The sequence below is a fragment of the Rhipicephalus sanguineus genome, chromosome 6 (assembly GCF_013339695.2).
Source record: "Rhipicephalus sanguineus isolate Rsan-2018 chromosome 6, BIME_Rsan_1.4, whole genome shotgun sequence".
Classification (NCBI taxonomy): Eukaryota; Metazoa; Arthropoda; class Arachnida; order Ixodida; family Ixodidae; genus Rhipicephalus; species Rhipicephalus sanguineus.
The window spans coordinates 118,765,711-118,826,658 of record NC_051181.1 but is presented as its reverse complement, the minus strand read 5'-3'; the positions used below and the strand labels follow the sequence as shown (position 1 = coordinate 118,826,658).

At 46.9% G+C, this 60,948-nt stretch overlaps 4 protein-coding genes across 5 annotated transcripts in view; 3 read left to right on the top strand and 1 right to left on the bottom strand.

Annotated features, from left to right (window-relative positions):
- Positions 1 to 3,409: 3,409 nt before the first annotated feature.
- LOC119396263 (uncharacterized) lies at positions 3,410 to 12,646 on the top strand. Its single transcript, XM_037663399.2, has 3 exons — positions 3,410 to 3,433; positions 7,883 to 9,748; positions 12,279 to 12,646. The coding sequence occupies exons 1-3, from the start codon at positions 3,422 to 3,424 to the stop codon at positions 12,501 to 12,503; spliced, it is 2,103 nt and encodes a 700-aa protein (XP_037519327.1). The 5' UTR covers positions 3,410 to 3,421; the 3' UTR covers positions 12,504 to 12,646.
- A 5,821-nt stretch (positions 12,647 to 18,467) lies between these two features.
- Positions 18,468 to 38,080, top strand: LOC119396262 (spermine synthase). 2 transcript variants are annotated; one of them, XM_049417022.1, is made up of 13 exons: positions 18,468 to 18,889; positions 24,269 to 24,343; positions 25,323 to 25,443; positions 26,933 to 27,020; positions 27,923 to 27,978; positions 28,821 to 28,856; positions 31,354 to 31,529; positions 32,912 to 33,068; positions 33,388 to 33,475; positions 35,511 to 35,622; positions 35,734 to 35,813; positions 36,154 to 36,269; positions 37,609 to 38,080. In XM_049417022.1, the coding sequence occupies exons 2-13, from the start codon at positions 24,283 to 24,285 to the stop codon at positions 37,640 to 37,642; spliced, it is 1,125 nt and encodes a 374-aa protein (XP_049272979.1). In that variant the 5' UTR covers positions 18,468 to 18,889; positions 24,269 to 24,282; the 3' UTR covers positions 37,643 to 38,080. The 2 variants fall into 2 exon arrangements, with proteins under 2 accessions (XP_049272979.1, XP_049272980.1); XM_049417023.1 differs by lacking the exon at positions 28,821 to 28,856 and having other exon boundaries at positions 18,473 to 18,889.
- Positions 38,081 to 43,608: 5,528 nt separating this feature from the next.
- On the top strand, positions 43,609 to 54,168 carry LOC119396258 (probable phosphorylase b kinase regulatory subunit alpha). The gene is made up of 5 exons (XM_037663392.2): positions 43,609 to 44,931; positions 45,388 to 46,782; positions 48,031 to 48,270; positions 51,112 to 51,318; positions 53,800 to 54,168. The coding sequence occupies exons 1-5, from the start codon at positions 43,615 to 43,617 to the stop codon at positions 54,157 to 54,159; spliced, it is 3,519 nt and encodes a 1,172-aa protein (XP_037519320.2). The 5' UTR covers positions 43,609 to 43,614; the 3' UTR covers positions 54,160 to 54,168.
- A 3,906-nt stretch (positions 54,169 to 58,074) lies between these two features.
- The window catches only part of LOC119396260 (charged multivesicular body protein 2b), a 3,121-nt gene continuing 247 nt past the window's right edge, over positions 58,075 to 60,948 (bottom strand). The window contains exons 2-8 of the mRNA XM_037663395.2: positions 60,781 to 60,872; positions 60,670 to 60,711; positions 60,399 to 60,500; positions 59,720 to 59,770; positions 59,544 to 59,646; positions 58,703 to 58,809; positions 58,075 to 58,285 (exon numbers count right to left, since the gene is read on the bottom strand). Coding sequence (XP_037519323.1) covers positions 58,178 to 58,285; positions 58,703 to 58,809; positions 59,544 to 59,646; positions 59,720 to 59,770; positions 60,399 to 60,500; positions 60,670 to 60,711; positions 60,781 to 60,872 — 605 coding nt within the window. The 3' untranslated portion in view covers positions 58,075 to 58,177. The remainder of the gene's footprint in view (positions 58,286 to 58,702; positions 58,810 to 59,543; positions 59,647 to 59,719; positions 59,771 to 60,398; positions 60,501 to 60,669; positions 60,712 to 60,780; positions 60,873 to 60,948) is intronic.

Here is a 60,948-nt window from a genome sequence, read left to right as displayed (position 1 = left end):
TTCACACACGCTTTGTAAGTGATAACAACTGTCCGTTTAATGTAAGTCTCGTAGGAAGTAAAGAAAGATTTATTCGCGATTCTCGGACGAAATCGAACTGCTACTCAGTAACGTGCGTTGGCGTAGTCAAGAGGGTGGGGGTGGGGGGTGGGGGTTCTCTGCCCCCCCCCCTTCCGAAATTTTTCAATTTTGCATGTGTAGCCTATATACCAGTACAATACAAACAGACGCGCGAACATACATATAGGTTGGTCGTACTCCTCCCTCCCTCCTCCCCCCTGCCCCTCCACCGAAAAAAAGTTTCTGGCTACGCCCCTGGCAACGTGCATGCGTTTACTCTCGCCATCGCCATGTCGTTAAGAGGGGGGGGGGGGTTCGTTTTAATTAAGCGGAGTAAGATCATTGCCAAAGCCTTCTTGTGTTTGAGTATACTCGAAATCTAGCCAGGCTTCATTGAGGCGCTTTGCTCAGACTCACAATAAGCCAGTTGTTGTCAAGGTTGCGCACAACAAAGGAAGGACATGCTTGCGCAATCCTATAGTTGAGACCGGCTGTTTGCTGGCGGTCAGCCTGAGCACCGCGGTTACAACCGCGCCTCGGCCAAGGTCTTCGACAATCTCCAACGTGCGGGAGCCGGTGGCAACGTGGTGGACTCGCCTGCACGCTCCGGAGCCGCGAGGGGCATGGAAACAACAAGCACCCTTTGCCGCGCGACATTTCTGGCTTCGATAACGCGTTCCGCGCCGCGTGCTTGATGTCGCTGCCTCTCAGCGGCAGCTGCCATGGTGACACGCGGTACAAAGATGACGCCGACCATTTCTCTTACGTCATACAAGCCTCGGCGCCCGGGGTTGCCGTTACCACCTGCGGCGATTCACGCGCAAGCGCGAAGGAGTTCGGGGAAGCACGTTTCGAATCTCGCAGTTCTCTCCTCCCGTACGTTGTGTTTTTCTCTTCCCGATAACTTCCCACAACAGCCCCTTCCCCAACTCCCCTTTCCCCTCTTTTTCTTTCTCCATAACACCACCCAAGGAGGCTCGACAATAGGACCTTATGGGCATGCTAATCTCCCATAGTGGACGTGCATCGGTACTGCACATATCACGGCGACCCATGTCTGTTCCTCGGCCCTTCAAAATACTGGTATCATATCACGAAAGTGTTCTGTATAGATTTTTTTATTCTAAAAAAAAACAAAAACAAAAAGAAACACAGAGTTTCATTGTACACAATCGTTCTTCAGTACCTTTCACCAGCGGTTGCACTGCAGAATGTTAGAGCGAATCAAGGCTTTTGAACTTGTTCCCTGTATCGTATTCATCACACAGAAATAAACATTATGTTGTAATATATATAGAAATGTGACATCTACGTCTCTTCTTTGCGTCGTTAGCTATGCAAGTAGTAATTAAAACCATTGTCATCGCGATTATCCGCAAATCGAAGTCCCACACAGAGTAACACCACTATGTTGCACTCAATTAATAATTGGTACGGGCACTGCGATCTGATTAACATTCCGTTATAAATGGGCGATGGTTTTGTGAGAGACCTTAGGAACATCTCCGTATATTTTTTGCAATTACTCGTATTAAGATATCCGTTTGTCTATGCCATTTCTCGATTGGGAGTGTCATTGGCTGTTGCGTGCGCAATTATTTGCTTAAGGCATTTTTTGGAACATCTTGCCTATCACACCATCATCCACCTATGCGCAGGTTAAGCGCTCAAAAGCGTGCCTCAGTTATCTGGTCAGGCACGTACACAAAGGGGGGGGGGGACAGCCCCCCCCTCCTGATGTTCTGTTCGAAGGGGATGTTTTACCGAGAATAAATAATGAAAATCGGTGTTTTTCTAAAATAGTGAAGACCATCATCAAGCCCCCCCCCCCCAAAAAAAAAAAAAAATCCTGGCTACTACGGGCCAGCACCTGATTAGCACATAATGTGTATACATTTATTTTTCAGTTCGTGTATTCATGTAGAATAGGCGTATATAATTCTTGCAGCGTCTACAAAGATATATAATGGCAGTCTTTATTCATGTGTTTGTATGTCATATCGAAAGTGCGGTCCTCTTGCTTCTAAACTAGCATCTACAACGGATCGACACTTTCGAAAGTCATAGAAACGGTAACTGGGCAGATCGTCGACAGACACGAACACGGCCTACTGATGATATTTTTGGTTGACGCTTCGAAGCTTTACATCTTTAAATAAAGTTCTCCGTACCGTACCGTACCGGTCATTGTACTCGAGCCTCCGCATTTAATATGACGATTACTCCCTGCGTCAACACGAACTTTATGAATGTTTGTCATAATTTGTCATAATGTTCCTTGCAACTTACGTTGCGACAAAAACGAAAAAGAGAAGTACTCCGTCTGAAGATTTGATTTCGATGACCATTATTTAATATGTGAAACTTAAGCAAAATGGTTATTATAGCAAGTGCGCGGCTTCAGCCCGTATATTTCGACGACGGTCCATAAAAGGGCACTGGAACCGTTTTGCTGTATTTGACGCTCGTATCCTACGTTCTCACAGAACTTAGCCTACTTTAAAGTGTATACGTCACGCATAAGCACGTTCGCTTATGCGTGACGTGACAGGCGTTGCCCTTCGAGCATGACGCGGAACACGTGTTAGACGGGAAATACATCTGCCAGAGCTCAAATACTACAGAAAGTGAAATGAAGAGATTGAGGTTTGGCACCCTCCTTTAACTGCAGTGAAAAACAGCTTCGACAGACCTACTTCCCTGTTACAACTTCGCATGTATAAACGGAAAAACAAACTTCCATTTCGATGTCTTTGTTTTGCTTTTATTCCGTGCAGGAGACGTCTGAGAAGCAACGCGATCGCTTCTTATGTATAAACAATCGTAGTAAAAAAAAATGCGCTTTCCCAGCTTCGAGTAGTTTCCGTTTTCCCCCTTCTGTTTCCACTCACCGTGAACACTTTTGAAGGTGTTTCGTTTCGAATGTGCGAAGGAAGTGGGGTTGTAGAAAGTGCCTCCGGTGTGTCCTTACACCCGCTTCCAAACTCACCTTTTCTCGGGTGACAGCCGCGGTGACCCGAATCCGGTCGCCCCGTGTGTCTACTGAGCTCTTCGTCGAAACGACCGCCAATCACGGCCTCCTCTGGAGAGCCACCGACTCTCCTCCTCACCCCCCAACCCTCCGCTTTCTTCCTCGAGCAAAGTGGAAGACCTGGGCAGAGACCGGGAGGCGACCAGCTTATACTAGACGGCGTCTTCTCTCGCTGACGTCGTCATTCGCCACACGGGGTCTTCGCTGGACCCGTGCTCGCCGTCGCTTATAAGCATCGCGCCGACCGATAGCGCGTTCTTTTTGACGTCCCGTCCCGTGCCTGCCTTGCCTACCTGACTGACCAGCTGAGCAAACAGCGCTCGTCAAACCATGTGTCGACAGGTAGGACTCATCGACACTTGTTTTGCGAAGTCCTTGTCACTTCTATGTTACTGTGTCATTCCCGCCGATAGTTTTATTTTTTTATGTTTGGTAAATTTTAGTTGACTGAATGTACGGATAATCGACGCCGCTCGGTTTTTGTTGCCTAGAAGGATGACAGTTTATGTGTTTCATATCGAAATTTTCGTGGACACTTCCTCGACACTTATAAAGTGGCGTACACGAACAGTTATTTGCAACGCATAGGGCGTACCACTACTTCCTACTGCGATAACTACGGCAGCTTATAGACAGTAGAACACATATTACTTGAAGGCCCCGCATACCGCGACGAGACACAACTTTTTGAACGACAAATATACGGTGATTTGCCGCGATCCGTTAACGTTACGCAGCATATTAGGTTCAGTACCCGGCTCTTCAAAATAGCAGCGGGTTTTAGAGTTATTACTTAATTACCTCTCAGAAATTGACCTGATCGGAAAGCTCTATTAATTCACTATTTCATGTAGAAAAGCCTAAACTTACCTGACATCCTAGTTGTCAATATTAGTATCAGGTTCAATTGCGCATTTCCTTTTTTATATTGTTTATTTTTTTAATTATTTTTCCTCTCTTCTGGAATCTTTTGATCCCATTCCCCAGCCCTACTGAGTAGCATCCAGCGGTTATATTCGCGCCGCAAAAATTCTAGTTTTTTTAATAAAGAGTCTTTCTAAGTCGCAGCAGCCTCGTCATGATGGAGAACAACCTGTTATGAACTTGACCTCACAGGGCCAAGCCTCGAACGGTATTGAATTGTAACATAATTCGCTTATTTTGTTTTTTCTTACACGTTTCTATGCGGTGTTATGTCGAAAAGCACCTCTTGAATAACGGTCATCTTTATTTCACATTGTAATGTAAAACTCGGATATTAAATGTTGATCGATTTCGTACGTCCGAACGGCATGTAATATGCACACAGACTACCTCAGCATGTGAAGCTAGACATTTATTCTTTTGCTCTGTATAAGCTCAACTTAAACTCGAATTCAAGAACACAATACGCGGCACTACGAGCTGGCACGCTGTGCGACTATCTCTGAATACCAGAACGAACGGTATGCTCGAAACGGTATGCTTCAACATGCTCGACATGAACAGTGTACTGTTTCGGTGTGTTGAATCTATCATTCACTCCACTCGCTTCACTGTGAGCTGATGCAAGCGTATTAATACACGAAGAATTATCTTTCATTCTGACATCTGTTTACAGCAAGAAGAGCAAACGTTATTAAATGGCGCACTATGAAATTGCGCCATTCAGGCCTCGCTGAGATCGACTCACACACCTCCTTGGTCCAAGGAGGTTAAACCTCCTTGCCTTGGTCTCACATCATGTTCGTAATGTAACTAAGTATGCTACGGGTACAGGTCCATCATTACTCATCAAAACCTCTTGAGCCTGTTCAGTGTCATGACTGAAAGCAAAGGGTATTGAGCAGTGTAAGCCAGACAGCTCTCTCATCATTTTTCTTGTTCGTAAACTTTTTATTCTCCTTTCGCGCATTTCACCTAGCTTTTATTGAAGCTACACTTAAGCGTGGCATCCTCGCCAAAGGAAATGTATGGTTGCCAGTGAACGTGGCAGCAACCGTCACGCAGCAAAGTGTACAACAATTGTTGGGGTTTTACGTCCCAAAAGCACGATATGATGATGAGAGACGCCGTTGTGGGCGTTTGCCTAAATCCAGCACACGGGTCTCTAGCAGTGCGCTTACATCAGTCGGCTTAGCAGACTAGCACCATAACCATTAGACCACTGTGGCGAGTGCAACACAGTGTAATTTGGTGTTCAAGGCCCTGTGAACAGGGATGCTTAAGAGAGAGATGTAGAGAAACAAAGGGGGGATGCAAGGTCGTTGACGAAGGATGGCACAGGTTGGCTACCCTACAATTCAAAGGGGGGATAGGAAATAATAGAATGTATGACAAAAAAAAGAAGGATAAGAATAACAAAGGGACACACAGAACACGCGCTAACAGTTCTCAGGTGTTCCTAAAATCCAGTCGACTTCAGTAAGCCCGTTAGGGCTTTTGAAGACCTTGTGCATGTAAGAAATGTCCCGGGATCGTTGCCTCTGAAAGTGGTCTGTCATCAATGCGTTTAGCCTCTCGAGGACATCGTTGAGTTTCGAAGGATGATCAGTGGCAGGAACGCTCAAGTTTCTCTTTGCTGTAGGGAGGAGAAAAAAAAAAGGTTATAAAAAGAAAGGCGAACGCGCTGAGCGTTGAAGACGCCGTGAAGCCTACCAGAATTTTAATTTTTGGTGTCATCCGCGGTGGTGGAGGGGCTTCGCGGTTTTCCCTGCATCCGTGTGAACGCTGGCGAGCCGGCCGCTGATTCGACGCGGCTTCTGACGGCGCCAGGTGCGGCGCGCCCATGCCGAGCTCGGAATAGCAGCGGAACGTTCGCACGGGACACTTTTGCGAAAGCTCGCTTCACTGCCCACGGCTCTGAGAGCTTGTGGCCTGCCTGGTTGAGCGCCGTACATCGGTTGAGTTGAGAGCGAAGGGTGACGCTGGTGATGGAGAGAGAGAAAGAGAGAGAGGGGGAGGAGGTTGCTTACAGAGGGGGGACCTCTCGTCTGTGCTCCTTCCTCGTTTTCACACTGTTTTTTTTTTTTTTCAACGCGGTGTTTTGCAAATGTGGTTAGTAGCCGTCACATCCGTGGTCTCTCCTGATGTGTTTATCTGAGGGTGGTTGCTTCTCCTGACGGTCGAAGTAGGACGTCCTGCTAGTTGGGACGACCACGCCCCGGTTTAAGTGTACGTCCTCTCGTCGTTGACTTCTATCCGGTGCGTACGTCGATTTAAACGTGTGTGGAACGGTAAGAGCGTAAGAAGAAGGACGCGACCTGGGACACATGAGTACGGTCTACACAGTGGTCGCATCGCGACTCACGCTTGCGTGACGTTATACCGGGTGTTTTCGAGTGAGAGCCCCATATAAGGTGGGTCTCTGTATACACGGAACCCTTATTTTGCGGACGTCGCTGGAGCTCAGTCTACTGGGGAGCCACGCGGAACTTCCCGTTTCTGTTTTCCATGCCGCCGTTTCGGAGGCAGTTTCACTTCCTTTGGAGCGAATACATGAATACGATCCCCATCTTTAAGCACTCACTCGGCGCTTACGGCACGCAGTGTTAAAGATGCGCGTCGATTTGCCTGAAACTGCGGCCCGCTTGAATGCGGACACGGCTGTGCATTCATTACGCGCTCGAGCAACGTTACACGTTTTTCGTTAGTGATCCGCGCGTAAGTTTTGGTTGATTGATGTTTTAATAAAATGTCGACCCGAAGAACACGGCATGGGAAAGCAAGAAGCAGCAACACTCCGAAGAAAACGGACACAGGCTATTTCTGTTTGTCAGAATTGGCATGAAAATGAGTTCAATAATTCTTCGTGAAGAAAGTTCCAGTCATGTTTCGGTTCTTCTCTCATAGACTCTCATAGACTGGAGGAAGACTGGTGGGCTAGCGAGGTGTTACGCAGCATCAGGTAGCACGCGCTGTTGGGGTACGGAAATGGAACAAGTCCCGCCACACACGTAGCGTGGGTACAAGCACACTACGGTATGGATTGTGCGGGCGCTAAAGAAGCTGTTCAGCTAACCAATCCGCCCGTAGGCACTGAATGCGAAATGATGGTTACCTACGCACACGAGAGAATACTTGAACATCCTCTTATTAGCAGTTTACTTGGTCATTAAAATTCAGTAATTTCCTTATTTCCCATCAAAATTCGAATGGTGTCCTCACTGTGCATAGTAGCAATGTACAATACTAGCTCGGCTTATAATGTATTTGCGCAACAAATTAGAACTCACTGGCTGTGACACCAATCATGTCCTCTCATATTATACTAACGGGCTGGCTCCAATGCTTGTATCATAGTTTGTACTCATGTGAGCTGTACTAGAGATTAGATGCAGAGAGGCAAAGCAGGAAAGTTAACCAAGAGAAGACACACGCGGTCAGTTTGTTGTTCTGCACTAGTGGAGTGGGAAAAATGTAGAACATATGTAGGATAGAAAAGGCAATTACTTATTGATGCTGTTTGCATAGGATACCTTAGTAAAAAATGCGTAGCAATTTCACGAAGTTTTACACGCCAGAAACTCATGATTTGAGGCGCGCTGTAGTAAAAGCTGCTGTATCACTGCTAACCACCCGGCGAGGCTTTTAACATGCACCTCAAGCTAGGGCGTACTACCGCTGTTGAATTAAACCCACATCGAGATGTGGCCTCCACAGCCACATTACCGGGATCGAGCGCACGTGTTCGCGGCGCAACGGCATATCCACGCCTGTGGTGAGCTTAACATATTGATTTTATCTTGCACGTACCCTCGATATAAAGTTTTACGGACGAATAATCATGGTAAATCGGACGATGTCACGCAGGTCTCCTGGACGTTATGGGCACTTTTGGCTGCCACACTACTGCTACAACCAGACGCATGTTTAGCGTCTCCCCAGTCCGAGTCTATATTGCGGGCAATGGCGGCAGCGGCGAAGCCCAACAAAGACTACAGCCTAAACATAGACGACGCCTACGCTTCTCCCGCAACCATGGAGAAGTACATGAACTCTTACAGCTTCCCTGGACCAGTGGACTACATGTCCGCCGCCGCCATGTCTCCAGACGGCGGGGCTATCGACTTCTATCCGACAATGACATCTGGTTCCGTCTTCGACAACTTCGCCTTCAGTCCAACGATCAAGCTCGACGAACTGGCTGCGTACCAGGAGCCAAGAGGTCACATGTTCAAGGAGTCTAGTCGCGACAAGGGGAAGAAAGTATGGAGGCTCAAGGGAGTCGCCGATGACGACGATGACGCCGTATTCGACGAGGAAGGAACTAGACCTTCGACCACAAAGAATGGCGGAAAACATGAGGAGTGGAGACGACCGGACTCGAAGCGGAACTCGGAAGAATCCCGCTCCGTCGAAGAGCAGGGGGCGGCGGCGGCACCTGGCCGCAGGAGAAGACCGAACGGAAATTCCGGGTCGTACTTCAGGGGCGTTCCCGAACAGGACGAAGACAGTTCGGAGGAAGAAGGAGGAGACGACGCGCCGCGAGAAGACGAGAGGGCCGGGACGTCTCCGGCGACGTCTCTTAGCGGCCGCGACGAGATCGCCTACTCGCGGGGCAACAGCAGGCGTCCTTTCGTTCGCGTAAAGAACAGCGGAGCGCTCACCAGCGAAGAAGTATCGTCCTCGGAAGAAGGACAAAGGGCTGCTGCGATGCCTCTGAGAAACTACGACACTGGCCCTAGGGGCAACGGAGACGTGCGCGGGTCTACGACGACGGCAAATCAGAGGTTCGAGAACGGGCGAAGAAGGAACGTCGGCAATGGTGGCTACGGAAACAGCGGCGAGCTACCTTCGTTCGTAGCCGAGACTAGCGGCAGTAGGGCCGAAGGAGCCGCCAGGGTTCGAGGCGCCGCGAACGGCAACGACAACGACGACGTCAGGGACGTCAGGTACAACTCGTACAACGGTAACAACATCGACGACAGCGCCCTGCGGACGGCCAGCGGCGCAATGCTACGAGATAACTTGGCGGCGACGCTCACGACGACAACGACGACGTCGACGACAGCAAGGCCAGACATTGAGAACGGACTGATATTGCTAAACGGAAACGGCCGGCTCGCTGCAGCACCGCAACAGCCAGAACGATCAGCGAAATCGAGGCGAAGGCCACCTCTGGCCTACACGCCGGGAAGCATGGAGTACCAGTCGGAGAATGATGACGAAGAGAGCAGTTCGAGGGACCAGGAGGAGACGACGACAAACGGCTACAGCACGACAACGACCCCGGAACCGTTCAGTTATTCGTCCGAGGAAGAGGCCGCGCCACCGCGACAGGAGAGTAGGTTCTCCGCCGAAGAGAGGATTCATGCGATGAAGAGGCCAACGCAGACCGCGGCGGCAAGGATGCGGAGGCCTGTTACTGGTGAGCTTGGAGCCGCCGCGGCCACGACGCCCTTGACCAACGGTAGAAGCTCTGCGACGGCGAACGCACAGCGTAACGTCAACAACGGCAGGAAGCGTGGTGGCTACGCCGCGCCCGCACAAATGCCGGCACAAATGCCCGCACAGCCACCCGCTCTTCCTCCGGCGTCTTCACTCGTGTTCCTGTCCCGGGACCCGACGCCTTCTGCGGACCAGAAAGCCGCTGCCACGGCGACGACAGGCGCCGATCAGAGGCCAGCGGCCACGACTGGCGCCGGCGGGAGGCCAAGGACGCTGTTCCATCAGCAGGTGAGATTTAAAACCGAATGAGAAAATAGAAGTATAATAGCATAGCTCAAGTTTAGTTAGAAATAAGAGAACGTACAGCATTATTAAAACATATGTAAGTCCCGAAGTTCAAGAAACGCTGGAAGAAGTCCTCACTAAATGTAAGCTGTAATAACGTTGTAAGTGCAGCTTGTGTTCACCTACAATGTCTGCTAATTAACTTCGAAAATTTTGTCTCTATCATTAGGACAAACTTTATTAGGAACGAAGTAACTTCGAAGCAATTCAAAGACACAGACATGCATATACTTCCTCGCAAAAACTCCACAAACACCAAATACGTTCTCGGTTTAACCAGTATGCATGGTCGGCTCTTATTTCGATATACATGCCCCATACCCTCGTCTTCGCATACCGCTAGAGTTATGAAAGCTTTTACCGTTTCCAATCTCTCTTAATCAGCGAGAAGCCTCTGGAGACTCACGATGTTATTCTGTTAATTTCATGCAGTTCTTGGGGTGAACATCATTCAGTTCTTTACATGCGATATGCGTGTAAATGCGATGGTTGAATTCTGTCTGAGATCCTCGTAGCTGTTACTTAAAATGGGTGGTAGATGCACAGAAAGACATTGTTTGGAAATAGAAAAAAAAATTATGAGTTTTACCTGATGCCTTCTGTACGAAAGTTAACTTATTTGCTAGTGTAACACTAGCGTTGGCTAATGTTGCCTGTTGGCAGATTTTAGCTAGTTCTAGCTACTGTTGTCTGTCAAGGCCTCTGAAAGTAATTAGGCGCAATTAAATACAATACTAACGCGTTGCTCTAGAATTTGCCGCGCATCGTCACTGAATTGCTTGTTTTCACGCTTTCCTGCCCGACACTGCTCTCGAAAGTAACGCTCGAGCATGTAATCTCATCGTGCCGCGGCCGCGGTGGTTTCGATGGTAGCGAGACGCGAGGGTACGGCTTGTAACAGGGTAAGGCCAGTCAACGTTGACGACCAGAGGCGTTTGCCGTGAAACGCTTCGATGCTCGAAGGCGCTGCGTTCTTCGCAACGAAGCGCGCGGTCTTGCGTCGAAACTAAGTCGTCCGTGCGGGTTGTCGTCACCGCGGACAACGTCTCGCTTCGGTGTTTGTGAATTCGTGAAGGCAACAAAGCCCGCAGCTCTCTACGAGCCTCAGTGTACATAGACAGACTGTGTAGTGAGACGTTTGCGGAACCAACGCGCCAGTGATCTTCAATGGGCACGTGTTTGTCGGAACGGTGGAATTCTTTCCGCGACGCTCTTTGTCACTGCGCTTACTGAGAGGAAGTTCCGGTCGTCCAGCAAAGTCATTGTTTTCTTCCGGTTCATTATCTTCCACGAGTCGGAACATTAGCCATAAGGTGTACGATAACGTGAACATCACCTTTTTGTTGGCTATCACAGCACCTGTTATATTTTAGTGGTCGCTAAAAACTTTTTTTCCTGCCTCACGCCACGTATAGCTAGCGTCTTGATAGTGACGAGCTTCGAGTTAATGTTAGTTGATGATCATTTGACAAAAATATGCCAAAATATGTCTTTAAACAGCTTTAAGTTGTTTCGTGATTGATGACCTGGCATGACGGAAGCGATTAATTGTAAACAAAAGCCCCTGTTCTCTTGGCTTTATTTTGTAGTCCTGGTAGCTCCATGTAAGTGTTTGTAAGCGAAATTTCGAATACCCGCTGCTTTCAATTCCAAGGTACAGCACACCTTCGAACACAGTAGCAGCGTGTGTGCAACATGCACACTTTCACATATTTTTCCCATTACATCTGTGTACATTATATTTTCTTTATTTGACATGCTAACTCATTTACGGCTTTTCCGTCACAGTGAAGAGAAATTAAGATTTGACGCAATATCAGATGCGTCGTTACCCAGTACTCTGCACACGTAAATGTGCGAGCATCAGCCGTAGGTTTTCTGTTGACTTCTTCGAGTAGGCGAGTATACACTGAGGTCACAACAGTCATAAAGTCGAAGCAAACTTAATTGGCCACAATCGGTAGATTTGCATCCCCCCAACCTCGTACCTGGGATGCATTGTCTGTGAAGTGTAGAAATCCCGAGTTGTGTGCTTGGGAGAATCGGTTGCACAGTCAGCGTGAAACATTTAGGTACCACAAGAGACAAGAAAAAGCTAAATATTCCAGCTACTTCGGCACGCAGCCTTCACTTTAGATTTTCGGCCTGTTCTAAAACGCGCTAACAGCATGTACTGAGCAGTTCGATCGAATGTAGTCACAACCTGCGGGGAAATTGAGTTTCTTCAGACTTATAGTGGTGTATAATCTTTTGACGCCGACTGTACATACCTGGAAGGCCGACAACGCATAATGGCCGTGAATAAGAAAGAACTGTATACATGTAGCTCCAGAGCTGTGAAATTGCTTTTTCTGGCTTATTATGCGTTGTTGTCTATCCATATATGCGTGTTCATAATAGAAGCTGTAATCTTCGCCTAGCCCCATCTTACATGACCTTGATTTCATTCGCTTTCCTTCCTCCGGAAACGCAGGGATTCCAAGGACCGTACTCGTACCGCTTCGGCTTCGACACGGCCGACCCTTACAACCCGCAGACTCGCTACGAGGAGAAGGACGCCGACGGCCGCGTCCGAGGATCCTACAGCTACCTGGACCCTAAGGGTCGCCTGCAAGTGGTACGCTACGAGGCGGACCAACAAGGAGGCTTCAGAGTCAAAGGGAGCTTCGGACAGTTCCCGGGGGACACGAAACCCTAGACTCCTGATGCCCTCTGCGACGTATAGATACCATGGGCGCGTTGTCGAAGGCGCCGCACTGATATAAGGGAGTGTCGTACTCGGATAGGGAACGTCACGAAACGTTGTGCCATCAGCTGATCGAGCTATGATGAAGCCTTCTGCTTGCAACTCTTTCAGTACGATAGGACAAGAGCGGCAAGAAGATTTATTCTTCGTTCTTTTGGTGGTGACGCTGGCTTGCGAAAGCCAGAAAGCCGGTTTGCACGGTGCACTGTGCTCTGTGGCTCTACTCTCATCACAACTTTGTGCCAGGAGCAAAGAAGGAAAACACGGTGTCACCGTGCGACGAATTCACTTTCGCGGACGTACGTGTTTTTTTTAATATTTGTTGTTGTTGTTTTAACATAACATATCATTGGAAAGGTATTAGCCTTCCCAGATTTATGAGCAAGAGTGAACGTAGAAGGAAGCGTGGTTTGCGAACCCTACGCGTTTCTTTTCGGCAGCATCTTTTATTTCACCCAGCACATGTCATCGTCGTAAGTTATGCTAACAAAATTGGTAGGTACACCATATACAAACTAGCAAACCTGCATGGTAACAATGCTCTGCGATGTGTTTTGCGTGCTGAACTGAACACGGCTACTACATAGTCACATATATAGTGCCATGCACAAAGTGATGTGCGTCGGAAGAGCTAGACGAACCAACGTAAGCTTGGCGTCCATTTTTGCTCGTAGCTCATATGCGTTTCCAGTAGGGATGCTTTCATTGACGAAATATAGCGCTTAGCACAGAAAAAAATTGACAGATATCGAGCAATCGATAGCATAGAAATCGACTTTCTTTGCAAATCCTCAGTCCTCTTCATTCCGAGCTATAGGTCAAGACCATCGGGAGTTTGATTGCGACTCATGGTTAGCATCTTTGTAGGAATTATCTAAGCACGGACACATATACCTGCAAGCACTGACACCCACTATAGGCTGGCGGTTTTTGCTGATAAGATATATATAGTTTTTCTAGTGGCTGCAAACGAATGGTTGCCTGTGCGACAGCCCACCGTGTCAGAAACATACATACACATAATATTTACACGTCTAGCTGTCTCGTTAAGGGAAATAAGACGTGCTAGCGGTCGACTATTTGTAAATCGACGAAAAAGAGGATGTGCAAACAAGTGAGAAGGAACGGATAGATGCGACACTTCGCCTCTCTTGAACAGGGAAACCACAGTGGCCTTAGGTGTAGCTTCGGTAGGCCATAAGAGCAGATCAAAGCATTGTTGCACTGAATGCTGTCACCACGAACACTATCATTCTGACTGTGAACTTTTTCTCTAAGAAAGAATGCAAGAACAGGCGAAAAGAAATGAAGAGCAAGAAGTGCACAATCTTCATTATTGCTTCGGTTGAAGAACTCTTTTCGTAGTCGTTTTCCTCATTATAACGATCAAGACACTGTCGAAGCAATGCAAGTGTACGTTTAGTATATCGACTTGTTTCGATCGGGCGCGGAAAGATATGTACATATTGGTCATCATAACCAAATCGGAACGTGCGAACATCGCATACTGTGCACCTTATATCCTTGTAATCTCTTCCGCCATTTTCTCTTTACTCCATGGCAAGGAAGTTAACTGCACTCAGACCAACACTACCTGATGCTTCATAGCCTGGTTGACTTGGTTGACTTGGCTGTCTTTACCCTAATCACTTCTTTCTGTCTCTCTCTTTTGTAAACGGCGTTACGTCACTGAAGGAGATCATGTGAAAAAGCATGCTCGGTTTTGTAAGTGCACTCTGGAGTGCGCTCGGTTTTATAAGTCCAACAGCTAGCCGATCTTCGCATATTGCGTAAGCTTACCGAGTAGACAGTATACGCGAAATGAAGACTAGAAAATACGCTGGCATGTTCTTTCTTTGCCCTAGGCAGCAGAGGAACTCCACTGTTCGCCTTTAAGTGACACAGTTAATCGTCTCAGCGTCCTTGTCGTTGGTGTGTTGTTGTACATGTATATTCTGCTTTGGCTGTGAAACGGACGTTGTTTTCTTACGTTCTACAGAACGACAGAACAGAGTCGTCAGTTATAGCTGGGGATCTTTGAGAATGTCAACACGGAATGCGAATGACCGTCGTCCTGTGCACTCGTCTATGATATCGTGTACGCTTATAATGTAGAGCAAGTGTACAGTGCTCATTGTGGCCGTGATCAAAAAGCACTAACCTTCGTACCAAGCAGTTGACGAAGAGGGCATAAGATTGAGATCATTGGTGACTGTCCCGACTGAGGGGCGTGTTAGGTATAAATGTGGTCGAACAAAGTAAGAGAACGGATAATTAAGGCAAATAATTTGTCCCGCGTTTCTCGCAAGACAAAGAGCGACTTATGGCCTCTCGTTGTTTCTTCACCCACATTTGCACGAAGCATGTCATTCGTACAAAATGGAACGGCAGCCTCCTAATGTAAATGAGGATTAAATGAGCAGAACCTCACTTCTATACAAGTGGAGCAGCGGTTGTTTTTTTTTTTCACATACGCCAAGCTTATGTCCCTATATTCTTCTGCTACACTGAAAAAAAAAACGATTATCTTCAGCGGTTTTATACGTAGTATCTCGTGCTCTTATGAAAGTACCAGACTGTTATCTCGTTGTTTCGTTGTCTTGGTTGTCGTGGACAATTGTTATCTACTTAACTTGTTTAACTTCCAAATAAGGTTACTATATGTTCAGATACTGTAAATTTAGAGTAACAGTACTTCCGTTACATATATCCTAGTTTGTCATTAGAATCGTAATTCCTCGAACTTTTAGTTTTTAAGAACAGTTTACCATTGACAGGCAGCTTTGAGTGACAACCTGTTCAACATCGTCATTGGCTGGCTATATCTAATCTCCTCTTGCCAAATGCTCCAGCGTAAGAGCGTCTTTTGTGAACACAAAAATGTTTTTACGTCGCAAGGCCAAATGGTCATGTCCTTGCTCTTGCATGAACTGCAATGCCACCGCAAGATACTCCATCTTGCACGCATTGGCGCGGTGTTCCAGAACTTCCACTTTAAGAGATGTGATCTCTCTCGCTAAACTTCACATGACCAACGCCTCCTCGAAAAAAAAAAATAGAGGGGGTAGACTTGGCGCCACCATTAGATGATTAGGGGGGCGACTGCCGTCACCTCCCTCCAACTCAACTCCCCCCTCCCCCCCCCCCCCTATGCGCACGCCTATGGTAGTAAGACTCTGAAGAAACATGAGACTCACTTCTTCCTCTTCTTCTTGCTTCGAGTTCTATGAGTATTTTATAGTATTGCAATACTCATTTAGGCTCGCGTTGGCCAGCTTAATTCACGTCAACGTATCGAATTTAGCCTCTATGCTGTGTGCATGTTTGTTGTTGTTGGTTCGTTCTTCAGCTACATTGTGATAGGCTGAGAAAGAACCAGTGTAATTATACGTAGAAAGTAGACTTGAGATGCAAACGCCGTTGTATACTATGTTTGCAACATGTAATGTGGTGAAATGTACGTTACTATATACGTAACAAAATGTAATCTACCGCGCGACACTCACCGTGATATTTTGAGATACGCTCGATGAGTTCGTAATTCAGATACGTTTCCTGGTAGTTGTTACTTAGGTTAGCTTTTGGAGTTTTACGTGATTGCCTGCTCATGATGCTTTAAGTTGGCTTTCCATAGTATTTGGTTTCTTATGCTTGCGCTGTACAATGTGGTGTGTAAGAAGGCAGAAGCAGGAAAACTGAGCACGAATGCTACCTTTGTCTTCGCACGATTTGCTGTGTAAAGTTTTGCGACGCGTGTGACCTATGTTTTACATTGAGCTTTTACTGCTCCATTGCACGTGTTTTACTAGTGATTCACATCTTTCCTCATGTTCATGCACCTAGCAAATACTTATCATTCCTTCTTTGTGCATTCTTTCCCGTAATCTTCATGCGTGAAATGTATCGAGAAGATTCCTGTTTGCACTGTTAATGGAATACGCTACAGATACGGTCGAGAAGTCGCCAGGAAGCACTGATCATCAAAATAAAGTCTATTGTACAGTAGTAGCTCGTGACTAATTAAACCGTAACTGGCTTCGATGTTGTTCTTGTAGTACTCTTTCACCCCGTGCTATTTTTGCCCACATTGCTTGGACGCAACATGTCAAATAAATTCATGTATTTCCGGATCACGCAGTGTTGTCTTTTCCTTATTATAGGCCTGCTATGGTCGGCGTAGTAAACTTGGTGCTTAACGGTAACTACAGCTAGAGTGTACTAGAACAGGGGAGTGCTCGGAACGGCAGCAGCACCAATGTACAGAAAGTGAAGCCCAAACAAGCTCAATCCGCTTGTTACGCTGCGTTCGGTAGTCTGCAATGTGTCGTTGTTTAAGAGTTGCGCGCGGGTCCTCTGAAGTGTTGCAGGGGTAGAATGCCTGCTTCCCGCTGGAAATGCCCTGGTTCGAATCGCAGCTCTAGATGGTGGGTTTTTATTTTTAGTGTAACCTTTTATAGTTGTATTGGTTTTCTTTATTTCTTAAAACTAGCTTCTGTTGTGACGTATTGCTACAAAAAGCAATACGTCGCAGCCAACTCCGCCCGCGACGTATGCGCAAATCGATGCCATGCAACCTGCCTTGGTTCAGCGTGCGCATCCTGTTCCTGCTCCGACCAACCTAGCAGTCTTTGCACCACGGTCACCTATCCCACCTCCTCCTGCATTCTACGGCCCCTGGCGCTCGTCTCGCCCAATATGTTATTGTTGTGGCATTGGGGGCCATATTTCACGTTTTTGTCGCAAACACCAGCAGGATGAACGCCGCGGCTACGACGTTTACGAAAGGGATTCCACGCCCTCTCCTAGCCACTACTCAGCACCTCCACCACTCTGCAAGACAGCAGCACAGTTGTGGTCTCGACGACGTTTATTCGGCAGAGTCGCCTGACCAACCCTTCGAACGAAGAAGACGCTCTCAATGCTGATGATTATATACAGGTGAAGAAGATGAAGGACGAATGCTGTGAATATTGTGCTCACAATAGGTGTAGTACGTGGAACCGAGGAAAAGGAGGGTGTAATTGCAAAAGTAATAATAAAAGAAGAAACGTTAAGCCTGTTTCAACCAAGCGTGCAAGTTTGCTAACCTAAATACATTCGGCACATACACCGAACCAAGAACGTGATGTACTTCGAGGAGAAGTCCCGGCTCCAGGCTATCGGGGTTCGCACCCGCCGTGGTGTAGCTTAGCGTTTTAGGTATTGCGTCATTAAGGTCGAGGACGCGGGTTCGATTACTGGCCACGGCGACCGCATTTTGGATACGAGCGAGATGCTAAAAGATTTCGGAACACGTTAAAGAGCCCCAGGGGGTCAAAACTGAACCGTAGTTCCACACCGCTGCGTGCCTCGTTGCATATCGTGGTTTCGGCTAGCAAAACGTTCAGAATTAAATTATTTTCTTTAGAGATTCGAGTTGGGCGGCCTTGCTTAACCCCATCCCCCTTCTTCGCTTAATGAATCTTCTGAGATCATTTCGAGCTTATTAGCCCGACCTGGCCCAAGCTCATCTCCTATCACAAAAAAAAAAAGCGATACGCACGAGATCTGTTATTTGAGAAAAAAGATAACCGTCATTATTTTCGTACGAGAGGAACATGTACAGAAAGAAAACACTGGAAAGGAAACCGGAAAGGCGCCGGGTGCCATAGGAAGCAAGAAAAGCAACGCCGTGCTTGCCGGATGTTGTAAGAGAAGGTTAGAAACAACCGACGAAAAGGTCAGTTGATGCGCAGTGCCCGCAACAAAACACAAGGCAGCACTGTCTCCGGAAGCGTGAAGTTCAAGCCGACGCTGTTTCTTTCTCTCGGCGTGCCGTCACTAGCGTCATCGGTGATGTCTGGCGTCGGCGGCGGCGGACCTTGGCGGCGGTGCGAACTCACGAACCGTTCAATGATCGCGCGCACGCGCACTGCGGCCCGAAGGGGGTTAGCGAGAGCCGCCGCTTGGGCCCCCGCTTCAAACGGCCGCACTGCCGCGATGCAAGCCGTGCTGCTCTGCTCCCTGCCGAACCTGGCTGGCCCCGCCCACAGAACTAGGAAGCCCGGAACATCGAAAGTCGACGGCGGCCACAAGATCAGCTGGCCACTCAAAGCCAGCGTTCGTCGCTACCTACTCGGCCGAAGAACAGCGGCGGCGACCAAGAGTGACGGCGACGCCGGGCCTCCTCCGGCGACCTCCGAGGCGAAAGGACCGAGTCTCACGCAGAACCGGCGTCACTGACCGTTTCATGCAGATCGTCGTTGGGGAACTGGTAGCGAAAAAAGCGAGAGCATCGCAAGCCACCTACGGCGCTTCCTGACCGAGTGGCGCCGGATACCGGGGGTCACCCGGCTAAGGTAAGGAGCCGATCTTTCTGCAAGACGTGTCTGTAGTGAGAGAGTATGGGAAGCAGAGAGCTAGAGACAAGGCGGCGTGGGCCTACAGTCTGTGATGCTGAGCGTTTAGTCGTTAGTCATACTGACTGATTTCATCCAGAGTGAGCGCTTCCACAGAGACTCCAGTACAAATATGTCTAAGGAAGATGGTAATACACGATACTCAAACCAAACGCTGTAGCCTCCTGGAATATCACTACCAGAATATTCAACAATAATGAATTAACGGTTAAGCATTGGCTTCGCTGTGTCAGATGCCTTGGGAACCTTATGCCAGCGATCTGAAACTGTATCTCCCATTTTTCAAAACCATTCAGTCATTTCTTCATTTCTTACCATTTCAGTTAACACAACTTTTTTAATGAAATGACACGCACCGCAATAGCAATTTGTTTCCTAATTTGGACATTCTATCCCAGCTTAATGTTACATAGCATTATTAAGCGAAAGACCGCTTTTCATTCAGGTGTTTGGTTATAGCTTTAAAATATCCAAACCATGGTTTGAAAAATAGACAAAATCTAAGCTCGCCAGATGTGATGCTCGCATCTCGAGCCATACAATGAAGGGAGCGCTACTGAGGTACGCTACTGCGCGGTTGCTGGGTCTGCGGGTCTGTTCGTGGAGCATCGATTGATTTTGCCGGGAGAAAAGATGAGGCTGCTGCAGCGCACGAATGCAGTGTTTGTGCGGGAACCCTCGCTGTAGGAACGGAGTGCCGCGTGGAGGCATTCGCGATGCCCTCTTCCTTGACGAGCGACGCAGCCGATTTTTACTTTTCTTTTGTTGGTTCTCGTTCTGGTTTGATCTGTTTTCTCCGAAAGATAAGCACAGGAGAAGGGAAGGACAGCGACAGTAAGCACGAGTTAAAGAACTGGTGTGCCACCCTTGAAAGATAAGATAAAAAAGAGATAGAGATAAAACACAGGCACACCATCACAATCGGCCACTATTGCAGCCGACTCTCCCTGCGCCATGACTCTTGAGGATTTGCCGCAAGGCATGTAGGGAATCAAAGAATCGTAGACAACTCATTCAGTGGACCGCGATTAGATGCAGACAATGTCGATGGTTTAACGGCCGACAGCCAATACTAGTCGACACTAGTCAACGGTTACCATCGTTTGGCGAACGCGAGCAATCACTATAGCCGTCATTTGCAGCACAAGCCAACATTAGCCTGTGCTAACGAGTGCTGGTAGTACGCCAGTAAATGCGGTAGTCAAAGTGAAGTGCCTTCACTGCCTTCGGAATCGGCCCAAATTTTTCTCCAGAAATCGGACACTGCGAAACCGCGTTATGTTACAGAATGTCGGAAGGGACTTTGGAAGACATCTTCATTAACAAAAATGAAAAAAAAAAGTTGCAACTCTTCCTCGTGCAGGTGCAACATGTCTGGAAGCGTGTTGTATGTCACTTGGCGGGTGTAGTTTTCAGTTACACCTGACTTCAGTGTAGCCTTTCTTAAGAACTCCGACCGCCCGATTCACAGCGAAGCAAGAGCAGGTGGTGGAACAGTAGATATTGCCACAGAAGCCGGACACTTGGCGCATTTCTCGTTGCTTTCTACGACTTATAATACGGTCACCAGAACGTTGAAGGTAAACGCACTGCATAATTTGCTGCTTGAACTATACGCATACTTATCTAGTACATATTCCTTTAAAAAAAATGTCTGCAAGATCATTCTGTAGAGCGGGGTCTGTAGCTGTGCTCTGTTATCAATGTAAAGCGATTCAACGGTGTGATAAAAAGACGGCGAGCAAGATACCAAGGTGGCAGGCCACAGCGTTAGACGTGAGTCAGAAGAATAGAGACGTAAAGGTGCTTTCTTGAGACAGGGTCAGTATCTTGATATGCTGTTGTGCTACTAAAGAAAAGCAGACAATTGGGAAACTGTCGTGGCTTCTTGATTTGTTTCGTCGAGTAAGTCCCAAGTTCTTCTTTTGTTACGGTAAAACACGCCGCGTCTGGGCGATATCAGTTGCTTTTATCAAGTTTCATTTGGCGATGCTAACTTTAAGGAATGACGGGCGGACGTTTATACGGCTGACCGTTTCGATCGCTACTCAAGTTTCCAAACGAGAAATATTATACTTACGCGGCGATAAAAGAACACAGACGGCACTTGTACCAGCGTAAAAGTATGCACGCGCGCACTAAAGCTGTTCATCTTAAGTACGTAGCTTATCTATTAAATCATGTAGTTTTCCAGAGTGCAGAAATGGGCAAGAAGGTGTGCTTTGTTTATGCTTTTTTTGATTGAGTGCTTTTTTTTGGTTGAGTGGGCACCACAAGAAATTTCGTATGTTATGTGAGTTTAGCTATTTAAGGAACCTGTTACTCTTAATCATTTCGGAACAAGTTCGTTCCTGTGGAACTACCGTTCTGGTCGAAAAGCGAGTCCAGTGGAACTTCTGACTGAGTTAGTGTTAAAGTCGATTTTGTCTGCGTGAAGTGCTTTGAATACACAACACGTAACGAAAAGCGGTCGATGGAGTCTCTGTTCTTCATTCCATTGCTTTGCAATGTAAACACCTCGCTGTAAGACTTGATAGGTTTAGCACTGTGTGTGGGGGGGGGGGGGGGGGGGGGGGGTTGAGGGGAGGGGTGCTCACCTCAAGAAGACAGACGTTCACGCTGCAGAGCCATTGAACATTGCAGCTCACCTGCACGGAACTTTGAAACGCATTCTGTTTACGTGTGTCCTGATTCGCTTACTTGTTGTCCGCATTCGAAAGTGCTGTCGCAGCTGTCTTCATACGCGCAAGCGAGGCAGCGGTCTTGATTGGCAGCTGTCACACCGCGGCATTGGGCTGCAATGGTGTACCAGCGCACAGTAAGAACGCGCGGGTGTAGCGAGGCTTTCATTCTATCAATTTACTCAAAGGCAAAAATCGTTTGTTCCTCATCTTCGACTTGCGAAACCGCACTAAAGCTTGGGAAAATGGGGCAGCGTTATCTTTTTTTTCTGTAGCTTTCAGTTGATTTCGTGGAAAGCGAAAGAATACCGAATATTGCGGCAGTACTTGCGTTTGTATCGCATATAAATCGAAAGTGTTCACTGCACTTGCACGTTACTTGAAAGGCTGCTTCTTTGTATTTATTTCATACTAATTGCTAAACATACCGTATTTCTGTGTAGCATGCAGGCTATTCGCAAAACATTCTTTACGGTATGCTAAATGTGCTAAGACTGCCCTGGCGTAATAGGAGAGAGTGTATGTGGGGGGGGGGTGTAATGAAAAATTTGAGAAATTTATGCGAGTAGGAATGAAATGATACATCTTATATACATGACACAAAACATATATAGCACGATATACAATATGATGCACCTAGTTGAGACGGGTGTCAAAGAAGCGTATTATGCATAGGATACTGTATACTCCATGGTATACAAGTACATGCTCAACGTATGAACCCCCGATGTACAGCCGTCAGCAAGCTTAACTCGAACGCTCCACAGCGTGGCCTGTACTGGTATGACTGATGCCAACCGCGAAGCGCTAGGCGCTGTTGCCGAGATGATACCTCAGTATGCTTGGATAGTATGTCGGCATTCATTGCTAACATTTCGCAACAGAATTCAAACCTACGCGGGGCTGGCGTCAGTCAAACCATTTCAGGACACGCTGCGAAGCGTTCGAGTTAAGCTTGCTAACGACTGTGCGTGCATACTCGTACGGTGCGGTCACTAGCGTAGTGTGCAGCAGCAAAGCTGCGTGAAACTCCAGAGGCACCGCTACACGTTGCTTCGGATACGTTAATGACATTAATGCACGCCTAATTTTTTTATCGGGCTGAGAGAATTGCCGTGCTCTGCGAAGATAACTCACGGATGGCGTGCACTGCTATTTGTAGTGACCCCACTAGAAAGTGCCGTGCCAGTCAATGAGATCGCCGGCCGTTGTTCTTGCAAAGGCCTCGAGGGAGGAATTCGCGTTTGATCGATTCTAGTACGTCGGACAGCTTCTTCTGGTTTAAGTACGTACATAGCTTCCGCGGTTGTTGCTTCCGGTTAGCTGTTATATTTCCGGAAAGCCCCGTGTCTTTTTTTTCCCAGCCCTAATTCATTTTCTAGTACAAATGTGGTCGTAAGAGCTGTCATAGCCTTTCTACAAGCCACTGGACTGGATGCGCGGCTATAGCATTGCACTAACTTGACAGGACTGTGTATGCTCACCTCCCGAACTTACCCACGCCATTCATTATTCTTTTCATTCCCCGTTCGATCCCCTCGCCCGGTGTAGAGTAGCAGGCTAGAGCATACTAACTCTCAGGCCGACCTCTCTGCCTTTCAGTAAATAAACCTCTCTCTCTCTCTCGCTCTCGCTCTCTTGGCTACCTTCGTTTACTCTTTTTTTTCGTGGCTATGGTCTTGGACTGTTCTTGGGTTTGGCTTCATAACTTCTTCGTGACCTGCGATTAGGGTTCGTGAGTGTTCTGCGAGAAGGATGTTTGAAAGGGTGGTGAAAACGTGGTCACGGCGAAGCCTTGATCACGCGAGTGCTGACGTTAGCGTCACCTTGGCGTTTACACCTATCTGGCTGAACAGCCTCTGTATACGTAAGCCCTTGTCTGCACAGCTTCGTCTTGTCGAGCAAGCCGCCGACGGTTTCTGCGAACTGACGTTGGCCGAGCGAATGTGAGTTAAGGTCGTCGTGTAACGCAATTAGGATATGATAACGAATCGTAGAATTGTATAAAACATCGGGACACTTATTAGTAAAGACAGCGAAAAGATTATCGGCAAACACCGTACATTCTCTGCAGTCACGCCGTGCATACTAATTTAGAAACAACAAAAGTAGTTGTATAGACGAGCACAATGCTAGAGACCCGTGTACTTAGATTTAGGTGCACGTTAAAGAACACCAGGTGGCCGAAATTTCCGGAGCCTTCCACCACGGGGTCCCTCATATTCATATCGTCGTTTCGGGAAGTAAAACCCCAACAATTATTACACGCTGAAACATAATCGAAGATCGAAGTCTTCATTAAAATGTTTGTAATATATTTTTGTATTCACAATAGAGGATATACAAATAATTACAACGCGTGAAAATCAGTGATTAATCAGGAGCAAGAAAATATCTAAGACTGCAGTAGAGCTAATTTCCTGTATTGTAGAGCAACATTTCACGTGTTAAGGGGTGAATTCTGCCAGGTGTTAGCATTTGGCTACTATGTTTCTTATAGATGTCGAGCGAGTTTCTCCAAATAAGCTGTAGTGCTCCGAAACAACTACACAAAACTTAATCTTGAATTGGAATGGATATTGATGTTTCCTATAGTACATTCATCTATGTATTTGCGTCATTTTTTTTTTCATTACAGATACATCGACCAATATGACTGTTCGTACGGCAATGATGGATGTGTGGCTAGATAAAAGTGCCGTGGAAAGTCCAAGTAAGTAAGCCTCTTGAATATATGTGGAAGCGCATGAACCTTACCATCTTACCAAGTGCATGCCTTACTCGTCTGTCCATGGCTTCGGGTTAGCACGACTTCAAACGCTCGTCCGCTTTTGTGATTCAATTGTCCGTGACCTTTTCAAAGTGCCGCCGATTATTCAGTCCCGTCAATTATTCATTTTAACAGCGAAGCTGTTTAGCAAATCGTTTCTTGTCCAGCGAAGCAAAAAACTATCATCATCATAAACGGCTATGTGCAACAGAAATTGGGTAGATCCCACTACTCACCACTGGTTCACTAAAATGAAGAAGGCAACAGTTAGCCCAACAAATGGCTGCGAACCGACGGTGGCGAGCCGAAGACCCCGAGTACCTACAAAGAGAGAATACTAGGGAACAGGAAAGGCAACGGAGGCTGCGAGAAGACCCCTAAACGATAGACAGCCTACGCCAACGACGACGTGCCCGTAGATCTATGGGAGGCACGAACGCCTGGTTTCAGCGCGAGTTTCTGTCTCTGCTGTTTGGACATCCGTGTCGTGTCTGTGACCGTCTGTGGTTTAACTCGAACCTCTCTGCTCTGAGAATCGACGTAGAAACAACCTAGCGTCACCTAGGTAAAGCCTAGCAACGGCCTAGAACCAACCCGCATCACCTAGCTAAGGCCTAGAAATAACCTAGAAACAACCATATTAAATTGTCCAGTTTCGCTGTTTCAAGCCTTGTGCGGCTTAGTGCAAGCTTCGCCAATTATTTTTTTATAAGCTAGAACAGAGTGAAAAAACTTTTAGTTAACTGACTTTCTTAGTCATTAAGGTAGCACATAGTCGCAGTTCTCAGGCAGTTTCGGGCGGGCGATGTACCTAAATTTTCTAAGGTAACCAGAATGATCATTATACCAGAATTCTTTCAATAAATGAGCACACTGGGAGCAAATGCGTGGTGCCTAGCGTTTATTTGTGCTTCCAACGCAGAGCGAAGATCAACCGCTGTGAAATCGGTGGAGGACGTGCTCTCCACTTTGGGCCTGATGCGGAAGCACGAACTGGACACCGCTGGATCGCACATTTACCTCTACACAGCCGAGTCGGCGGGGTAAGGCGCTAATCCTCGCTGAAGATCCGTGGAATCGGAACCTTTGAACAACAAAACTTGATACGTCGAATAGAAGCATAGAGGGAAAAAATGGCAGTCGATGCTGCTCATGATAAGGTCTAGTTAACGTATTACTGCCTATCAGCAGCGTTTAGATAGACGATGGAGATAAATGTTTACATTGCAAGAAACCACGCCAGTTGCGTGAACATATCGGCAGAAAATGGGCACACTGAGGTTGACAATGAAAGCAAGTAAGCATCGATTAACATTCTGCCCTGCGCTAACCGCGAGGCTGAGGTATTACGTATTGAGCCCACTTTTGAAGGCAAGGTTTAGAGGAAATAAAACTGCGTAGTCAGAGTAAAATAGTTGTTGTTCTGACTGCCTGGTTTGCGAAGCGTTGTAAACGAAAACTGGAAGAAAAAAAAAACGAAGGGGACGGTTTACAGTAGAGTGAAGGCTCCATTTTTGAACAATGTGACTTATTACTGACAATCACAAATATAGATATAAGTTCTGTAAGGTATATAAGTAGTGGACTTATGGCCTACAAATTTTGCAGACTATAGTATGCGAATTTTCTGCGAGCGAACCTTCCTGTACTCAAGGCCCACGATAGATGAAAGACGGAAAATTCTCGTCAGCTTTTATATATATGTATTTATATGTAAACACTATTCAGTAAAAGAACAGGTCTATAACACTACAATTTAAACTACAAGAAACCTATACACAACTTCCACCTTCCCGACTCATCGTGAAGGGAGAGTGCCAGCTGATGGGCTGTGGTGCTCCGTTGTCATGTTTGTTGAGTTCCTAGGTGTTTACGTTTACATGCAATAAAATGAACAGAAAATAATGCATCGTTTTCGTGTGCGCTATCAAGCTCTGCGGGTAGCTTTTGTTTTCCAACGTGGTCAAGACCGCGAGAACGAGTACTCAAGTCGTGTTTCAATGCAAACATAACCAAAATAGTCATATGAGTGAAGGGCGGTTTTTACATTGTCACAGACTCGATTCCAAGAGAAGGCAAGCGCGCGAGGCGGAGGCAGGAAGTTAGGTGGGCAGATGAGGTTAAGAAGCTTACGGGGTTAACGTGGCTGCAGCAAGCACAGGACCGGGTTGATTGCTGAAACGTGGGAGAGGCGTTTGCCTTGCAGTGGGCGTAGTCAGGCTGATGATGACCTGAAGCAAGGTGTGTGACCGGGCTAGTTTGTATTCCATAGTGACGTGAACAGCGCGTGAACAGCGTTTGTGTTAATAAATTTCAGTTGGAAGTCAGCGCTAGTCCTCGTCGGTTCTTCGTCCTTGTGTGTTACACGCGCTGTTCACGTCACTGATGATGACGACGGCTCTTATAACTTACGCAGAGCGAAGAAAAAAAATACAGTATGGCAACCCAAATCGCGACTATACATTCCCGAATGCTGACGGCCAATAATGAAATCAATTATACGTCTTGATATGTGGGTTGTTTCCTTTTCAGATTGTCTTGCCTCATCACGGTTTATTCTAGTGGATTCCTAACGGTCACCATCGAAGACGCGAATCCTGATTCTCCTCTCACCAACCAGGTGAGTGTTCGTCGTTCTCTACCTTCGTGATTTGAAAGCTTCCAATGTACTACACCGCGCTTGATTGTATAATGTCAACGATAGTGTTCTGAAACTCGCACATAAATGGCCGATTTACACCTTCAGAGGCAGTTTTAATTCTCTAACGTCCGAAAAATTTCCACGCGTTTCAAAGAAGTTTAAAAGCTTTCGTCATTAGTTATAACTGGCGCAGTGCACTCGACTAGTTGTCAACGCCGACAGGTCATTTGCATGTTCTCCGAAAGTGACAATTGTAATTTGAGATGGACGTTTTTTCAAACTTGTAAGAAGCTAACTTGGTAGTTTCCTGTCCCTGATGATGCGACAGGTTCGAATGCCTACCAGGTAATCAGTACACATTTGAAGTAATCACGTGATTCATAATTCAAGCTACGGCGTTGAGAAAAAAAAGAAAGAAATATTGGTTGTTAGTGGAGTCACCATTGTTATGGCACTACAACTGCACAAATTCCGCTCATTGTGAGAATAGACGAATGCTTACCGATCTTTCAGATGGGTCTTCGATCTGTAAACTATTGTTACGATACACTCGAGGAAGACGCACTTAACATTAACAGAAGTTTATCACTTAAGTGTTTATTTCAGAACCATAGCACTTTCTTTTGAAAGCACATGTAACCTGTGTAGCTGTAGGTCATCGAATCATGTGCAATAAATTCACATGTTAAACGAACCAGGATTACCGGTACCATGCATATTGAAACCATAAGTGTAACGTTTTTGGACTAGCCTTGCCTAAAAACCAAGCACTACGCCAGACGTCATATATATAGATCATTTAGTGTTTCGTGTTGTTCGGTATACGTGTGACAGAGCTGAGAGCGCGTGTGCGCTTTGTCTCTTGTCCTAACCTTTTCAAGGTCATGGAAGAGCTCAAACTGAAAATAAAAGAGAGCATCAAAACTCGTATAGAAAGGTAAGAGCCCCCTTAAGTGAACGCATGTACTAACGAGTCCTGTGTGCATGCGACTGTATATAACCCATCTCAAAAAGTTCGAAGACAGAAGAGTCTGTGTAAATCGTCATAACTGTAGACGTCTCGAGAAAGAGAAATAATGTGAATAATCTGTTCGTGTATGTGGTTCCCGTTTGTACAATATCGGCTGTATGTCGCTCGAATGCCTGCATTTACTGTCCACGTTTCTTTGTGCGTTCATTTTGTGTCTTCGTGGTGAAAACCTGTGGATTCAAATCGCATCTTGAATATGTCCAGGTTGTGTCTGCATTGATGTGCCGAGCTGGACAGTTTCATGTCTAGCATCTGCCCTGTCAGAAATAATCCGAGTATCTTTGTATAAAGCACTTAGCATTACCAGTACGCGTTCGGCAGTAATACAGCGAAGTCCAAGAACGAGAGAGACCGAGTTTACGTAAACATAGGGATCTATATGTTGCTATAGAAAGAATGCTAGTTTATTATATTGAACCACGGTTGCAGCCTCTGCGTAAGTGAAGCAATCTGGCGTGATACCTTTGGCTGCTAGTAATTATATCTTAGGAGAAATGGATGCTGCACACTTAAGACCATCCCTTCAAACTTTATGCCTGAAGTTCGCGTTTGCACTAAATAGGTAGAGAAAACGAGGTGGGACAAATATTCACATATATTTTCCTTGTGTGTACACACTAATAAATCGGAGTTATAGATTTCTATTACCTACTCACTCTTCCTCTTCGCGATTTCTTTCTATCATTCTTCTTCTTCGTCTACTCTCTTCAAGGGCCTATACCTTGCAATCTCTCTCTCGTGTTACGCAGGTCGGAACTGTGTTCACATCAATGCGAGGCCAGGCCGTAAGTGGAACAGATTGCGAAAGCGCTGATCCGTAGCTTTTATGGGACACTGTAGTTTCGGTCCCTGTTTATTTTTATTTTTTTTTTCATTTCCTCTTCATTCTTAGTTTCTCGCACATCCACCATTGCACAACCCCGAGTTGCTCGCGAGGAGTAGGCATACGTCTCTTGAAGCTGCCGGCTCGCTGAACCGTATCTGAACGTCATCAGTAGCATCCTAGCACACATGGCCGTCGTCCAAGTCAGTTTCTAATCCGCAGTTTCCATCCACTAAGGCTTGTCGCATTCCACGTTGTTCACTATCTGTATGCAGATTGAGATCTGCTCTCAGAACGATCGGGTACAGTAAGCTCCCTAACGTGTCCATGCAAAGCCTACTCCGAAACATTCGTTGCTTAGCCATGATCCCTCGGTGCTCAAGCTTAGCCATAAGGAGAAGCAAGGGTGAACAAAAGTACGGCTTGGACTTTACATTATCAGCAATTGACAAGCAAGCGCACAAAGTTCGCTGAATGAGCTTGGTCGTGAAGGTTCATTACATTCTTTTTGCAATTTGTTTATGGCCCGTAGCCGTTCGGCTCAACAACAAAACGTTCCGCTTACTCTTGGAGTCTGTGCACGAACAAGAACGTAAATGGAATACTTACACGTACTGCTCGCGGTTCGTAACATTCTGTTCCGGCGCTGTGCTTTGACTCCTGCGCGTTTAACAAATAGCGCGTCGACAAGTCATGAGTCAATATGCTAGTGCATCGCTTTGATCGGAGGGAGCGACTATTACGTGAATGAATGCCTATCGCGTCTCGCATTGATGTTGGTCACAGAGTACTGGGTTGCGTGCTGAAGTGCCGAAACGGGCGTTTTTTTTTCTTCGAACAAACGAAAGATACTGCATTACTGAGGCTCTAGCAGAGTCTGCTAGTTCTATTACAAAAAAAAAAAATCAAAACCAGTTACACCCCAAGGGAAAGCTGTACGAACTGCGGAGAATTAATTCGCCTGTGCTTCCCTTGTTGGGTATCTGCTCTTTTCAGTTCTTTTCTGTTCTTTTCATGTGGTTGTGTGATATTTTCTATCATTTGATGTTCTTTTCTTGTGATTATGTGATTTGTTTTGCAATTGCCTGTTTTCTGGTCTATGGTCTCCTTCGTACTGTTTTTAGTCTTCGCTGCTCCTAGCGCGGTGCGTTTAACTCCCGGCGCTGGCGTTGCGCTTCCGCTTCTCTCTTTCTTAGATTTGTGTCTAACTCCCTAAGCTGGCGTTTAGCTTCCCTGGCTCGGACAGACGAATTAGCCCTTCGGCGCCGCTGGCGTTGACAGGAAAGCGCGCTCTCGCGTTCCAAACATGCAGCCAGCTCGGCTTATGTGTATCAAACGTGGGAAATGCGTGACGCCAGTGCGATGCATGAGACTGTGTGACACCAACGCGAGGCATGAGACGACGACAGGCCAGTTCCTTAAACTGCTCTGCAATTAAAAATATAATAACGAGAAAGAGCAGAGAGAGAGAGAGAGAGAGAGGTGTAGTTGCCTGGGCGCCTCGGGGAACGTTGACACTTCGAAAGTAGCGATATGGTGTGCCAGAGTTATTCACTCCAAAGCTGAAGCTATCTCTCCAACGTCAGCACATAATAAAACAACGCGCTTACTTCAGCGTCACGGCGATGCATGAATGTGAACTATCGTGCGAAATACTTATGCAAACCGAATTCTTGTGGCGGGGGCATTGATGCTTGTATTGCATAGTGAGCGTGACACAATAAAAAGTTCCTGTCTATTTGGAATTTATACAACAATATCGGATGTACAGCTTGAATAAACCGCTGTTATAATGTGAGTGAGGGTGATGTAGTACCGGCAGTCCATTTTATATAGAAGGTACACCTCATAGATCCCGTAAAAAAGATCTATTACCTCCTGTTCTAAAAAAATAGAGCAATATTTCAACTGCCGCATACTTCCAACCCCAATTATTGGCCGTTTAAACAAAGGTTAAGGCTACTAGCGTTCTATAGTGGTTACTAGCAGGCACGATCTACTTTTAATTTCAGTGTATCTTTACATAGCACGGTGAGTTCTGTGTGCTACGATTTTTTTATACTCGCGTGTCAGCTTTGATGCCTCGTTTAAGCAGCAGTGTCCATATATTGACTGTAACTAAGTCGGAAATGTCGCTAAACATAGATACAGTAATTGACTTTCGGAGAGCGTTGACATTCGCGCGTATCGACCCAGAGATCCTGTGGCTACTTCTCTTGCGACACGGTCTATCACACCAGCTAAATCCAATAAACGACCAAGCATCACGCTATACTTGAAACACCAACGATTGCCTGCTTTCGTATAATGTGTTCCTGCTTGCGCATGCGTGGCGTCATTGCTTGCTTTTTGTTCCTTAACATAGCACGCTGTGTCCAAGCTATACGCCGTCATTAAATAGACGGAATACTGAGAAAGCCTTGCCGAAGAAGGGGCGTTCTTGTTTTGTTTCCTCGCAGAATCCCGCTGATCAAGCGAGGAACCCCTGTGCCAAATTACTACACGACCTCGGACGAGAGAATTCTCGAGTACGACTTTGACAAGATTGTGTTTGAGGAGAAATCCAAGTACCAGCACGTCAAGATCCTGCACTCGCCAACGCTTGGCAACTGCCTCCTCTTGGACGACCTTCAGAGTGAGCTTTTGCTCGAAATCATAAACGCGATCCGCCGTCGTCGAGGCCAACCTATTCGGTTACTTTTTTTTTTTTTGCTGTTCGACAGTTTGCATTGTGAGGGACGGAGAGTAGGTATATTGGAATTTTAACCAAAAGCTATTGAAGCGCGCACAAATTACGCAACGAAATTGTGGTGCATTTATTCTGTGCGGATTGTCGCTTAACTGTAGTGAGGAGAGAGAGAGAGAGGTTTATTTATAGAAAGGCAGAGAGGTCGGCCTGAGCGATAGTATGCTCTAGCCTGCTACTCTACACCGGGGGTGAGGAAAGGGGAGAAAGAAAGAGTGATGGATGACGATGGTAAGTAAGGGAGGAACTGTAGTGAGGAGATATCCTTGAAACTTGGCGTGAAACAAAGCTCCCTTCTGAACAATGTGCGTACAGAACAGATATCCTGGATGCGTAAAGAAACAAACCGCAAGCGTCTCTGAATTCGGTGATCTGGCTGCACCTTAATTTATGTAGGCGAGGCTCATAGTTTCATTCATATAAGAATCATAGAATACTTGTAGCCCACTAGAAAGAACAGAAGGTATGCCTTCAAAGTCCTTGTTTCTGATAAAAAAAAAGTTGCACGTGTTGCACGCATTGCATCATCTGTAGTATCCAACAGTACGCACACACGTTTACGTTAGACACTGCACTCTGTAACAAGCCATAATTTCATACACATGCGTGGCGGTCTGCAGCATGACGTCTTGGGAACAAAAGTACTTTTATTTAGCGTGCTTTAGAGAGTGCACGGTCAGTTTTACGCAACCTAATATAGGAAGAGATGTTACGGCAGTCAGCTGTGTTTCGTGCATATGAATGCTCACACGTATGTCCTCACATCCGTGTGCCGACCCATGGCGCCGCAGCAGTCGGATTACGTCAGAAGTTGATTCCATGTCGTTAGACACTTAGAGCACTTCAAACAATAAACGCGGTGAACGCTAAGCTTCGCAAATTTATCGTGAAGACCCGTGAAATTTGGTGTACCTCAAGATATTGTGCGTTGTTGAGCACGTTCTCAAAGAAAGAGAGAGAGAAGGAAAGGAAGACGGAGATGGAAAAAGCACATGCTGACTTACTCAAATACTATTTGGCAATTCTTCACAAGCTGATGATATGATGATCACAAAGGCCGGGACACCTATCCGCACAAGGAAATCGGTCAAAGGACAGGTAATCGATTTCGTCACTGTTTCGGAGGGAGCAATAGTCATCACATAAGTCGTGTTTTCCACTGAGCCCCCCTTTCTTATCTGAAGCAAAATGCAAAAACCTATGCAGTGCTCCTGTGTGAGTGCTGTCTGAGAAGCTTCACCGATAGACTTCTGTTTCACTTTGCTTTTCAGATCTTGCCGAAAAGGACATAAACTACACTCATGGCTTGATGAAGTATCCCAGCGTCAGCTACGCGGACAAAGAGGTGCTCATACTGGGAGGCGGCGACGGCGGCCTTCTATGTGAATTGCTCAAAGAAAAACCCAAGTACGTCACCATGGTGGATATATCCTTTCTTCTTTCGTGTGTCCCTGATGAGCGCTCACCTTCGTGATGACACCTTATAAAGTTCAGCTTAATAGTAAAGCTAGTCCCCAAAAGTAGATAAAGTGATCAGCTTCTGGGCGTTACGATACCAATGGTGCCGACGGCATTTCTAGAATAACGCTAACGTTAGGATAACTTTCGTATTCTTGAATAATCTGGCTTCGGAGCACCACTGCACGAACGAAACTTGCCAGGGAGCAGTCATCACTAAAAGAAGCTTAAGCCTCGGCCAGTTTAGCCTTTCGCTCCGAAATGTGATCCTTGACGACATACCGCACATTGACGAAATGGTGATCAACGCCTGCCGCCAGTATCTTAGGGGAGCTTGCGGCAATGTTCTCGACACACTCAAGGGAGCCAATTACGAGGTGAGTATGCTTGTGCGTCTCTGTATCAATGTATTACAATCAGTGTACTACAGCCAGTGTACTACAGTCAGTGTACTACAGTCAGTGTACTACAGTCAGTGTACTACAGTAAATGTACTACAGTAAATGTACTACAGTAAATGTACTACAGTCAGTGTACTACAGTCAGTGTACTACAGTCAGTGTACTACAGTCAGTGTACTACAGTCAGTGTACTACAGTCAGTGTACTACAGTAAATGTACTACAGTCAGTGTACTACAGTCAGTGTACTACAGTCAGTGTACTACAGTCAGTGTACTACAGTCAGTGTACTACAGTCAGTGTACTACAGTCAATGTACTACAGTCAATGTACTACAGTCAATGTACTACAGTCAATGTACTACAGTCAATGTACTACAGTCAACGTACTACAATCAATGTTCTATAATCAATGAACTGCAGGAGCAGCGGCTAAAAATAAAGTGCAATGCGCGTTTTAAAGGGGCCAACAACTGGCCAGAACGTGTGATTAGATCCTGGTAGAAATGAAAAGACCGTGAAATACAGTGACAGATTCCAGCATCCTTTTCGCGTTGAGTAGGATTTATTTTTGCTGCGAAAGCCGTTATGATATCATAACAACGGCCCTTTTTGGCGCTGTAGTTGTCCGCCGCCGCCGGTGTCTGTAACCGCTGTCGCGCCAAATAAGAAAATAAAACGAAATAAGAAAAAAATATCCGGGATGGAACGGGGTTCGAACCTGGGCCCTCTGCGTGGGTGCCCAGTATGCTATCTCGGAGTCATGCCGGTGCTTGAAACTGCTTTGCAAAAAGACCCTATACAGGCTTGATATCGGAAAGTAACCACATTAACATATGTAATATAGCGTGGTAGAGGACTAAAATAACAACCAGGCGGTCACACAAAGCGAATTACCTAACTAGCGGGTCGTTTAAAACTTCCAACCCATTACAAAGGGTCCAGACATAATTCTTCATCGTCATCATCCACCGTATCAACAAAGTGCACATAATGCCTTACAGATGTGTGGCGGGTACCTCGCGTCTCCGCAGAATGAGGAATAATGGCGTAGTGGGTGTTTCCCAGCTTCACAAAAATTATCATTTATGACGTAGTAGCTACCTTGCCAGTGTACTTGTATTAGGAGCCCCAAGAGAGTTTATAACGGGCTCTAGCAATGCCGCTCTTCCAGCTTTCGCTTTGACTGTACTGCGTTTTCCTTGTAGGCCTGGCATTTTTTAAATCGTGTTTAAAAGTAACGCAAAACCGGTATGTCGCGCAGCCTAGCGGAAGAGCCTTGAAGCTAGATTATGTAGTCGATCACAATACTGCACGTAGTCACGTAATCCGATGCTGTCATGCGCGCCATAATTAGTTCACAGAATTAGAGTATGTATATTATTATGCATCCCGCTCTATTCTGAGCTGCTTACGAGGTCAAAGGAGTTGCACGGTGAGAAGCGGCGCTACCTTTCCGGCAGCCAGTAGCCCATGTCGAGCCGCCGCGAATGCGCGCGGAGAGCATGCATGCGCAGTAAACCGCCGCGCTCGAACACGAACCGCTCTCGCCCTCGCTGTTTGCAGCATGGGTTGTCACGTGTTATACGACCTTATATTCACCGTAGATACAAAAAATTCTGATTACAAATGTTTCACGGCGTTTTCCACGTTACCCTTCCTTGATTAGACACTGACCGATAAGCTTTCCGTTGCGCTAAAGAAAATAGGCACCATAAATATTGGTTGTCGGTCCCTTTAACCTGTGCATTGAGGTTTACTGTAAAGCTGGCTTTTTTGCAAGCGTAGTATTAGCGAGGTGAAGCACCCGCAAGATTCGAAGGGGTGAATGTTCGCGTTGTTTTGGTACGTATATCGTACTGCCCCTAGACCGTCGTCTTTGTATTGTCTACTCTACATTTTAATACCGTGCACACTGTCGCAATCGCTGGACGTTCTGACTCCATCAGTTGACATGAAAAGAAATTTTGCTATTCTCCCGAGCTGACGTACGTATTCCTTTCTGTTTGAAAGATAATTATAGATGACTGCGTGAAGAAAATGAAGGAGTACATTACTGAAGGGAGGCAGTTTGATGTAGTGTTCAATGACCTGACGGACATTCCTATCAGCACTGAACCACAAGGTACGTGCCGAATTCGTGATTTTGTCATGCGGTATACGTTTTACTTAATTTTCTTGCATAATTGATCATTCGTACATTATAACTCAACATGTTTTTCTTTGGATTTCCTAGGCGAGCACTGGGACTTCATCAAAAAAATTGTTACAATGGGACTTGCTGTGCTTAGAGTCAATGGACTTTTCCTCAATCATGTAAGTCACTCTTCTTTTACCTTGAACTGTTGCCGCGTTCGTGGAATCTTCTTAATTGACCTGTACACAAATTTCTTCGAAAATACTCTCACCATGACAATTTATGTATTAATTTGCAATATTTTTTTTTCATTCTTTATATTATCTGATTGATTAAATTGCGGAGTTAATCTCAAGCGAACCTGTTCCCCCAGCAAAAGCACTTAGCACGTTCCTTCGTCAGCTTCAATTTTGTGGCAGTTTGTGCTGCTGACATCAGACGGCCACGTTGACTGTTTAGTGCACCAGCTCGCAGATTTCCAATTACTCTCTCTCTCTCTCTCTCTCCCTTGAATTTCAGGCCATAGGAGTCAGCTGTCCGTCGGCTCTCGAAACTTACGAAGAACTTCTCAAAGAACTGCCGTTCAAGCTCACATTTTCAAAGCACACTGCTCATGTGCCATCATTCATGGAAGAGTATCCTTCGTTCACGTTGGGCGTTCAATTTGATGTGCATACATTGAAATACAGCTGTCTAAAAAACATCTAGCGTCAGTATAGAACCGCTTGTCGCAAAATAAATGTCTTTTATGCGAAATTTACCCATTCTTCAAGTAGTTCATTGTTTAGTTGTAGCATCATTCTATGTAGTAACATCGAGTGCGTTTCATGGTTCCTTTAAGATTTTTTTGTTCTGTGAGAAAACGTTTTTCCACGGTTGATCTTATGCGTGAGAATTCAGCCTTGTTATTTAGTTTTGGTTGTCGTAGTGCTGGTTACAACGTTATTGTTTTATCCGTATACAAGTGGCTCATAGACGCCTATAAGAGACTTAGGAATTGGAGTAAATTATTGTAATTAGGATATTTGTTGTCACGGAGACGGTAATACGTAGCAGGCCACCGGCAGCTCAGCACTTATTTTACTCAATTATAGCTACACGCAGGCCACGCCCCAGCCTGTTTTTTTTTTCTTATTTATGCTTGGCGCTCATTCGAGCCTCGGTATCACAAACATGTGTATAACGAGTCATTCCCAATATTAAAATGTGTAATTTTTTTTTTTGGCGGGAGGGGGGGGGGGGAGGTGCGGGGTCGCGATTCATAATACTGGCGCTAGACTGCTCTAGAAAGAACGAAAATGTATGCTTGAAGACAACAGCAAAGCGAATATCTGTCCACTGGCTACTCAAAATATGTGTACCTGAAATGACAGGTCGTTGCCGCGCGTATGTGTTTTAACAAGCGACTTGGCTTGGCTGGCCGGCAGCTGGAAAACCAAAGTTACAATACCCAACGTTCACGCCGAACAAGCGGTTGCGTATTAATTGAAGCGTAAAACGTGTTTGTTAAACTGCGTCGTTCACGTCTCCTCTATTGACACGGCAAGCTGCCGACGAGCCATCAACATAGTCAGAAGATCGTCTGTTGCCTCATCGGAAAAAGCACGTCACTTTCGCATAGATCAGATCGCTATATTTATTTTTTTTCGCGAGGCATGCTTATAACGTATACCAGATATGAAGAATATCGTCCGGCTTACGGTTCGACTTCGTAATAGCCAGGCTCGAATACGCATCTTGGAAGGAAGTCAGCTGTCCAAACACGGACACAATACGTCAGAGCCAGCCAAAACGAGCGGCACTAATACAAAGGCGTTCAAGTTGTCTCCTTCTGTTCTCTTGTGTGCGTGTTTGCACGCTTTAACTAGCTTAAGTTTCCGTCTTTCTGAGCTCGACTATGCACTTCGTTACCCGTAAGGTTTGCAATAATGCTTCCTTAACACATTCTTACCCCGTTCTCACCTGCCACTACAGCTGGGTGTTCTACAAGATCACGAAGTTGGAATGATATTCGGGTGCTACTAGCGCTGCACGACACCTGTTACCACTTGTGGATCACTCTCTGCTCTTCCGACAAGCCTCGACCACCGTCCGCTTCGGCTGCGCGGTGGAGTTCCTGCAACAGCCTGCCACTTGTGCGGCCGGCACACACCGAATTACTACTCGCCCTTTCCTTCCTGTTCAACTAGTACTACCACCACTACTACTACAGTTACTACTACTTCTCATCCTGTTTTCCTTTGTTGCTCTTCTTCTTCCGCTCCCCACTTCAACATCGTCGTACCGTGACGTCATTGATCGCGTACCGGCAGGTTTCATCCTAGCTGTAACAAATAAGTGTGCTCTAGGCGGCTCAATGCTTGTTTCCTCACGTACTTGCGCCGAATCAAGTATACATACACTACCCGCATTCCAGCTATCGAATAAAAGAAAAGTTGCTCCACGGCTCATTCGTAAGCGTCACTTCATTAAATTGAAATTGATATCTACCGGTTCAGTTAGGTAACAGTCTCTCGATGTGACTCTTCGCATAGGACGTTGTGCAGCGTGAGCAATAAGGTCTTATTCACCGTGTGATAATGGTCGATTACGAAACTACCCAATTAACTTAAATTTTAAATTGTGTTCCGTAGAACGCCGTTGTTGTCAAAACTATAAGCAGGAGCCTTCCGCTGCGGTGTTCATCGAGCTCGCAACTCCACGAATCGTAAAAACAAACCCTCTCAAATGTGTCATGAAAAGCCTGTGAAGCACTTCATGACAGTACTGTGGTCAATTCGCAATTACGCTAAGCAAACCAACCTTGCAAGGTCTAGTTGTATTGAGTTAGGTTGGTTATCTGGTTTGACGCTTTTAGAAAAAAACTACGCACTTGCATCTTTAGGGCGCATCTCTCACCTTGCGCTGTCGCAGGCTAAAATATACTTCAGGTAGCCCGGTGCAGAATAACTCCTGGCTGTGTCCGAGCATGGCCCGTCTAGTCAGAGCAAGAACAAATTGTAATTTTAAAATGATATATCTATCATAGCCTGCATCGATGCAATTATAACCTGAGGTTGCAACAAGCAAATAAAAAAAATGGGGATAGTTAAGTCGACGAACCTTGCACTGAAATTAGATTTCAGCACTGACTAATATGGATTAACTTTACATCTTTTGGATCATCGCGGCCTTCGTTGAACATCGGCCGAAGGACAGGTAAGCGTACTGAACGTTAACATAACACAGACGTCGCCAGTCATGAATGCCCAATGCTTTATTCTTTTCTTTTTTTTCGGAATGGAACATTGAGTTTTCAGTTGCTTGACACACGGTAAATAACGAGAGAACATTCAGAAACAAAGACGAAGGAGCGCTTAGACACAGCGCAAGCACTGTTCAGTGTCTACGCCTGATCTTAACATATCTCGTACCTGGGCGAGCCCCCCGTAAATGGTGTGAGCCTTGTTTGTTTGTTTGTTTGTTTGTTTGTTTTGTTTGTTTGTCGCCTAAAGGAGACTGGCTCATACCCACGAGGGGGATTGGCCACACTAACTATTATAAAGGGAAATGTAAACCCTATGAAACGTCAAAAAGAAAGAACGAAACCCGATGTAAATAAAAAGTGAAAGAGTTAAGAAATTCACAAAGCCGTAGGATAAAGGTTGAACAAATTAAAAATAAAAAATAATTAAAAAGGGGGAAAGAAGTTGGTTTCAGTGGTCGGTAGCAATCAGAAATAGTAACAACTCTATTGAATTACAGTTTGACGATATTTTTCCAAAAAAATGCAAAACTAATGTCATACCGCTTATTAAACGCTGTATTAAGCGATTACCTGGAACGTATGCCAATTAAGACAGTGATAGCGACGGATGCTTCCTAAAATTAAGAAAAATGTGGAATTTGGATTTTTTTTCCTACTCTAGACTGGTCGTTTTCACTTCGCCTTCCAGATTTTGTGCCCATCTTTGCAGCAGAATTTTTAGCCATCAGTCTAGCTTTACGTAAATTAGAAGTATCAATAAGCTCCGCAATAAATTTGACGGACTCACTATCAGTATGTTCCTCCCTGACTGCAAACGAGGAATCGTATGTTTTGAATGCGTTCAAATCATTAGTTCCACTGCACATAAATTTCATCAAGTTAGTGTGGGTTCCTGGGCATAAGGGCCTATTTATGAATGAAATGGCAGATGCGCTAGCCAGGTCATCATTGAATGGCCCGGTAATTCAGGTATTGCCCGCATCCAAATTCATTACAGGTACTAGATTTAGGAGGAAAATGATGATAGAGGAATCTTCCGCACCGTCATTAACGACCATATTAGAATTCTAGCATTTAAATCATCAGTGGAATAGTAAAGTATGTCAATCACGAGCAATAGAAGTCGCAATCACAAGACTACGTTGTCAGACTCCCTATCTAAATTTTTATCTTCACAGAGCTGGTCTGGCAGCATCGCCTAATTGTCCTTTTTGCGGAATACGTGAGACAACGCAGCACTTTCTCGTTTCCTGCAAGAGGTACTCTACCTTAGGTGTCGTTTTCCGTCTGCTTAGATTAGAATTGAATCAACAAAATACTGTCTTCGGGGCTTTTTCTCTTGGCCACAGTGACAGGAAGATTGCTGATGCATTGCAGGAGTTTCTTAAAGGTTCAAAAAGATTTATTTGTAAAATCTACCTTTCCAAATTATTATTTTTATTGTCTTTTTTTGTTTCCCAAATTATCGGTTTTATTGATTCAATTCTATTCTATATTATGATTCGTAGAATTTTAATTCTAATTCATTTATACTTCTTCCGTACTAATTAAAAAAAGTTTTAACTTCCATTTCAAATTTGCCTTTAAAAACTAACCGGTTCTTGGCCAATCCCCCAGTGTTGTCCACGTGTCCACGCTGCGGACCACGTGGACGAGTGGATCGTAGTTGAGCGTCTTCCGTGGCTGTTCTGTCTTCAGCTTCCTCACTTTCCTTGCGTCCGCCGCGGTGGTGTAGCGGTTACGATGCTCGGCTGCAGACCCGGAGGTCACGGGTTCGATCCCGGCCGCGGCGGTCGAATTTTGATGGAGGCAATACGCTAGATGCCCGTGTAGTGTGCGATCTCGGTACACGTATACCAGATGGTCAAAATTTCCGGAGCCCTTCGCTACGGCGTCTATGATAATCATATCGTGGTTTTGGGAGATAAAACCCCAACAATTATTATTATTATCACTTTACTTGAGTGTCAATGTGTATGTGTTCGCGGTTACTGTGCTGGTTGAGACTCTGTATCACCTGTGGCACATACCCGCAAAACATGAACTCTGGTATGCGGGTATGTGCCACACGTGGCCGAGAGAAAGGGTTTCATGACGTACGCAACAGGTATTTTGTGTTATTCATGTCACGACCAGTGGATCGTGTTCGTCATCTGCTTATCCCCTGCTATGCCAAATTTGGTATATTACAAGTTATGGAGACGACCTGGAGAGCGCCCAGACGTAGGCGGCTAGATAGATAGATAGATACGTAGACAGAAACGGCCAAAGTGCCTGAGGTTCGCTAGGAAATGCTTCACATTTAAAAAGTGATCTACTGTTTCCGATTCATTGCAAACTGCACAGAGATTAGTTAATGAGAAGCCAGATTTATGAAGGTAATAATTTAACCGGGGAACCCTACAGCGAAAGCTTGTGAGGGTCACCTCGCATTGACGTGAAAGGCATTTGGTGGTGTTCCATGGGAAGTTGTTGTTGTTGTTATCTGTGCATGGCTCATACCCAATGCAGGGGATTGGCCGAGTAGAGGGTGAATTTTGCTAATATTAGCTTAAGGGTGTCGTTCGTAGGAGCTATTATTAATATAATGAATTGATGTTTCAATTATTGGCAATGAAATATTTAACACAGGCAAAATTTAAATATATATTCTCTGAGCCATGCACAGACTGTTTTCCTTTGTCTTCGTTCTCGAGTTATGCTGCTGTCACCATGAACGACACCAACTTGCCTTGCTGCTTGCTATCACATTTTTTTGTTTATTTATTTATGAAAAACATGGGGAGATGGCAGGATACGCTACGTTGGAGCCGGCTATTCCATCAAAATATTGGTGTTGAAGAAACATACCAAAATCAAGAGGAACTAGAAAGAATAAAAGTATAAGAAAAAAATGAGAAACACTATGTACTGCATGTAGAATCTTTGGCTATAAAGAATGACCAGAGTCTAAGGACGTCCTCAGCGTAATTCTCGGTACACACGGCTCTGTTCAGTTTGTTTTCTCAGTGATGATGGCTGTTACCCACTTTGGAGATTGAGCAAGAGTATCGGCTTCGTTTTCTTTTTTTTTTATCTTCTGCGAATGGCTTACACCTACAATGGAAGGTTAGCTAAGTATGCGTTCAGCTAGGCTAATTAGTCAACCATGAAATGCGCGCAAGGGCCGGCCGTAACAAGGGACACTTGCGTGGAGGGCATGTCCGCATTTCGCCCTCTCGCAAAAGCACATCCGCATATCCTTGTAGAAGTTAACTTGGGGTTGGCAGTTCTGACTCCCTTCGACATACCTTTGCAGCGCGCCGATGTGCTTTCCACAGCCACTTGCAGCGTTTAAGCACTCGGCAGTATGCTCGATGAGGCAGCTCGATGAGGTGGGTTCAGTTTTTGGCCACCGCGGCCGCATTTTCACAGGCGCTAAAGGCAATATCACCCGTGTACTTAGATTTAGGTGCAGGTTTAAAAAAAAAAAGCCGTGCCGAAAAACTTAATCTTCCACTACGAGGTGTTGTTAGGACAGTGGCTCATACTCAATGCATGGGATTGGCCCAGTAGCGGGTGGATTTTTCTACAGGGTAACATTAATAGATGCTACATATAGTTAAATAGTGTATTGATTTGAATTACCAATTATCAGCAATGAAGTGTTTAAAGCCGGCAGAATTGAGCAAGACCTTTTTTTAGTATACGTGAAAAATTTCTATCACATTGTGGTTTTGCCACGTGAGAGCCCAGAATTTCATTTTCTTTTAAGTTTAGCACATGACCGGTTCGCTCGATTGACACCGGCCCGCGTGCTACGAGGTCGCGCGCCATATCACGAGCTGTCGATCGTTCGGTTGCTTCGGACTGTTCTCTCTCGGCGCTGGTTACCGGCTACTTTCCTTCGTTTCGATCCCGACACCCATCCTCCGAGGTAAGACCGACTAGCCATATCTCATCTTCAGGTGAACAGGTTGACGTCACTATAACATGGCAACTGCTATGGGCTACTACCTAAGAAAAAAATGCCAACTCCGCCCACAGCGATCGCTGCCCCTCCCACCGAGTACTTGCATAAATTATCCGTCCAATAACGCTAGCTCATTTTCGTGACGTCGAGCACTTCTCGAGGGTTTCGGGTAGTTAGCTTTCTCATACCAAACAAATTTCTCAAATCCAAGATGTTTTCTTTTGAGCAATGCAAGCGCGAAATTAAATTTCGCTAGCTGGAAACCCCCTTTGGTCGACATGTTTTGACACCGCACACTCGAACACCAGCGGCTGATATTGATAACACGGTTGCAATCGAGGGAACAAGAAAGTTGCTAAGAACGTATAACATTGCATCTTGTTGCTATCGCATTCATCGCTTCGTCCTTGCGGAGAAACTGTTCTTTGTTTTTTATTAGGCTACAGGTTTTATACCTATCCGATTACGCCATCAGTTTCACCGCGCCCCACCCCATGGGCGCACAGTCGCTGATACCGAAAGCGATACAGGACAGCCGCGACACCATACTTTTCGTCTCACATTTAACTTTTCTACAAAGTTGCTCTATATGAAAACGCATGGTGTTGTCCTAACGGTCAAGCAGCCCGCGCAGAGTGAGGCGGCCTTGTGATATTGGAACGAAACCAGGCTGGCTTATTACATACCACACTCATTTGCTGTTGTTTAACGGAATCCTTTGGTAAAAAAAAGCTCATACCTATGGTGATGTGTCTAACCGGTTTCGCTTTCTTCAGCTACCATGGAAACGCAGAGTTGTCCTCGGCTGACGTATTACTACCGGCTGCTGAGCCGCACCGTGCTGGTCTACCAAGACCCGGCGACCGGTCTGATACCATCGCAGAAGTACGAGCACCACGCCTGGGTGCGCGACAACGTGTACGCCGTGCTCTCGGTCTGGGCCCTCGCGCTCGCCTACCGTAAAAGGACCGAGCTTGACGAGGACCGCGCCCGCACCTACGAACTGGAGCAGTGCTGCGTCAAGTTGATGCGAAGTCTGCTCGGGGCCATGATGGAGCAGAAAGATAAGCTCGAAAAGTTTAAGGAGACGCACAACCCCACGGACTGTCTGCACGCCAAGTACAGCTCGGTCACCAAGGAAACTTGCACTAGCGACGAGGAGTGGGGACACCTGCAGATCGACGCGACGTCCCTCTTTCTACTTATTCTGGCCCAGATGACCGCCTCTGGCTTGCAGATAGTGTTTAATCTCGACGAAGTCGCTTTCGTGCAGAACCTCGTGTTCTACCTAGAGGGCGCCTACTGCATTCCCGACTACGGAATCTGGGAGCGCGGCGACAAGACCAACCGCGGGATACGCGAGCTAAACTCGAGTTCCGTTGGCATGGCCAAGGCCGCCATGGAGGCCATAAGCGAGCTCAACCTATTCGGGAGCTACGGCGGTCCGTCGTCGGTCATCCACGTCCTCTCTGACGAGGCCCAAGAGTGCGACGCTGTGCTGAGCGCTATGCTTCCGCGAGAGTCCTGCTCGAAGGAAGTGGACGCGGCCCTCATCTCAATCATCGGCTTCCCTGGTTTCGCCGTGACCGACCAAGAACTGATCGACCTCACCCGTCACGCAATCATCGACAAGCTGCAAGGACAGTACGGATGCAAGCGCTTTCTGCGCGACGGATACAAGACCGTCCGCGAAGACAAGACGAGGCAGTACTACGAGGGCTGGGAACTGCAGGGTTTCCACAACATCGAGTGCGAGTGGCCGCTGTTTTTCTGCTACCTGGTCATCGAGGCCTGCTTTCGCGAGGACCGCATCACCATGGACGAGTACAGTGACATGCTGGAGAGAGTCCTCATAAAGACTGATGATGGGATACGGCTCGTGCCAGAGATGTACGCCGTGCAGGCCGACAAAGTCAACAAGGAGTACGAGATGCCGGACACACAAGCCCGCATGCCCATCGGCCAAATTCCGTTCGTATGGGCTCAGTCCTTGTACATCGTGGGGCGTCTGATGCACGACGAACTCATCACGCCAGGAGAGATGGATCCACTGAACCGCCGGCTAGGCATGATCCAGCAGCCAGACGTCGTCGTACAGGTGCGTATACCTTGAGTGCGACCTATTTTGGATTAACCTTTTTACAGCGCTTTTCATACAACCGCCACCATACGAAGTTCTCGCAGTTTTGACAGAAACACACATACGTGAGGTATAACAAAGAGGCTTGAATAAAGGCCTCATTGCCTGCCTTGCCCGATGTCGAGTTTCTAGTGACAATTGTGCGTTCGTGTGCTTTTTCAACAGAGACGCTTCGCCACTGCTTTAACAGAAACCTGCCGCCTAAGCAATATAGCTCACATTTATATTAGATGCCACTTACCTAGCGTAATTCCCTTCGGCTTGCATGAGGTACCCGTCGCATCGCATGATTAGCGTTGTTGTGCAATATTCGAAGTGTGGTGTCAGTGCCGCTGGCCTAAGCACGGTAACTTCGTTGTAGCACATTAGTGCTAGTAAAAGAAGATTAGTACAAGGTCTGTTTTGCATCCACAGGTCGTTCTTCTGACCGAGACCTCCACTGTGCGTGATCGTTTCGCCGAGTTGTACCCCGGCATACAAAAATTGACCGAAGTGCAACCGATCGAAGTGCTACCGGGGCGGGTGCTCGGGCAGCTGTATTTGCACCTCGGTCAAAACCGAAAGATGGGTCTGTCTGGCCGCTTTAGCACCGACGTTGGCCTTCTAGCCACCAGCAAGATGTACACCCTCCAGGACCAACTATTTGTCTTCACGCCGCAGAACCTGGACAGTGAGGTGTTCCACCTCGTCAACGACGTTGACCTGTTCGTCAGCACACTGCGCTCGGACCTGGCCGTGCTGCGTACCCAGTGGCACATTCAGGGCCGGCCCACCATGGTTGTCATACTGAGACAGCGGCACCTCGTACACAACAAGCCGCCGCCCTCGCTGCGTCAGACCATCAAGAAACTTGCGTCCGGCTACATCAACGGGACGCGCGTTTGCTTGGGCACCCTGGACGACTTCATGAACACATCGTGCATGGCCAGCCTGGATTTCCTGTGCAACTACGAAGACGGCGACGCCGACAATCTAGACGTTTCCGTCCAGGATTACCTGGACAAGACGATTACCAACGCCGCCTTTCTCCGCGCAGGGGTAACGCCGAAGCATGTTCTGTCGGGTGCGTCGAGTGCGAGGGCGCGCCGGAAGATCGCTGTCGCCGGCATCATCAAGCGCAGTCGTTCGATACCGGTTCAAGACAGCGTGGTAGCCGATAGCGCGCATGCAGCCGGAACGTTATCGCCGGGCCAGGGCTCGGTGATGTGTACGCCCTCGATGTCCCGCCGCAGCTCTGACGACGAAGAGCACGGCCTGGTGATTCCAATGCAGGCGCCGCTTGTCGACGCCGCTACCGAGCTCCCGCTAGATAAAGTGGCCGAAGAGGAGCTGGTGAACACACTGCGCGAGACCGAATCTCTCGAGGAACAAGGGGACATCCTTCACTACCTGGCCCTGCGGAAGGGCCTGAACTGGGACACCGGCTTGGGCAAGCCGCACACCGTGATCACAGTGCGCGCGCTGTTCGAGGAGTTTTATGAGCGCGCCTGCGAAGAACACCAGTGGGGACTCGTGCGACACTTCGCGAGTTCTCTCGGCAAGCGGGTCGAGGACCTGGCCAAGAGCGTCACGGACCTGCTGGTGCGACAGAAGCAGGTGACCGTGGGTATGCCGCCGAACAACGAGGAGGTCATCACGCGACCCCTGTCCACGAAAGACCTGCTCGCCATCATCATGCGGGTGCACAAAGGTGACCAGAGCACGGCCATGCTGACCCAGGAGATTCTCGCGTACCTGGCCCTTTTCATACGCAGCAACCCGGGCCTCTTCCGCGAAATGCAGTGTCTCCGCATAGGGCCCATAATCCGGGTTAGTGGCGTTGTGCGGCCTCGCGGACTTAAACCAATCCGTCAAGTCTCCGGCTTTTAGTGAGTTGGCAGCGAGCGACGTGTAGAACAGGGTGAAATTGACGTGTGGGGGTAATTGTCGAGCCCACTTGCAAGCGTATATTAGGACAGTAAATTGGGCAAGTACGTTGGGTGTGGTTCATGGCATACAGAGACAAGTGAAGAAACGGACGACACGATTGCTTGCGTCATTCGTTTCTTCATGTTCCCGGCAAAACCATTTGACCAGAACTCATATTTACGAATTCAAATTGGACATAACATGCTTAAATGTCTAAAGTATGATGTAGGTTTGATATGCGTGAAAAGAACTCATTCGTTTACGCATTACGTACAAGTAGCCGCCGCCGTGGCTCAGTGGTTCAGGTGCTCGGCTGGTGACCCGAAAGACGCGTACACATTCGTTTCCTGCCGCGGCGGTCATATTTCGATGGAGGCGAACAGAGGCGCAGCCATAAATTGTTTTCGGGGGGCAGGGTGAGGTCGACACACTTTTATGTTCAAACTTTTTTATGTTCGTGCTTTTTTGTATGTGTGCGTATATATATATACACATGCAAGATGTAAAGATTTGCTGGTGGGAGGCGGCTGAACCCCACGATGTCGGCGCACGTTAAAGAACCCCATGATGTTCGAATTTATGCGGAGTCCTCTACTACAGCGTCTCCTGGCCGCGGCGGTCGTACTTTGTGACGTTAAGTACCGTAAACCAAACCAACCAGTGGTGCAGCCAGGCCTATGCCACTGCAACCGACCAACCATATAATCATCACGATTTTGTTAGAGTAACTAAGAAGCTGAAAGCTTTCCCTTAGTTGTGCTAAGGGAAAGCTCGGAGCGCTTTGCAATGCGCTCCGAGTTTTCCCATATAGCTGTGACACAGCCGGTACATATGCAACTTCTTATACCAGTCGCACTGCCGGCAAGTTTCACTACAAGGTGATCGCTTGACCCTAATACGCCAACGTATTCGCAGCCAACGGCTATAGCTTGTCCGTATGCCTTGAACGCTGCCATGTGATTCGGTCTGGTTACTCAATTCTTTTATTGAAAATATTAATGAATCGTGCCGTACATGGACGCATATATCGGCATGCAGTTCGCAGTAATTATTGAATGAAATGTTTTAATGTGGTTGTTGACAACCGTTCTGCCGCTGTCAATGGCTATTCGGCATGACAGCCGTGTTTGTACGCGTTGCAACGTGCAGGTGATGGCGTGGGAAATGGCTCGCAACTCCAGGCTCAACGCTTCGGAAGCTGTCGACGCGCTGCTGAACTTGAGCCCGTTCGACATGCAGTCGCTACTGATGAACATCATAAACGGCACGGAGCTGGATACGTCACGCGTACTCTCGTCGCTCCCCGGCTCCACTCCCGGTACTTTCCCCACTAAGCGCAGCGAGGCTGAAGCCATCTTGCACTTGGAAACCGAAGAGGCCTTGTCCATCGCTGTGGGGCCACAGGTACAACGAAGATCTTACAGCCATAGGCGTGCGCACCGGGGGGGGGGGGCAGCCCCCCCCTAATCACCTAAGAGGGGGCGCAAAATCTGCCCCGTACATTGACCCTTCTAGTCACCTAAGAGGGGGGGGGGGCGCAATATCTGCCCTATACATTGACTTGGAAGGGTGGGGGGGCGCTGCGACGACCCTTTGCCCCCCCCTAATGGGGAACCCTGCGCACGCCTATGCTTACAGCCATGGCGTGCGCAGAGGGGGCGGGGGCGGCCGCCCCCCTAGTCACCTAAGAAGAGGGGGGCGCATGTGCCCCATACATTCACTTAACAGGGGGGGGGGGCGCCGCGATGAACCTTCGCCCCCCCCCCCTGAAGAGGAACCCTGCGCACGCCTATGCTTACAGCTGCTGCCTCCTCAAACGCAAAAAGTTGGAAGACGCTTGAGCTTCGCCTCAAGAGCAGAACGCGATAGCGTGATCGGGCCCCGTTCGCGTCGCCTTTTCAACCAGTAGCCTCACTTCGCTTGTCGGCGGGCACCTCAACCGTGCCGTAAGGAAAGGAACGTCCGTGCGAGTAACTTTGGTTGTTTAAAACTATCTTAGAAAGCCTACTGCAAGTATACAGCTGCGAAGTGCCCATTATACGCCATAATTCCTTTTGTAAATCGGCGAAGGGCCCACTACGCGTCCGTAAAGCACGCGAAACTACGCAGCTGTTCACTTTGTTTATGCTTTTGCTGCTGCTGATAATTAAATATGGCTGAGCGCTTTGTAATGGGTGGGCCTTATTTAAACCACTCGTTGTGCAATTCACATGTCTTGACGCCTGGCACTATTTACGCTTATGCCACACATTACATGATTTAAGGAGTCTCCTCGCATTAGATGACTTTCGTTTAGGGTTCTATTCGGAAGCATTTGCAAGCAATGGCATTATGTGGTATAACAGCTGCCTGCCGCTCCGCAGAAGGCCGGGGTTCTATTCTCACTCAAGTGTAGTAGCTCTGTGCACATCGTGGGCTTACCAGGCATGTCGACAACAGTGGCGTTTAAAGGGTAACTTATGGTGTGACGTAACGTCAGCCACCACGTTAGAGTACATACGTCAGTAATATGGAAACTAAGTGCACTTTATTGTAGTCATGTCAATATCATACGTAATTTTCGTTAATGTATTCCTCCGGGGTTGAGCAATGCTTCAATATAGCTTGCTGAATCATAAGAATACAAATGTAATGTTGATTAGACTGCTGTAAAAGCGGAGCCAACACTGGGACCACAGACGTTAATCTGATATGACGCCTGTATCGTAGGAGCACGCACGTAGCGTTTATTGCTTTATTGTAAAATTAGATAGCCAGCACCACAACTGCACTTGACGTTGCACCTATATTACGCCTGCATAGGCTGTTTTTGCAAACCAGATAATATACCTTGCGTGACTCTGTGGTAGAATACCTGAGTGCCACGCAGGATGCTTGGGTTCGATTCCTGCTGGGACCCTAATTTTTATTATTTCCATTCGTCGGGCCAACACTGCCGATGTCGGTTATTGTTAACGCTCTCGCATTTAGATTACCAATGTCTGTTCTCGCCGTTCCTGGGTAGATATAAACTGTCAATCACCTGTTATGTGCCACACATGTCTGGAGGAAAGGGTTTGACTACGTACGCGACAGGATTTTCACCTCATGTCATGACCCGACAGTTATATTCGTCAAATCCTCATGCCCTCCCATGCCACCCAGACTTAGCCGGCTAGATAGATAGATAGAAACGCTCAAAGTGTCAAAGGTTTGCTAAGAAATTCTTCGCATTTAATACCGAACTTTTTTTTTTCACCGACGCTAAAACCCCGACGGAACGAAGCGTTGGAACTGCGAGGAGTCATTTTTCAATAACGCGGCAAGTTGGACAAGGAGAACAGATAGGTGGGAAAGTTGGTTTGTGTTCACAATTGTGGTATAGGGCAGCGCTTGACAGCCGCACTGTGGCGCTGCGGTGCGCCGGGCCGGGCTGGCCGGGCGCCATTTTTGAGGTTGTCACGCAGCAGAAGACCCATGCTTGCCAATGTGTTTGCTGTGTTTATGTGATGGGCGTTGTGTGGTGTTCCCTGACCTTCCGTGTGCTCGAGTGTTGCATTTACAATACTGCGGCGTTCGAACTTTACTCTACTGCTGCGTGCTTCATGGACTTGTAAAATTGTCCAGGCAGCAACACATTGTTGCGCGTCGATCGAGTTGCATCAAATCAACTATGCATGGTCGACTGCGCGGTTTACGGTTGCTCCAACCGCACTAAAAAGAAGTTCAACCGGCTCAACGACGAGAACTTTAAAAGTCAAACGAGGACAGTGTGCGAATACAACACTAAGCGCAACACTTTTGTTGCTATTGGCTACAACAGTCACGCGTAAAACAATGAAGGACAATAATGAAATTTGGCAACGCGAAATGACAAGGGATATTGATCATCTTGCTGCCTTATTGCTGATCGCCGACAAGCGCGCAATCGAGAGAGCATCAGTTATTATCGGCGTTTCTGTGCACTCGCTGCCTAGGCCGTGTTTTTAGCGAAGTATGCCGCCGTCGTCACTTTAACTCCACCCTAGACAGGAGAGAAATCCAGAGGCGTCCTATCCTGTCTAGGGTGGGCGTCCTACCCTGTATTCTTTTTTGTTTCCCTTGGTTCTCAGTTCGCGCCACAAATCTTTTGAAAACGAAAAGTCAAGAGACGATGGCGCATCGCGTGACAAGAAACGGCGAAAGTGCACAATGATGGCATTCCCTGCGGCTGCAGCCTGCGTTTCAATATGTTGGCCCCATTGTTTGTAGGTGACACAGGGCCTGTGGATGCGTCGTCGCCGACTGGACGGCACGCTGAACCGAGTACCTGTGGGCTTCTACGGGCAAGTGTGGGGTATCTTGGAGCGCTGCCCGGGTGTGTGGGTGCGCGGATACTGCCTGCCCGTAGCCCTCACGAAGGAGATGACTGCGGGAGAGATCAAGTTCGCGCTACGCGTCGAAGAGATGCTGAACAAGGTGAGCCTATTATATATAACCAGGCCCGTAGCCAGGTATTTGTTTCGAGGGGGGGGGGGGGGGGGGGGGGGCACTTGCTGAAAGCCTTGACTATTTGAGAAAAAACGCCTATTTTCATGATCTATTTTCGACAAAACACCATGTATCATCAAAATTTCGGGGGAGGGGGGGGGGGCCCTGGCTACGGGCCTGTATATAACGCGCAGAGTCCAAAGTTCGCGCCGTGACATGTCATATATGCAGTCATCCGAAAGGGCAGAAATCCAAAATAAATAAAAATCCAGCGCTAATGTCGCTCTTGTGTAGAGATTTGTGTAGTTCTAAACCCTGCGCTAAACGCAGCTCCAATACTGTGAAACCTGATAAGTGCGTAGCACGGGCAGCTATCGATTCCCATTGCGCTGTTAGAACATGTCTATGAACGCATCTCTTGCGGGAGTTCGTAGTCAGGGTTGCCGTTGGGTAGATTCGAAAAGGAGCCAGAATTCAAGCTAAATGTAGCCAAAGTAGCCACGTCTTTTAATCTTATCGCCAAACTTGTAGCCAAATGGCAGAAAAGCGGTATTATGAAAAGAGTTTTCATCATTGAATAATATATAATACCATTTTGTGTCAGCAATAAAATAGCATACGAGCACAGTTATTTTCTCCTCATGCTTGGTCTTCAAGCTGTAAGCAAATTGCAAATAAATGAACATATTATAAGTTCCGTGCACCTGTATACATTCTATATAGAATAGATATAGTAATTGCCAGCGAGAGTGTAAGGTTGGAACATTCCAGCCAACCAGTCAGTAGGAATACTAATGGTAGAAGAAGGTCGTGCTTGAAGTCGCAGACTTCAAGCACGACCAGCTTCAAGTAGTGATATCCGCTTGAAGATGACCGGTCCAACTTCATTTTGTAGCGGATCTCTGTGTCTGTCAAGTTCACCCGAAAACACGCGCCGTGCATCAGCACTACGAAACTGACTCGCAGCGTCAGCATCGATGGCGGGCAGCGTGAACAGCGTGCTAGCCACGCGTATGCCAACATGCGCGCAATTTCGTCAGTTTTGATCTTAGACAAAAGGCGTACTTAATTTCATCTTTAATTTGTAAGTTATATTTCCGATTTCTTAATTTTTATTTAAATTAATAAAACCACCGAATTCTTGGCCAATCCTCCATAGTGGGTGTGAGACACTGACTAGGCGAACAAGACCTTCATCACTCCGTCTCGGCAGGCGCACCGCGCGTTGCGTTCAGGTACCTCGATGAGCACCATACTCATGGCGGGGCTAGGACACGCGTATACACCGGCTGACGCGTCAGAAAAGCATGGAAACAAAGGGTAGTCGTCAGGCTTGCTCGGTATTTTATCTGCAGATAATGAGAAAAAATGGCGACTGAATGCGCTAACATAGAGGTTCAAAGTAGCCAGAAAGTAGCCATGGCGCCAACCTGAAATTTTTGTCGCCAGACTGGGTCGTAAAGTAGCCAATTTGGCGCAAAGTAGCCACCAACGGCAACCCTGTTCGTAGTGTTCGCAACACCGGCGTTCGTGACAAGAGCAGTCGAGTGCCTGGCGAGGCGGTGGCGCCCTCTCTTGCGCGGCGCGGGTGTCAGCCGCATATTTCCGAAGTGTTTTCAGCTATTTTAAATTAAATATTGCAGTTACTTCTCGGTAATTTCTGTTAATTATATTATTTTAGACATCTTTCGTTTATTATAACCCGGTTTTTTTTTTTCAGTATTGCTAGCGTTGTTTTAGGCCTGTGTTGACTTGATTCTGAGCGTGGTCACGCCACATAAGATCTATGGAGGGACGACAAGCCCGGCTATTCCACTTTGTGAAGGTGAATGATCCGCGGAGCTGACGGGCGCACTCTGGTCAACCAGTCAGTAGGAATACTCTGCTCTTGTTGCCGTTCTTAAAGGGGTTATGCAACACTCTTTGAACATGGTCAGAAAATGCTACCCATAGATAGTCGAGGCTACTGCGAACACGTGAGCCAAACATCACAGCGCAGCACGCAGCATGAAATGCACAATTAAGTTTCAAAGTCGGCTAGAAATCGCTCGCCTGTCTTTCGACAAATGATTCCATATAACCACCCCCCCCCCCTCTTCCCCGTCACCTTTCGGCGCGTTCGCTGAGACGAATTAGGAGAGAGAAGCTCTTGAGGCGTGCGGCAGATTCCTGTAACTCTGCTCGTGCTTAGGCAGATTCTGAAAATTTTTGCGGCAGTCATGTCGTGAGGAAGTAAACTCCGATAGTGGGGTTATTCGATGATTGCTTGGATAAGGTTTGCAGGGCGCTGTTCCTCGCGCATTCTCACAATGAGTGGTCGGTCCATACTTAACTTTACGGTGCTTTAGTGGATGTTACGCGTCTTGCACGACGTCATCAACTTATTGTACCATTCACATCGACGCCAGCGGTCACTTTTCGCGTCCAAAAACAAAGCAAAAGCGATCGTCTGGCCGTGCACTCGCGCAGGTTCCGGAGCCCGAGTACCGGCAGCTGCTGGTCGAGGCGCTCATGGTGTTCAGCCTGATCGTCGAGAACGACGTGGTGAGCGACTTCAAGGTGCCCATTGACGTCGAGTCCGTGGTGCATCGAGCGCACGGTTTCTTCCTCGAGGACCAACTCCACTGCAACGGCGACGCGACGCTCTGTTGCGCGGCAGGCTCCAAAGGCCCTCCCGTCGCGCCTTGCCAGACGGTCGTTGGAATCTGCCAGCACTTCTACGACTCGGCACCCAGCGGCTGCTACGGCACCATGAGCTACCTGCTCCGGGCCGTCGCCTGCACGATACCCGACATGCAGATTACAGCGCTCGACTGCATGCCGTCGTAGCGCGTCGGTATCGCTATAGACTCGTCGGGCTTTTTTTTTTTTTTTGCACTAGCCGCGCCTTTGAGCCTGATATGATGAATTACATATGCGCGAAGCTCTTTTACGAGAAGCACTGGTCTGGGTATCAATTTTGCTGTCACGGTGTATAGCCGCGTCGCGGGCTGATGTTGCAAGCTGAACTTCACGGGGGTGGATTATAAGGGGGGGGGGTTAGGGATGCGCTCGCCACCACGTCTCATCTCGCCCATGCACAGGCAGGGGGACTTTGCGCTATCAAGAAGTGGAGTTCCTTACCGCTTCATATTATGAGGCTGAGGCCCTAATGCGCCGGAACGCGACTTCTCTTGATGAATGCTGTTATGCTCTGGACCTGGCATGTAGTTTGCTACTCTCGGGTACATTGTATTTTATATGCTCTAATTACTCCTGCTTAAGCTAACTCATGGCCTGCAGTATCTTGCAAGTGAAGACACTTGATTTTATTACTTTAAACGGTACCCACGATTGCTGTCAACTACAGCTCATAGCCTCGCGCCCGTTCTTCTCCTTTGAGACAAGGCTGCCTTTGGACCAAACCATGAATGTGTTTAATTTAAACGCGTGTTGTCATTCAACTGAGTACGCATTGTCGTACTCTTCCCCGAGACTTCTGTCACCATTGATCACTACGACGGACCTGCGCTCTTTTAGCACTTTAACGGGAAATTCTCTCTGCTTTTGGGGTCGTAGTTCAACTCCCGTCGCTCTCTCTTTGAAGCGAGGCAAAGGCCCCAACACTCGGTGCTTTTCTCGTTATTCTCGGCGAGAACTGTTCTACTGCGGTGCTGTGATAACCGAGCTTGAGTTGTCTTGTCCGTGTTCGCAGCATAGCGAAGCGGGCATGTGCCACAGAAATTGGGCAAGCTCCACTACTCCCCTCCGGTCCAATAAAAAGCTGTCTACAACTAGCCTAGAGGGTCTGTGCCAAGCAGCTCCTAGCATAGCATAGCCACGCCTAATATAGTACAGCAAGGTGCTGGGAAATAGAAGTGAGGGTGAGGAGTGATATGTGAGGATAAAGGAAAGGAGGGGAGAGGGTAAAATGTAGCATAGCCATGTACAGACACTATAACGGGGGTGGGTAAGGGAAGACGTGAGGATGAGTAGGGGAGAGTAAATCGTAGCATAGTCATGCATAGTATGGGGAAAGGGAAACGAGGGTGGGGAGTGATGCGAGGCTGAGGAGGACGAGAAGGAGGAGGGGCACGAGTGAAGGAGGGAGGCGAGTTGGAGACATGGAGTAGAGGAGCGGCGGCGCAGGTGGTAGGGTGAAGTCGGCCATGGGGGAAGGCAATGCGCAGCCGCGCCGAGCGCAGTGGTGTGGCGTTAGTGACGACGTCCTACCTTTGTATTACTCTGCACCACATCGCTGAGGCTTCCCCTCAGCGCCACTGTCCCTTGGTGTTTACAACGTTAAGTCGGTTAAAGCCACGCAAAATTTTAGTTTTCTTTTTTGTGTTTAGGTAGACGTCAGCCTGCTCTCTGCTCCCAAGCTGTCAACTTGCACATTACTGGTATCTGCGAGCTCCCCTCTCTTTGTAATGCACGAACCCACTCGATCATGCAGCGCACTGACGTGGTAAAAAAAAAAAATACATCAGACAAGCTCATAACAGTTCCGATCAACGATGAAATAATAGGCATTGAGACACAAATGTTAGCGTTCAAATTCATATCGACCCCAAAAATGCCCGACTTTATTATTTCATTTCTATGCCATAATTATAGCGGCTTATGTAAGCCGAGTTTGTTTACGACATGATGCTTACTAACAAACCATTTGTTTCAGGCGCGTTATACACTCGTGAAAGTCCGAAAGATGGCCTCTTTTTTCGTAGCTAAATGACGCCGGCATAGACAGAGAAATAGACGCAACGCCTGTTCACTAGGCCGGCTGTTCTATTCTGATTAGTCTTCGCGCTAACCGAGCGCGCGAGCCCGTTGCCGCTCTTCGTCATCACACTCGGCCATGACTGCGAGCGAACGAAGCTACCGACAATCACTCTGGTGGTCGGTGCTGGCTATGTCGCTGTGGACGCTGGCGCATGGCTTGAATCTTTGCCGATGATGGCTCTGGGGGACGACATTGGCTGTGCCGCGGTGGTCGACCTCGGCCACGCTGCTACTTTGCTTGGAAAGTTGCCTCATTCTCCTCTGGTGGACGGAATGGTTAGGTTGTTCGAAAGGATAAAACACTCGGAAAAGCGAGCCTGAACACCCTGGTAACATATATAGAGTTCTAAAAAAATCTAACAAAATAAAGGCAATAAGAAAACAAAGAAGTTCGCATTGAGAAAACAGGCACAAAACCTGTCTTTGTTAATATTATTGGCTACGACGTCTTGTTGGATACTGCGGAAATAAGTCGCCAGCGGTTGAAAAAAAAACAAACTCGATATAACGAATACAGATAGAACGTATTATCGCTTATAAAGAAGCCAATGAAAAGTACTCCCAGCATTATTACGGTGCTGTGGATATTCTTTTACGAGTTATCGGATGTAACGAAACCATTTTCGTGTCAAATGCGACTCCGTTATAATGAGGTATGTTTGTATATCGCAATGCTCGGACTCGAAGCCATATCAGGGTGACGTGGCGCTAAAAAACTCGGCCACGGCTTACAATGTCTCAGTTGCCATGTGCAAGGGCTTATCAAGATAGTACATGCAGTGTCAGAACCTCATGCGATTTAGTGACCATTACGATAACTGTTCTACTTCCATCACAGCGATCGTTTTTGTTTCGAAACACAGGTCAAAGTTTTCTTCGTTACCATAGAATCCCATGCTTTCCGCATGATCGCTTCTGTCGTCTCGTGAGTTTTGTTTCCTAGAAGCCCCCCCGTTTTTACACCTTCGCCCAGTGCGCTTAGGCTAGCGAAAAACTTTCTCTTTCCATAATCTGGGCTGTCCAGCGAGCCAGGGCTATCGCCGAGGACATCGCACGATGTTCCCCGGACGACGGCTCCTGGAGGCCTAGCCCGGGCCAGTGATTCCTCGTTGGACTCTAAATAAAGTTTATTACCTACCTACCTACCATCGAAAACGCACTAGTTTCGTGCTGCTGCCGCATGGGGCTCTAGTTGTGTGCCAAACAAAGCTGGATAAACGAAAGGAGAATTGTTTGAGAGGCTCGTTTTTTTTGTTAGACACAAGCTGATGAACCTAATAGACAATTAAAACAAGGAAAGAATAAGGGGCATTATTTGAATTTTTTAAAAAATTGTGTACTAATGACACAAATGAAAATGAAGTGGATGAAGAAACACCCTTACCATTTGTGGGGCTAATACCTGATCATGTTTTAATGTTTGAACAAAGAAACTACACTGCACGAAAGGCTTGATGCACTTTATTCGGAGATGCAAATTCATTCTGTCAGTGTCCTCAAGCAAGTGCAATCGAAACTTGTAACAGCGTTCAAGGAATGCCTTCGCGGTTACTTTCCTGAGACAATGCTGAAAAAGTGACTAATGAATTTCAATTGGTCACTCTTACCATTTATTGTATCATTTTGTTGCATACACAGCACAACAAATCAAGGCAACAAGACTACTTTAAGACTGATCAAGAACCAAGCTTTTCCAAGGAGGCACATCTTGAGAAAGCTGAAGAGTGGTGCAAACGGCACCTTATCGTGCACATAACTATCAAACCATGCATCTTGCATAGTGCAGACTCATTCCAAAGTGTAAGGAAAAGGTTTTTCAAAGAAAATTAAACAAAAAATTCCTAAAACAAGAAATCTAATGAGTTAAAGCCATGACAAAAAAGCTCTTTGGTGCCACACAGGGGTCGTGCATGACAGATTGATTTATGCGAAAACTCCGTAGGCTTGCAAAAGTACAAAAGTAAACTGGCGCAAAGTGAGTAGTAGTTGCCTCGAGACTCGATGGCGATATCACAACCAGCCGCACTGTATATTACAGAAGCATCTGTACACGTGGCTTATCAAAACAAACTGGGACAGGCGCTGCTCAGGTCTTTAACTTGGCAAGCTGGCGTTCTATTTCTTCGTCAGTTGGCAGGCGTGCCTTGGAACTCTCGCCAAGGGGATCAGACCTTGCAGACGGAGCAGCAGCAAGCTGCAGAAATGGGAAAGCAGGTATTGTGGCAATGCGCTGACCAGTGTGAACACAGCAAGACTGCTACTTAATAAGGGACATTAATGTTCTTTTTTGACAGTGGTACTGCTTCCATCTTTACCAAGTTCCATAATATCTATTCATTTTGTTACAGCGCGACAAACATAAGCTAAGGCGCTCAAACGACTGGACACGTCGTTTTTGTGCCATAGCTTTTTCCGTGTCTTTGTCGCGCTTTAGCAAAATGAACCAGTACCAACTAGCCCAGTTCACTGTACTCTTACCTAATACCTATCTAACATTGCCTACAAAGAAGGCATGGTGCAGTCCACATCAGATACATTTGCTCTATGCAGCAAATGCACGCTTATGCAGCTGTTCCGATTTCATATAGTAATGTGATGAATTTTGGCTCACCTTTCCAGTCATCTCGATGCCAATTTCGTCAAGAACCTTGTTGACAATGGCGTCCTGCTCTTCCTCATCACCGGATTCATCCAGGATAGAGTTGAGTGTGTCCTCAACTGTGCACAGAAAAAAAAATGCAGGCACCGATTATTGTACGCTCACAAATAACTTGCTGGCGGCCGCTCAGTTGCCACATTTCACTGCAACCAGTAGTAGAATGCACATTCAACTGACACTTGAGAAATTCTGAAGAACAGCAGTAAGACATCTGTACGAAAACTATTTTCATTCATTTGGCTGAAAAAGGATGAAGTACTAGAGAAACCCAAGGACATATTTCTCTTTACTTTTTATTCATGCTGGAACCTCGGCCTCAATATGTCGAGTGTTAGGTCTCGGATTTCAAAGCACTTTCTTGTACTCGGGCTGCTTTGGCTAAGAAATTCGTAGAACTTGCATAGTTGAGTCTTCTACTCCTCAGTAATGCAGTGTGATCTTTCTTCTTCACTGATACACAATTAACCAAACGTTGCAAGTACTGTCAGAATTTATGGCACTGCAGGTACTTCATGGTACTGTCGCCATTTGTCTTTTATATTTATAGCTCACAATAAGAAAGGCCATCTTGTTATTGCAGATACAAATGAATTATATAGCTTTAATTAGTCTGCTTTAATGGCCCTTCAACAACAGGTCATATGAAGTAACAATGGATGGCACAGGGGAAAGCTTTTGGGAGGCATGTTCGCCTTTTTGTCAACCGCATTCAGATTATCAATACACAAACGGCAGTTCATAATATTTAAAAAATGGCACAGTTTGCAGCACAGCAGGAAACTGGAGCACTTGCCTAGTTCCTCGGTCATTCCCATTTTTGTGCTCTCCTTCTCAAAGTCTTGCATCGTCTTGGCAATGTCCTGAGGCTTGATCTGCTTGTTCACTTCACCCATTGTCTGAAGAAAAAAAAGGTTTTTAGCAAATGTGGAAACACATCAGCAGCTTCAAAGGCGAAGCAAGCTCTCTTACCTTCGCAGTGGTGGCCATTGCATTCGCAAGTTTCACGTTTGCGTTCATCAGCTGAAAAATTGGGAAACTACAATAAGGTACTAAAAAACATCCCGGAATATCTATGCGAATAAAATCAAAGCACTGTAAGTACATCGTCTAAAATCCTCAAAACGCTAAGACATCCGTTTCTATGCGCTGTGGATGATTAAAACACCCTCAGGAAGGTTTTCCGTTGAAATGTTACATTTATTCATGTGTGGATCATAAAAGAATGTCTGACAGTAAAGACATGATCCTCGACATAAACAAGAATAATTTGAAAATTGAGAGGCTCGGTCTGTAGTATCACACAGATGAAGTCAAGAAAAGCATAGGAAAAACTGATTTGTAAAGATTGAAATTAGTTTTTGTCTCCTGCGTTTTCCGTGGTTCCACAGTGTGTTGAATTTGTGCAAATCAAAATTGACAGGGTTTTAGATACCGGCCTAAAATTAAATGATGCCATCACGTCACTGTTATACAGTGAACGGAAGAAGAGATACCGAGTAAAGAACTCTGGAGTAATGTAGGGGTGACAGGCAAGCAAGCCGATCTGTCCTTAATCCACACCTCCTTCGTACCTTTGCACTGGTCATACTCCATGCAAAATATGAGAACAATGTTTTGGCCTGAAATGGGCGTCAACAGTTGTGCATACCTTAGACTGCGAGCCGATGGCTTGCACTTTGGACGACGCAGCATACGTCCTCGCCTTCTGCTTTCGCAACTGCACAAGCTGCTTCGCTAAAACCGTGCATACCTGTGGAAGAAGGAAGCGTGAATGACATTACAGTTGAAACCACGCACCATGACAAGAACGGGACCATCGGCCAACACATCCCATGCAGCCAACCGACTTCATCACTTTCCGAGCGGGCGGAGACGTGCCAAAAGCTAAACTATCTGCTAAATAAAACTGTATCGCGTACCTGCTTATTTCCTTGATTAGCAGCTTTCTTGATTTCAAGTTCCTGGAAGAGAAAATGAGAGAGCAGTGTTTCAATGTGTCCGGTGTAACGAAGGCTCGTAGCGTTTCTCACCAGCTGTTTCTCCTGCCTTTCCAGCTCACGCCTGTCCCTCTCGATATCTCTCTGCGTCTTTCGAAGCTCCCTATTTTGCTGCCGCATTTGTTCTAAGGGAAACAAAACAAAAGGCGGGGGGGGGGGGGGATTACTTAGGCGCTTTCACATTTCTCCGATCGAGGCAAC

Coding starts and splice junctions, on each gene's coding strand:
- LOC119396263 (XM_037663399.2), top strand. Junction 9,749..12,278: donor GGACGCTGTTCCATCAGCAG/GTGAGATTTAAA, acceptor CCGGAAACGCAG/GGATTCCAAGGACCGTACTC.
- LOC119396258 (XM_037663392.2), top strand. CDS start 43,615: ATGGAAACGCAGAGTTGTCCTCGGCTGACGTATTACTACCGGCTGCTG. Junction 44,932..45,387: donor AGCCAGACGTCGTCGTACAG/GTGCGTATACCT, acceptor TTGCATCCACAG/GTCGTTCTTCTGACCGAGAC. Junction 48,271..51,111: donor CCGAAGAGGCCTTGTCCATC/GCTGTGGGGCCA, acceptor CATTGTTTGTAG/GTGACACAGGGCCTGTGGAT.
- LOC119396262 (XM_049417022.1), top strand. CDS start 24,283: ATGACTGTTCGTACGGCAATGATGGATGTGTGGCTAGATAAAAGTGCC. Junction 35,623..35,733: donor TATCAGCACTGAACCACAAG/GTACGTGCCGAA, acceptor TGGATTTCCTAG/GCGAGCACTGGGACTTCATC. Junction 35,814..36,153: donor ATGGACTTTTCCTCAATCAT/GTAAGTCACTCT, acceptor CTTGAATTTCAG/GCCATAGGAGTCAGCTGTCC.